This window comes from Hordeum vulgare, chromosome 2H, assembly GCF_904849725.1.
Source record: "Hordeum vulgare subsp. vulgare chromosome 2H, MorexV3_pseudomolecules_assembly, whole genome shotgun sequence".
NCBI lineage: Eukaryota > Viridiplantae > Streptophyta > Magnoliopsida > Poales > Poaceae > Hordeum > Hordeum vulgare.
Genome location: NC_058519.1, coordinates 120,596,100 through 120,668,188, shown reverse-complemented (window position 1 = coordinate 120,668,188; position 72,089 = coordinate 120,596,100).

Below are 72,089 nucleotides of genomic sequence, written 5' to 3'. Positions count from 1 at the left end.
GGGACCCCCTTGATAATTCATCTCAGATTAAAACTGGTCTGGCAAGGCCCAACTTTGGTACTACATTTGCCTAATAACCTAATAAAAATGCATAGGGACCCGCCGGCACCCGCGGAGTAATTAATTAACCCCCGGGTCAGTGCTCCGCATGAGTGTTGGTCCAACCTTTCAACCGCCGGTGGCTAGCAAGGGCAACTCTGTGTTTGGCGTACCGGAAGTTTGGACAATCCGTCGTGTCCTGAGAATGAGATACGCGGCTCCTATCGGGATCGTCGACACGTCGAGCGGCCTTGCTGTATTAGTTTTACCTTTGACGAATGTCTTGTGCATCGGGATTCCGGTGATGCTTTGGGTAATCTCAGAGTTGAGGTTTTCCACTAAGGAGTCCGACAAGATCGCGAGTTTCATGATCGAGGATTTCTATGCGGCTTGTGGTAATTTGTGATGGAATAATTGGAGCACCCCTCGAGGGTTAAATCTTTTGAAAATCCGTGCCCACGGTTATGTGGCAACGTGGGAACTTTGTTTACCATCCGGTTCTAGATAACCTAAAGTAAGCTAAATTAAAATATGCGAGCTGAGTGCGTAACCGTCACTGTCTCTTTCGTGAGTTCCTTCTCCGATCGAGGACACGGTGGGGTTATGACTGACGTAGGTAGGTGTTCAGGATCATTCATTTTGATCATCAGTAGTTTGCATCCGCTATGCGTAGATCAGCCCCCTCTTGATTCTTGTACTCGTAAGTTAGCCACCAAATAAATGCTTAGTCGCTTGCTATAGCCTCACCACTTAACCATACCTCACCCATTAAGCTTTGATAGTCTTGATACCTTTGGAAATGAGATTGCTGAGTCCCCTATGGCTCACAGATTACTACAACACTAGTTGCAGGTACAGGTAAAGGATATTAAGAAGTGAGCGTGATGATTGTTCATTTGGAGTTTATTCTTCTTCCTCTTCGTCGATCTAGGATGGGTTCCACGCTGGCAGCCTGGGATAGCCAGGATGAATGTCGTTCTTTTCTCGTTTGTTTTTTATTCGTACTCGCACCCCGCTCTTCTTTGTGATATTTATGTATTGTACTGATGTGCCTCTGATGTAGCTTGTGGCGAGTGTAAGGCAATTCCATATACTCTTCTATTCGGTACATGTACTTGTAACGATATCCATTCTTGCGAAACGACGAGATGCGCTTTTATCCCTGTCGAGGCCCTCGCGCCAAAATAAGGATAGGGTCGCATCTTGGGCTAGTCAACTAGAGGCTTACTAAGGACATAGTTTTGTCTATATATCCACACATGCATTTATGTTTTCATTCAATACAATTATATAATGGATAATAAATGATTATCTTGAAACATGAAATATAATAATAACTATTGTATCATTGGCTCTAGGGCATATTTCCAACAATCTCATACTTGCACTAGAGTCAATAATCTAGTCTCACATTGATATGCGATTTTCATTGGAATGAATCTAACACCCATACAGTTCTGGTGTTGATCATGCTTCGCTCGTGGAAGAGGTTTAGTCAGCGGATCTGCAATATTCAGATCTGTGTGCACTTTGCAAATATTTACGTCCTCTCCTTCGACATAGTCACGGATGAGGTTGAAGCGTCATTTGATGTGTCTGGTCTTCTTGTGAAACCTTCGTTCCTTTGCTAGAGCAATGGCACCAGTGTTGTCACAGAACAGGGTTATTGGACTTAGTGCGCTCGGCACAACTCCAAGATTTGTCATGAACTGCTTCATCCAGACACCCTCCTTAGCTGCCTCCGAGGCAGTCATCTACTCCGCTTCATATGTAGAATCTGCTACGACGCTCTGCTTGGAACTGCACCAGCTTACCGCACCCCCATTAAGAATAAATATGTATCCGGTTTGAGACTTAGAGTCATCCGGATCAGTGTCAAAGCTCGCATCGACGTAACCTTTTACGACGAGCTCTTCGTCACCTCCATAAACGAGAAACATTTCCTTAGTCCCTTTCAGGTACTTCAGAATATTCTTGACCGCCACCCAGTGTTCCACTCCTGGTTCACTTTGAAACCTGCCTGCCATACTTATGGCCAGGCTCACGTCTGGTCTTGTGCACAGCATTGCATACATGATATACCCTATGGCTGAAGCATAGGGGATGGTACTCATCTTTTCTCTATCTTCCGCAGTTACTGGACACTGAGTCCTACGCAACTTTATACCTTGTAAAAATGGCAAGAACCCGTTCTTGAACTGCTCCATTTTGAACTTTTTGAAAACTTTATCAAGGTATGTGCATTGTGAAAGTCCTATTAGGCACCTGGATCTATCCTTATAAATCTTAATGTCTAATATGTAAGCAGCTTCTCCTAGGTCTTTCATTGAAAAACATTTGTTCAAGTAATCCTTTACGCTCTCTAAAATCTCCACATTGTTTCTAGTAAGCAATATGTCATCCACATATAATATTAGAAACGCTACAGAGCTCCCACTCACCTTCTTATAAACACAAGATTCTCCAACAACTTGTATAAACCCAAATGCCTTGATCACCTCATCAAAGCGCTTATTCCAACTCCGAGATGCTTGCACCAGTCCATAAATGGACCGCTGGAGCTTGCATACTTTGTTAGCATTCTTTGGATCGACAAACCTTCGGGTTGCATCATATACAACTCTTCCTTAAGAAAACCATTAAGGAATGCTGTTTTGACATCCATCTGCCAGATTTCATAATCGAAAAATGCATCTATTGCTAACATTATTTGGACGGACTTAAGCATCGCTACGGGTGAGAATGTCTCATCGTAGTCAACTCCTTGAACTTTTGAAAAACCCTTTGCCACAAGTCGAGCTTTATAAACGGTCACATTACCGCCCGCGTCAGTCTTCTTCTTAAAGATCAATTCGTTCTGAATAGCCTTACGACCTTCAGGTAATACTTCCAAAGTCCACACTTTGTTTTCATACATAGATCCTATCTCGGACTTCATGGCCTCTAACCATTTGTTGGAATTCGGGCCCACCATTGCTTCTTCATAATTCACACGCTCATTGTTGTCTAACAACATGATAGATAAGACAAGATTCCCGTACCACTCAGGAGCAGTACGTGATCTTGTCGACCTGCGAGGTCCGATAGTAACTTGATCCGAAGCCTCATGATCATCATCATTAGCTACCTACTCAACTGGTGTTGCCTCGACAGAGATTTCTCTCTGCCCGGCGCCACCATCTAGAGGGAGCAGAGGTTCCACAACCTCATCAAGTTCTATATTCCTCCCACTCAGTTCTTTCGAGAGAAACTCCTTCTCAAGAAAAGCTCCGTTCTTAGCAACAAACACTTTGCCCTCGGATCTGAGATAGAAGGTGTACGCAACTGTCTCTTTTGGGTAACCTATGAAGACACACTTTTCTGCTTTGGGTTCCAGGTTTTCAGGTTGAAGCTTTTTGACATAACCATCGCATCCCCAAACTTTAAGAAATGACAACTTTCGCCTCTTGCCATGCCATAGCTCATATGGTATCGTCTCAACGGATTTTGATGGTGCCCTATTTAAAGTGAATGCAGTTGTCTCTAATGCATAACCCAAAACGATAATGGCAAATCCGCAAGAGACGTAATAGATCGTAGCATATCTAACAAAGTACGATTACGACGTTTGGACACACCATTACGCTGTGGTGTTCCAGGCGGTGTCAACTGTGCAACGATTCCACATTTTCTTAAGTGAGCACCAAACTCGAAACTCAGATATTCGCCCCCTCGATCAGATCATAGGAACTTGATCTTCTTGTTACGATGATTGTCAACTTCACTTTGAAATTGCTTGAACTTTTCAAACGTTTCAGGCTTGTGCTTCATCAAGTATATTTATACATACCTACTTAAATCATCAGTGAAGGTGAGAAAATAACAATATCCGCCGCGCGCCTCCACACTCATTGGATCACACACATCAGTATGTATGATCTCCAACAAGTCACTTGCACGCTCCATTGTTGTGGAGAACAGAGTCTAAGTCATCTTGCCCATGAGGCACGGTTCGCACGTGTCAAGTGATTCAAAATCAAGTGACTCCAAAAGCCCATCAGCATGGAGTTTCTTCACGTGCTTTACACCAATATGACCTAAGCGGCAGTGCCACAAAAAGGTGGCGCTATCATTGTTAACTCTACATCTTTTGGTCTCAATGTTATGTATATGTGTGTCATCACAATCAAGATTCAATATGAACAAACCCCTCACATTGGGTGCATAACCATAAAAGATATTATTCATAAAAATAGAACAACCATTATTCTCTAACTTAAATGAGTAACCGTCTCGTAATAAACAAGATCCAGATATGATGTTCATGCTTAACGCAGGCACTAAATAACAATTATTTAAGGCCATAACTAATCGTGATGGTAACTGAAGTGAGACCGTGCCGATGGCGATTGCATCAACCTTGGAACCATTTCCCACGCGCATCGTCACTTCATCCTTCGCCAGCCTTCATTTATTTCATAGTTCCTGCTTCGAGTTGCAAATATGAGCAACAGAACCGGTATCCAATACCCGCACACTACTACGAGAGTTGGTTAGGTACACATCAATAACATGTATTTCACGTATACCTGGTTTGGCGTTGGCCGCCTTCTTATTAGCCAAATACTTGGGGCAGTTGCGCTTCTAGTGACCCATCTCTTGCAATAATAGCACTCAGTTTCCGGCTTAGGTCCAGCCTTGGGTTTCTTCGTCGGAGTAGCAATAGCTTTGCCGCTCTTCTTGGAGTTACGTACCCTTCTTGCCTTTGCCGCTTTTCTTGAAACCAGTGGTCTTATTCACCAACAACACTTGATGTTCTTTCCGGAGTTCTGACTCTACGACTTTCAGCATCGCGAATAACTCGCCGGGTGACTTATTCATCCCTTGCATGTTATATTTCAACACAAAGCTCTTGTAGCTAGGCGACAGTTATTGAAGAATTCTGTCAGTGATAGCCTCTTGCGGGAGTTCAATCCCCAGCTCAGCTGGACGGTTTGAGTACCCAGACATTTTGATCACATGTTCACTGACACACGAATTCTCCTCCATTTTGCAAGCATAGAATTTATCGGAGCTCTCATACCTATCGATCCGGGCATTCTTATGAAAGATAAACTTCAACTCCTGGAACATCTCATATGCTCAATGACATTCAAAGCGTCGTTGAAGTCCCGGTTCTAAGCCATACAAGACTGCACATTGAACTATTGAGTAGTCCTCATTACGTGCTTGCCAAGCGTATCAAAACATCTTGATCAGACATAGCGGGTGGTTCATCTCCTTGCGCTGCATCAAGGAGATAATTATTTTTCCCAGCTTGTAGGATGAGCTTTAGATTACGAGCCCAGTATACAAAGTTGCTACCATCATCTTTCATCTTAGCTTTCTCTAGGAACGTATTGCAATTCAGGGTTGCTACTGCGTGAGCCATTGATCTACAACATAAAATATTGCAAAGTGGACTTAGACTATGTTCAAGATAATTAGAGTTTAGCTAATCAAATTACTAATAAACTCCCACTCAAATAGATATCCCTCTAGATACCTGAGTGAGGCATGATCCAAATTCACTAACTCAAGTCCGATCATCATGTGAGTTGAGTGTAGTTTCAGTGGTAAACATCTCTATGCTAATCATATCAATTATACGATTCATGCTCGACCTTTCGGTATCTTGTGTTCCGAGGCCATGTCTGCACATGCTAGGCTCGTCAAGTTTAACCCGACTGTTCCGCGTGTGCAACTGTTTTGCACCCGTTGTATGTGAACGTTGAGTCTATCACACCCGATCATCACGTGGTGTCTCAAAACGACAAACTGTCGCAACGGTGCATAGTCGGGGAGAACATAATTTCATATTCAAATTTAGTGAGGGGACGCCTTATAATGCTCCCGTCGTTCTAAGCAAGATAAGGTGCATAAAAGGATTACCATCGCATGCAATTCATAAGTGACATGATATGGCCATGATCTTGTGCTTCTTGATCTCCATCACCAAAGCACCGACATGATCTTCATCGTCACCGGCGCCACACCAGGATCTCCATCATCGTGCCGCCATCGAGGTTGTCGTGCTATTTATGCTATTGCTACTAAAGCTACAACCTAGCAATATAGTAAACACATCTGCAAACACAAACGTTAGTTTAAAGACAACCCTATGGCTCCTGTCGGTTGCCGTAGCATCGACGTGCAAGTCGATATTTAACTATTACAACATGATCATCTCATACATCCAATATATTGTTGGAAATATGCCCTATAGGCAATGATAAATAGTTATTATTATATTTCCTGTTTAAAGATAATCGTTTATTATCCATGCTATAATTGTATTGAATGATAACATAGATACATGTGTGGATACATCGACAAAACAATGTCCCTAGCAAGCCTCTAGTTGGCTAGCCAGTTGATCAATGACAGTCAAGGTTTTCTCACTATATGCAAGTGTTGTCACTTGATAACTCGATCACATCATTAGGAGAATCATGTGATGGACTAGACCCAAACTATGAACATAGCATATCGATCGTGTCGTTTTATTGCTATTGTTTTCTGCATGTCAAGTATTTGTTCCTATGACCATGAGATCATCTAACTCACTGGCACCGGAGGAATACCTTGTGTGCATCAAACGTCGCAACGTAACTGGGTGACTATAAAGGTGATGTACAAGTATCTCCGAAGGTGTCCGTTGAGTTAGTATGGATGAAGACTGGGATTTGTCACTCCGTGTGACAGAGAGGTATCTCGGGGCCCACTCGGTAATATAACGTCACACACAAGCCTTGTAAGCAATGTGACTAAGTGTAAGTCACGGGATCTTGTATTACGGAACGAGCAAAGAGACTTGTCGTAACGAGATTGAAATAGGTATGCGGATACTGACGATCGAATATCGGGCAAGTAACATACCGAAGGACAAAGGGAATGACATACGGGATTATATGAATCCTTGACACTCAGGTTCAACCGGTAAGATCTTCAGAGAATATGTAGGATCCAATATGGGCATCCAGGTCCCGATATTGTATATTGACCGAGGAGTGCCTCCGGTCATGTCTACATAGTTCTCGAACCCACATGGTCTGCACACTTAAGCTTCGATGATGTTTTAGTATAGTCGAGTTATATATGTGGTTACCGAATGTTGTTTGGAGTCCCGGATGAGATCACAAACGTCACGAGGGTTTCTGGAATGTTCCGGAAACGAAGATTGTTATATAGGATGGTTTCATTTTGTCACCGGAAAGTTTCGGGCAATTCCGAAAGTGTACCGGGAGTGACGAATGGGTTCCGGGTGTTCACCGGGAGGGGGCCACCCACCTGGGAGTGAGCCCAAGGCCCTAGGGTGGCGCACCAAGTCCCTAGTGGGCTGGTGGAGTCAGCCCAAGAGGGATATGGGGCCACATATGAAAATACGAAAGGAAAAAGAAAAATAAAAGGAAAGAAGGAGGTGGGAAGGAAGAGGAGGACTCCTCCTTCCCAAACCGAATTGGAGGAGGAGTCCTTCTCCTCCTGGTGGCCGGCGCACCTTGAGGCCTTGTGCCTCAAGGCTAGCCCCTCCCCCTTCCTCCTATATATAATAGTGGTTTAGGGCTTTTTGAGACACAACTTTGACATGCGCAACTCTAGCCTATTCCACATAGTTTTACCTCTAGATCGGATTTCTGCGGAGCTCGGGCGGAGCCCTGCAGGAGGAGATCATCACCACCACCCGAGCGTCGTCACGCTGCCGGAGAACTCATCTACTTCTCCATCTTGCTTGCTGGATCAGGAAGGCCAAGATCATCGTCGAGCTGTACGTGTGCTGAACGCGGAGGTGCTGTCCGTTCGGTGCTAGATCAGAACGGATCGTGGGACGGATCGCGGGACAGTTTGTTTGACGGTTAGAGGGACGTGAAGACGTTCCACTACATCAAACTCGTTTCTTAACGCTTCCCGCTGTGCGATCTACGAGGGTATGTAGATCTAATCTCCATTCGTAGATGGACATCACCTTGATAGGTCTTCGTGTGCATAGGAAAATTTATGTTTCCCATGCAACGTTCCCCAACATATATCACATCATGTCTTTGTCCATATCACATCACATGCATACCCTGCAAAAACAAGTTAGACGTCCTCTAATTTGTTGTTGCGTGTTTTACGTGGCTGCTGTGGGTATCTAGTATGACCGCATCTTACTTACGCAAAACCACAACGGAGATGTGCAAATTGCTATTTAACCTCTCTCCAAGGACCGCCTCAGTCAAATCCAATTCAACTATAGTTGAAGAAAGAGGCACCCGCGAGTCATCTTTATGCAACAAGTTGCATGTTAGTCGATGAAACCGGTCTGTCGTAAGCGTACGAGTAATGTTGGTCCGGGCCGCTTCAATCTAACAATACCGCCGAATCGAGAAAATACTAAGGAGGGAAGCAAATCGAACATCAACGCCCACAAAAACTTTTGTGTTCTATTCGAGCTTACATCTACGCATGAACCTAGCTCTGATACCACTGTTGGGGAACGTTGCATGGGAAACAAAAAATTTCCTACGCACATGAAGACCTATCATGGTGATGTTCATCTACGAGAGGGAGATTGGATCCACATACCCTTGTAGATCGCTAAGCGGGAAGCATTTAAGAAATGCGATTGATGTAGTGGAACAGCTTCGTGATTCAAATCACCGTCGTCCCACGATCCGTTCTGATCTAGCGCCGAACGGACGGCACCTCCGCGTTCAGCACACGTACAACTCGATGACGATCTCCTCCTTCTTGATCCAGCAAGATAGATGGGAAAGTAGATGAGTTCTCCGGCAACGTAACGGCGCGCCGGTGATGGTGATGATCTATTCCTGCAGGGTTCTGCCCGAGCTCCGCGAAAACCGGTCTAGACGAAGAACTACGAAGTAGAGGTTTAGGGTTGCACGTGGCAAAGTTGTGTCTCAAAAAGCCCTAAACCTCAAGTATATAGAGGAGCCAAGGGATGAGGCTTGCCCTAGGGCCGTCGGCCGAAGGGAGGAGGGATCCTCCTCCAAGTCGGTTTGGAGGGAGGAGTCCCTTCCTTCCTTCCCACCTCCTCTTTTTTTCCCTTTTTTTTCTTTCTCCTTGATTTTTGTTCTTGGCCGAAATAGCCCACTTAGGCTGGCCTCACCAGCCCACTAAGGGCTGGTGCGCCACCCTTGGCTATTAGGATCACTCCCGGGTGGATGGGCCCCTACCGGTAAAAACCCGGAACCCATTCGTCACTCCCGGTACACTGTCGGTAATGCCCGAAATCTTTCCGGAGGCCAAATGAATACTATACATCAATCTTTGTTTCCAGACCATTTCGGAAACCCTCGTGACGTCCGTGATCTCATCCGAGACTCTGAACAACCTTTGGTCACCAACACCTATAACTTAACTATACCAAAACATCACCGAACCTTAAGTGTGCAGACCCTACGGGTTTGAGAACTATGCAGACATGACCTGAGACACTCCTCGGTCAATATCCAACAGCGGGACCTGGATGTCCATATTGGATCCTACATATTTTACGAAGGTCTTATCAGTTGAACCTCTCTGCCAAGGATTCATATAATCACGTATACCATTCACGTTGTCCTTCGGTATGTTACTTGCCCGAGATTTGATCGTCGGTATCCCTATACCTATTTCAATATCGTTACCGGAAGTCTCTTTACTCGTTCCGTAATACAAGATCCCGTGACTAACACTTTAATCACATTGCTTGCAAGGCTTATATGTGATGTTGTATTACCGAGTGGGCCCCGAGATACCTCTCCGTCACACGGAGTGACAAATCCTAGTCTTGATCCATGCTAACTCAACAGACACCTTTGGAGATACCTGTAGAGCACCTTTATAGTCACCGAGTAATGTTGCGACGTTTGATACACACAAGTTATTCCTCCGATGTCAGTGAGTTACATGACCTCATGGTCATAGGAATGAATACTTGACACGCAGAAAACAATAGCAACAAAATGACATGATCACATGCTACGTTTATAGTTTGGGTCTTGTCCATCACATCATTCTCCCAATGATGTGATCCAGTCATCAAGTGAAAACACTTGCATATGGTCAGAAAACCTTAACCATCCTTGATCAACTGGCTAGTCAACTAGAGGCTTACTAAGGACATAGTTTTGTCTATATATCCACACATGCACTTATGTTTTCATTCAATACAATTATAGCATGGACAATAAACGATTATCTTGAAACAGGAAATATAATAATTACTATTTTATCATTGCCTCTAGGGAATATTTCCAACAAATGCTACCTAAGTGCACGCACTAGTCCTAAAGAAAGCTTTGAGTATCCAAGCGCCCCTAGTTATCATGGGTTGCCAAAGAATGCCACAAGGGTAAGAAATGAGGAAGATTCTTTTGAAGAGGAGTCTAACTTCAATCCATACGAAATCACTAGAAAGAGGAATGTTGAGAAGTAAGCCCGACCTCACAAAGAGAGAGTGATTTCCAGGAAAGTGTGAGAGTCCACTACTGCAACCAGAGGTCTCTCTCTCTCACTCTTGAGAACCCAGTCAACTCTACACAAGTTCCAACAAAGGCTATGCCCAAGAAGTCAGGCCAGAATAGCGCAAGGAAGAGAACTATTCATGTGGTTGGTTGATATATATCCAACGTATCTATAATTTTTTATTGTTCCATGCAATTATATTATCAATCCTGGATACTTTATATGCATTTATATGTTGTTTTATATCATTTTTAGAACTAACCAATTAAACGAGGTCAGGTAGTCTCAGACTAAGGGGTTCTCGGGCCGTTGACCTATTTCCATGGGCCAGACTCATGGGTGGCCATATGATTATCATTGGAGCCCAGATTACGAGACGACACTGTATCCAGAAAGACTCTTCTGAAGACTTGGTGTACGCTCCAAGTCAAGATGATAACATCGACATGTTTACTCCTTGGTGTAACCGACATTGTGTAACCCTAGTACCCCTAGTATTTATATCATTACTCCTAGGGTTTTAGACCACAACATATGATCTCGAGGTAGATCAACTCTGTATTCCACACTCCATCATCAATATAAACAAGAAGATGACGTAGGACTTTACCTCCATCAAGAGGGCCCGAACCAGGGTAAACATTATCTCCCTTGTCTCATGTTACCTATCGATCCAAGATCCACAGTTTGGGACCCCCTACCCAATATTTGTGGGTTTTGACACCGACATTGGTGCTTTCATTGAGAGTTCCAATGTAGGATCGGCAGAAGGATCGATGGCTTGCCTGGTCACCAAAAATGACATCAGCACCGGTAATATCTTCGTCCTCGGCCAGCTCTCCGCGTTCGGCAACGTTGTTTTGCATGTCGAGGCAGCTCGTCACTTCGGCCAGATTGACGGGTTCTCCCTACGTCATGGAATCAAGTTCGACGACCTAGTTTACATCGCCGATGCCCAAGGTGATCTGGTCCTTGCTAGGTTCTTGACTTCGTTCGATGAGCCCGGCGACCCCAAAGCCTTGATTTCGGGTTTCCTCCCCGACTTCGTGTCCATAGCGGGGCCCACTTCGGATCCCAGCCTCAAGCACGGATCTGACCATGGTGTTTGGGGATGAGGGGTTAACCTGTCAAAGCATGCGCCGGGTGCTCATGCATTGGAGATAAACTCCGCCAAAGCCCTGAAGATTAGTCCAACCGATCCCTCGCTATCAGAGGAGACATTGGCCCGGATCCGAACTATGAAAATTTCAGATGACCCAGCCTCGACCTACGTTCAGTTTGGCTTCGAGCCCGGTGACAGGTTATTTTATTTTCCACCCACCACTCACTTGATAGCCACTATCGAAGATTTAACCAATATGCTGGACCTCTCCTTGGATGAGGTCGAAGATACAAATATGGACGTTGACACACCTGCTCCTCCCACAACTGGACAATGAACGGCCACCTCCACCTACAATGTGTAAATAGTCGACCCTCTGACGCCCCGGTACTTAAGCTACAGTAATCACCCGCTAATGGTGCTAGGTCATCAAGTTTAACTAAACTAGATTGTCACTTAATAAAATCAAAGCCAATTTCAAATTTAAAATAGAGTCAGATACTGTTGTTAGTATTTTAAGTATTCCCGAAGCAATTATAAAAAAATCAGAAACTTCATTGGAATCCCAAATTTGACCTAGCAAATATTCTATTGGTCAAGTAGCAAATAACTTGATGATTTCAATTTCTAAAAATATTTAAACCTTACAAAATACTCTGAAACTTTTTGTGCAACCTAATATTACCACATATCATTTATGTTTGAAATTTCATAATAAACAAAACTCTTTTACTAGCAAATTAGTATACAACACAATAGCTAAGTAAGCTACACAAAATTATAAAGGAGAAAACTCTCACTTTGCACTTATGGCCAAGTGCTACAGTGCAATTAGTCCACCAACTTTGGCCTTTCTTCTACCTCCTCTTACAGTGTGAGGCACGGGAGGCATGTCCTGCATCTAAACGCCATGGGCGTGGCTGGACACGTGCCGGGCATCCCCCGCCCCCCTAGATTATAAAACGGACCACCGCGACCCTCGAAACCCTAATCCCCTTGCCCTCACTTTCTGACTCGCTCTCCTTCTTGTTCCCGAGCTAGCAGGCGCACTGCTGTCACCGCGCCTCGTCGATCCCGTGGCCTTCGACAGCCCGTCGTTGCACCACCACGTCCAGGAGGCATGTCGTCTCCTCCTTCGTCATCTCGACCACCGAATCGGCGACGAGAGACCGCCTCGATGATGCCCGCAACGACTACCTCCCCCACGGCCATCACCACTGCCTCGCCATCGTGCCTCTGCTCCGACGCGTCCCCGGCCTCCTCAACCTCGCCAACAAGCTCCGCCATGAGCCCTTCATCCATCCCCCTCTCCCCCGTCTGTTTCCCTCGTACTAGGCCGCCGGACCGCCACACCCGAGCTCCCGGCGAGCTTGCGGTCGCCGCGCCCCTAGCCGTATCTGCGTGCGCCCCACTATTCCGTGCTGCTCCCCCGAGCCGTTCGCGTGCGCGACCGCTGCCCTGCGCGGAGCTGCCGCTCCTGTCGTTGCTCTACTGCTGTTGCGCCGCTGCATCTCCTATTACTGCTGCGCTGTAACTTTGCTGCCCCGCCGGGCCGGTGTCTTCCCCCCGGCGCACTGCCGTGCCTGCTTCCGGCCATCGCCGCGACCGCCGCAGCTCCCCACCAGGACCCTGGCCAGGCCCTGGCCCGCGCGTGGCCTCGCCTCCCCCACTCGCCGGCTGCTGCTGCTGGCCATGGCCGAGCGGCCAACCGCGTGTGTGTGGATGCGTTCTGTGTGTGTGGCTATAGTCACTACCACACGGGTCGGTGTAGCTTAATTAGGGGCTAATCCCCTTTAGGACTACCCCTTGTTAACATTTTAACCTAACTAACCCTGTTAGTTGTTAGGTCTATGATAGTGGGGCCCCAACATTAATTTAGATTATGTTGAATAGTCTATTAAACACATGTAACTATGACAACTAGGACCCACTAACCCCATTGACCAGTCAACTTGACTGCGTTGACTTGGACCCTAGCCCCACATGTCATTGACTATGGCTAGCTCTCGCTGTGTGATAAAATTATTTAGTACTTTATTTTCAAATTAATAGTAATTACAGGAAATTCAGAAAATCATTTTAATTTTTGGAAAATCATATAAATTAATCCGTAATCTGGATGAAAATAATTTATATATGAAAGTTGCTTAGAAAAATCCAGCAAATTCGAATACGTTGTCCGTTCGTGTGTCATGCGTCCCTAGCATAGCGAACATGGAGCTTTTCCATTGTTTTCACATGTCCGGTAGTAGCCACATACGCGGGAAATATCATCAGATATTTTCCCGATCCGTCTTTGACGAATAATATTGTGTTATCTCATACCTAGCGCTGCATATAACCATGTCATGCTTTGTGATGCATTTGATTGCTCTATTATTTATTGTGCTTCCCCTACGTTACTTCCTTTCCGGTAGACCCGAGACCGATGATCATCCGTTGATCGACTACTTCCCGGTCGATGATCCGTTTTTATCTGCAGAGCAACAAGGCAAGCAAACGCCCTTGATCATTCCTATATCGCCTATTCTTTCTCCCTCATGCTTGCATTAGATTTTGCCACTGTTGTAGATAGCTCCTATTCTGATGCATAGCCTGTTTTGATGAACTGCTACTTTACTATAACACACTTTAAACTGTTTAGTATAGGTGGAGCAATGATCCCCTTTGACCCCCTTAGTCCAGTTGCCCATGCTTTTTCATCAAGTCTCGATCATCTGATCGACGAGCCGATACCCGTCACATCACTCACACCCCTTAGTTGTATGACGCTGCAAAGATACTATCAAGTACCGAGGATGACACCTCGTTACATACTCCGATGTTAGCGTTGTAGTGTAGTTGACCGACGATTGTTCGATAGGGTGATTCCTCCTTCACCACCTCCGATAACGCTATGTCGTACAACCCATCAAGCGTGGTCCATCGAGGGTGATTCCTCCCTAGCCACCTTAATGATTACATCGTTTGTAATCCATAGAGGGGATACCTCGGATCCCTCTGATGTTACAGCCGCACAGTTACTTGACCTTGGCATTGGTAAAATGATGAGGTGTGTTGCGGGTGGATTCCCACATAAATGTGATAGGGCGTGGCTGGGGATTCTGGTCCTTGCCACACATCGTCGAGATTAATTACAATGTTAATGGATTTGGGTATTTGATGTGAGTTGGTCGGGAAACCTTTTCGCACTAACTTTCACGTGGGAGAAGTTATGGGTAATCAACATCGTGGCATCAGCCGAAGCTTTCACACGTCAGCAATGGAGCGGTGGGCACCCGAGTGCCCCGGAGCGCAAAGGGTGATGGCTCCATGAGCCCTGCGCGCTTAGGATTTAGACCTACGGGCTGGCCTCTGTGTGGAGCTTAGGTAGGGTGCGACGTGTTGATATTCCGAGGCCTGACATGTCCGAGGAAAATGTGTCCGACCAAAGTTTATCAAGCGTGTTGGGTACTGTGGTGCACCCCTGCAGGGATGAAAATTAACTATTCGGATAGCCGTGTCCACGGTTACACGACGATTTGGAGTTGTGCCTCGATATTATACAACTTCAACTGTTACTTAACTGGAATGTTTGCTCCGAGATTGCTTTCTTGCAGGGAGTCGAGGAAGAATCTCTGGGAGTCACCTTAATTAATATTGCGGGAACAATATGATTATCTAATTGTGTTACTTGCTCTAGTCTTGTCTATTGCTGTAAGACGCTGAAGATGCTTGTCTTCGACACGACTAGTCCCCTCTCTCTATTCTCGCATTGCTGCACTCAGTCCACATATGACCCCTTTCCTTTGATAATGATGCATTCTTAGTATAGTTCTGATGTCAGTCTTGCGAGTACTTTGGATGAGTACTCACCGTTGCTTTGCTCCCCCTTTCCACTTGATGCGATTGCTGCGACCAGATGATGGAGCCCAGGAGTTGGCGTATCCTGCCGATGACATCTGCTACCCCATTGGTGCCTACTACTTCATGGAGTCCACTAACGACCAGGAGTAGTTTAGGAGGTTCCCACGCAGGAGGCCTCGCCTCATTCAATCGATGTATCTTTTGTGCTAGCCTTCTCTAAGGCATTCCCATGTTTTATGTTTGTACTAAGATATTTGTGCTTCCGCTGACTCGTGTGTTTTCTCGAGCTTATGTATTCGAGCCCTCGAGGCCCCTGGATTGTAATATGAAGCTTGCATGTTTTTATTTGTGTCTAGAGGTGTATTGTGATATCTTACCCTGTGTCCTTTTACTTGGTCGTACGTATTTACGTGTATGACTAGCGTACGATCAAATCGAGGGCATCACAAGATGGTATCAGAGCCGACTGCCTGTAGGTATCCCCTTTCCAACTCCTTGGTCGAAGTTGAGTCTAGTAATTGAATTATTTTTACTAACATTGTTGGGTGGCTTACGTGCCCACATCTCAATCGGGTGGTACTAGGATATTTTGCTCCTCTTCTATACTCTGGGTTCTAATCACTCTTATCTTTCGGGTTAAAGAGTTTACTATCTCTAACTCTAGGTTCTCGAAAATACTTCCTCCCGGAGAGCCCCGCATTCCAGACGATGGCTTGATTCGTCAGAAGACTCCGATGTTCTCTCAAGAACTTGTGCTCGTCGCTTTTGCGACTCCCTTTCTCCCTCAACCCTATGGATGACTACATACAAATGTCGTTCATATTTTCTGTCCAGTTGCTCTTGTTATACAAGGCACAACAAATTATCTTACCGAAGATTTGCTTGTCCTCAGTTGTCATGGGTTTCACAATTCCCTCGAATTACTATTTGATCTTCCGAAATCCTGAGTAGCCTATTGTTCATGACCTTTTTCACCTTCTTGCATTATGATTAAATCCATATCTCTAGCAACATTCATTAAAATCCTTTGTGATTTTGCCTTGATCTTATTGATTCAACCTTTGTGTGAATGCACACAATCATTAGTTGATCCTCATAAATTATGTGTCTCTACCCAGATATTTGTGCTTCCCCTGACTCGTGTGTTTTCTCGAGCTTCTGTATTCGAGCCCTCGAGGCCCCTGTCTTGTAATATGAAGCTTGTATGTTTTTATTTGTGTCTAGAGTTCTGTTGTGATATCTTCCTGTGAGTCCTTGAACTTGGTCGTACACATTTGCGTGTATTATTAGCGTACAATCAAATCGAGGGCGTCACAAGTTGGCAACATATGGAACCACGATTGCAAAGTTAAAACACTTATCTTCTTTTATCTCATAGGCAGGCAAGTTAAAGCACTTATCTTCTTCAGATTAGTACATCGGTCCAAGATTTAATATTGATCTACCTTCGAGTATTATCCCTGGTATCTTGAAAATATCACGGAGCTCTATAACTTCTTATGAGCTCCTCATCAACTATGATATTTCGTTGATTCCACTTTCCTCGTGATTTGAGTTGTTGGACACTCAAGTACATCGATAACTAAATCGAGTACACATTGTGATTCAAAAACTCTTAGTAATATTCTTTGCTTATGAGTTTGTACTTGATCATGTCCTTCCAAGCTGTTAGGCTACATCATCATCGTCATGCTGGAGCTTGACCATGCTATCTTTGTCCTTCATCCCTGGAACACATTTCCAACTGTGCGTTAAGCTTACATCAAAATTTGAACATTATGTTGGTTGTCATGAAAGATAATTTCGATTCTGAGCTAGCAATCTCATCTGCATTTCCGACAACATTCGCCTTACCATTCCTTTGCTTGATGTCGTCGTTGATCAATTACATCTTCTGTCACCTCTGGACACATGTGTCGTGATCACCATTAACATTTTGAGCTCTTCCACACTATCAATCGAATTCACGATGAGGAATACCATCCCTACCCCTCGATGATTTGTGTTATCATTGACAAACCTTATTGACTTCCCTCCAACACAAACTTGGTCGTGTTTTGTGTTTTACCTTGAGTTCCTTGCTATCCAGCTTATGTCATGTTCTACCTTGGAGTATTACCGTCTTTTATGTCAAGACTGCTGTGAGAATTGTTGCACCTCTTAAGAGTTCTTGATATAGTGATACCTGTCGCCATCACCATTCATTTCTTGGTCCCCGTTTTGTTTGTAACCAGAATACCGACAAGTGAACTGTATTGTGTGATCCCAATACTTCTAGAAATGCTATTGCTTTCAAGTTAATGACTGATAGTTTCATTCTTGGTGTGTTGGTTGTTGACTCACCATTCCAGCATTGGTCGTGCTACTCATTCTGTATTTTTGAGTGCATCCTTCGACCATTGTTAATTGTTTTTGTTCCCTCGAGCATACGTCATTATATCACTTGAGTTGACAAATGCTCTATCCTTGATTTTCTAATTTTGGAAATTCATCCCTATTTAAAGCTTAAGGGATTGTTGCTCAGCCCGTCGGCTACACCCTAAAATTCTCCATGGTTCATGATGACGCTTTTTGAAGGCATTGTCCTTGTGCCTAGCTCATGAAGAATATGTTTATAGAAGAAGTGTTTGCCCCAAGGTTCACGTCATTCTTGCTGCCGTGCATATGTGAAAGTTTTGTTTCGCTTCCTCTGGGATCATTCGAAATCATTCACACATGTGCGAGGTGTTATATGTTTTGAAGATATGCTATATTCACTTTGTATAATTTTCCTAGCACCCCAAGCCACTGACTGATTTAATAAAGGGTAAGAAGTTCCTCCATAAGAGCTAATCCAGGCTTACACAAGGACCTTGATTTCCTCGATGATGGTTCCCAAATCAGAACTCGGTTGCATTTAATTGAAAGAATCCCGTGTGGGCACGAATGTCTTGACATTGTGTTCATGTGTCTTACAATCCAATTCATGATTCAAGACTTGCTTCCGTAGTTCATATCTCGAGAATCTTGCATCCTCATCTCTTCAATTTTGGTTGCCCCCTTTTCTTCTCAGGCCTCCCTAGTTCGAGGTATCCTGACACCAATCAGATCTTAATCTTGGGCACATATGTTGGTTGGAACAATTTCCAATAATTATAACTTTGGTCTTTATGTAACCCGGTACGGTGATGTCTTGTCTAGCACACCTGGCCGGGAGACCTATTGTTATAGTATCTTGTCCACCAAGATTCGCCATTCTTCCATGAGGAAATCGTATGACTAATTTTATAAGTTGTACCTGATGGATCCTTTGTGTACCCAAAGTCCGAGCTTTATATGATGACCGCGTCGATGTTACCTTGGAGCATGGATGTGGTACTTCAAATTTCAACAGGAACATTGGAAGCGTCATGTTAAAATGTTCTTGATCAATTACCCAAACAGTGTTCTATGGGTAAACATCATGATTCTCCTTGCCCTTTTACCTAAATGATTATCTACTTGCTATCCTTTCAAGGACACCATGCTCTGTATGCCTTGGGAAAGGTATACTCTAATACTTGTGTGTGAACACATTTTCCTTTCCGAGTGGTGTTGGGGAACATAGCATGGGAAACAAAAAATTTCCAACGCGCACGAAGACCTATCATGGTGATGTCCATCTACGAGAGGGGATTTCAAATCTACGTACCCTTGTAGATCGCACAGCAGAAGCGTTAGTGAACGCGGTTGATTTAGTGGAACGTCCTCACGTCCTTCGATCCGCCCGCGAACCGTCCCATGAACCGTCCCGCGATCCGTCCCACGATCCGCTCCGATCTAGTGCCGAACGGACGGCACCTCCGCGTTCAGCACACGTACAGCTCGACGATGATCTCGGCCTTCTTGATCCAGCAAGAGAGACGGAGAGGTAGATGAGTTCTCCGACAGCGTGATGGCGCTCCGGAGGTTGGTGGTGATCTAATCTCAACAGGGCTCCGCGCGAGCTCCGCAGAAACGCGATCTAGAGGTAAAACCCTGGAGGTATGTTGTCGGGCTGCCGTGGCAAAAGTTGTCCCAAATCAGCCCTAATAGCTCCATATATATAAGAGGAGGGGAGGGGAGGCTTGCCTTGAGGCTCAAGGAGCCCCAAGGGCTGCGCCACCAAGGGAGGAGGTGTCCTCCTCCAATCCTAGTCCAACTAGGATTGGAAGGTGGAGTCCTTCTCTCCTTTCCCACCTCTTTTTTTTCTTTTCTCTTAGATTTTCTATCTATGGCGCATAGGGCCTTCTTGGGCTGTCCCACCAGCCCACCAAGGGCTGGGGCGCCACCCCCAAGGCCTATGGGCTTCCCCGGGGTGGGCTGCCCCCCCCCCCCCGGTGAACACCCGGAACCCATTCGTCATTCCCGGTACATTCTCGGTAACTCCGGAAACCTTCCGGTAATCAAATGAGGTCATCCTATATATCAATCTTCGTTTCCGGACCATTCCGGAAACCCTCGTGACGTCCGTGATCTCATCCGGGACTCCGAACAACATTCGGTAACCAACCATATAACTGAAATATGCATAAAACAACGTCGAACCTTAAGTGTGCAGACCCTGCGGGTTCGAGAACTATGTAGACATGACCCGAGTGACTCCTTGGTCAATATCCAATAGAGGGACCTGGATGCCCATATTGGATCCTACATATTCTACGAAGATCTTACCATTTGAACCTCAGTGCCAAGGATTCATATAATCCCGTATGTCATTCCCTTTGTCCTTCGGTATGTTACTTGCCCGAGATTCGATCGTCAGTATCCGCATACCTATTTCAATCTCGTTTACCAGCAAGTCTCTTTACTCGTTCTGTAATACAAGATCCCGCAACTTACACTAAGTCACATTGCTGGCAAGGCTTGTGTGTGATGTTGTATTACCGAGTGGGCCCCGAGATACCTCTCCGTCACACGGAGTGACAAATCCCAGTCTCGATCCATACTAACTGAACGAACACCTTCAGAGATTCCTGTAGAGCATCTTTATAGTCACCCAGTTACGTTGCGACGTTTGATAAACAGAAAGCATTCCTCCGGTGTCAGTGAGTTATTTGCTCTCATGGTCATAGGAACAAATATTTGACACGCAGAAAACAGTAGCAACAAAATGACATGATCAACATGCTACGTCTATTAGTTTGGGTCTAGTCCATCACATGATTCTCCTAATGATGTGATCCCGTTATCAAGTGACAACACTTGCCTATGGTCAGGAAACCTTGACCATCTTTGATCAACGAGCTAGTCAACTAGAGGCTTACTAGGGACAGTGTTTTGTCTATGTATCCACACATGCACTGTGTTTCCAATCAATACAATTCTAGCATGGATAATAAACGATTATCATGAACAAAGAAATATAATAATAACTAATTTATTATGGCCTCTAGGGCATATTTCCAACAGTCTCCCACTTGCACTAGAGTCGATAAGCTAGTTCACATCACCATGTGATTCCAATGAATCCAACACCCATATAGTTATGGGGTCTGATCACGTCTTGCTCGTGAGAGAGGTTTTAGTCAACGGTTCTGAAACTTTCAGATCCGTGTGTTCTTTACAAATCTTTATGTCATCTTATAGATGCTGCTACTATGTGCTATTCGGAAATACTCCAAATATCTACTCTACTATATGAATCCGTTTCACTACTCATAGTTATTCGGATTAGTGTCAAAGCTTGCATCGACATAACCCTTTACGACAAGCTCTTTAACCACCTCCATAATCGAGAAAAATTCCTTAGTCCATCAGTTACTAAGGATAAATTTTGACCGCTGCTAGTGATTCAATCATGGATCACTCTCTGTACCTCTCAACAGACTTTGAGTCAAGGCACACATCAGGTGCGGTACCCAGCATGGCATACTTCAGATTCTACGGCCAAGGCATAGAAGACGACCTTCGTCTATTCTCTTTATTCTGCCGGGGTCGGGTTTTGAGTCTTACTCAAATTCACACCTCACAACGCAACCAAGAACTCCTTCTTTGCTGATCTATTTTGAACTCCTTCAAAAACTTGTCAAGGCATGCATCTTGTTGAAACTTCTATTAAGCGCTTTCGATCTATCTCCGTAGATCTTTGATGCTCAATGTTCAAGTAGCGCAATCCAGGTATTCCTTTAAAAACTCCTTTCAAACAACCTTGTATGCTTTACAGAAATTCTACATTACTTCTGATCCACAATATGTCAACCACATATACTTATCAGAAATTCTATAGTGCTCCCACTCACTTCTTTGGAAATACAAGTTTCTCATAAACCTTGTACAAACCCAAAATCTTTGATCATCTCATCAAAGTGTATATTCCAACTCCGAGATGCTTGCACCAGTCCATTGAAGGATTGCTGGAGCTTGCATACTTGTTAGTATCTTTAGGATCGACAAAACCTTCTGGTTGTATCACATACAATGTTTGCTCAAGGAAACCGTCGAGGAAACAATGTTTTGACATCCTATGTGCAATATTTCAAAAATAATGCAACGACTACTAACATAATTCTAATAGACTTTTAGCATTGCTACGAGTGAGAAAGTCTCACCATAGTCAACTATTTGATCATGTCAGAAACATCTTTGCGACAAGTCGAGCTTTTCTTAATAGTGACTTATCACCATCGTCGTATGTCTTCCTTTTAAAGATCCATCTTTACTCAATAGTCCTACGACCATCAAGTAGTTCTTCCAAAGTCTACACTTTGTTTTCATACATGGATCCTCTCTCGGATTTCATGGCCTCCAGCCATTTGTTGGAATCCGGGCCCACCATTGCTTTCTCCATAACTCGTAGGTTCACTATTGCTCAACAACATGACCTCCAAGACAGGGTTACCATACCACTCTGCAGTAGTACGCGACCTTGTCAACCTATGATGCTTATAGTAACTTGATCCGATGCTCGATGATCACCATCATCAGCTTTCACTTCAATTGGTGTAGGCACCACAGGAACAACTTCCTGTGCCCTGCTACACACTGGTTGAAGTGATGGTTCAATAACCTCATCAAGTTCTACCACCCTCCCACTCAATTCTTTCGAGAGAAACCTTTCCTCGAGAAAGGATCCGTTTCTAGAAACAAACACTTTGCTTTCGGATCTGAGATAGGAGATGTACCCAACTGTTTTGGATATCCTATGAAGATGCATTTATCCGCTTTGGGTTCGAGCTTATCAGACTAAAACTTTTTCACATAAGTGTCGAAGCCCCAAACTTTCAAGAAACGAAAGTTTACATTTCTCTAAACCTCAGTCTATACTGTGTCATCTCAACGGAAATACGCGGTGCCCTATTTAAAGTGAATGCGGTTGTCTCTAATGCATAACCCATAAACGATAGTGGTAATTCGATAAGAGACATCATAACATGCACCATACCGAATAATGCGTGGCTATGATGTTCAGACACATCATCACACTATGATGTTCCACGTGGCATCAACTGCGAAACAATTTCCACATTGTCTTAACTGCGTACCAAGACTCGTAACTTAGATATTCATTTCTATGATCATATCATAGACAGTTTATCCTCTTGTTACGACGAACTTCACTCCGAAACAGAATTGAACTTTTCAATATTTCATACTTGTGATTCATTAAGTAAATACTCGTGTATCTACTTAAATCGTCATTGAAGTAAGAACATAATGATATCCACCGCGTGCCTCAGCACCCATTGGACTGCATACATCAAAATGTATCACTTCCAACAAGTTACTATCTTGTTTCATCTCAATGAAAACAAGGCCTTGCTCATGTGGTATGATTTGCATGTCACTAGTGATTCAAAATCAAGTGAGTATAAAGATCCATCAGCATGGAGCCTCTTCATGCAATTTATACCAACATGACTCAAGCGGCAGTGCCACAAGTAAGTGGTACTATCATCATTACCTCGTATCTTTTGGCACCAATATCATGAACATGTGTAACACTACGATCGAGATTCAATAAACCATTGAAGGTGATTATTCAAGCAAATAGAGTAACCATTATTCTCTTTAAATGAATAATCGTATTGCAATAAACACGATCCAATCATGTTCATGCTTAACGCAAGCACCAAATAACAATTATTTAGGTTTAACACCAATCCCTTGGAAACACTTCCAACACGTATCGTCACCTTGCCTTTAGCTAGTCTCCGTTGATGCCATAGCTTTCATTTCGTGTTACTAATCACTTAGCAACCGAACCGATATCCAATACCCTCGTGCTACTAGGAGTACTAGTAAAGACACATCAACATCATGTATATCAAATATACTTCTTTCGACTTTTGCCAGCCTTCTTATCTACCAAGTATCTAGAGTTGCTCCGCCTCAGTGACCGTTCCCCTCATAACAGAAGCACTTAGTCTCGGGCTTGGGTTTAATCTGGGGTCTCTTCATTAGTGCAGCAACTGCTTTGCCGTTTCACGAAGTATCCCTTCTAGCCCTTGCCTTTATTGAAACTTAGTGGTTTTACTAACCATCAACTATTGATGCTCCTTCTTGATTTCTACTTTCGCATTGTCAAACATCGCGAATCGCTCAAGGATCATTGTATCTATCCTTGATATGTTATAGTTCATCACGAAGCTCTCACAGCTTGGTGGCAGTGACTTTGGAGAACCATCACTATCGTATCTGGAAGATCAACTCCCACTTGATTCAAGCGATTGTCGTACTCAGATAATCTGAGCACACGCTCAATGATTGAGCTTTTCTCCTCTACTTCGTGGACAAAGAATCTTGTCGGAGGTCTCATACCTCTTAACAAGGGCACAAGCATGAAATCACAATTTCATCTCTTTAGAACATCTCTTGTGTTCCGTGACGTTTCAAAACGTCTTCGGCGCCTTGCTTCTAAGCCATTAAGTATTTTGTACTGAACTATCGTGTAGTCATCAGAAACATGTACGTCGGATGTTCACAACATCTACAGACGACGCTCGAGGTGCAGCACACCGAGTGGTGCATTAAGGACATAAGCCTTCTGCGCAGCAACGAGGACAATCCTCGGTTTTACAGACTCAGTCTGCAAAGTTTGCTACTATCAACTTTCAACTAAATTTTCTCTAGGAACATATAAAAAACAGTAGAGCTATAGCGCAAGCTACATCGTAATTCGCAAAGACCATTAGACTATGTTCATGACAATTAGTTCAATTAATCATATTACTTAAGAACTCCCACTCAAAAAGTACATCTCTCTAGTCATTTGAGTGGTACATGATCCAAATCCACTATCTCAAGTCCGATCATCACGTGAGTCGAGAATAGTTTCAGTGGTAAGCATCTCTATGCTAATCATATCAACTATACGATTCATGCTTGACCTTTCGGTCTCATGTGTTCCGAGGCCATGTCTGCACATGCTAGGCTCGTCAAGCATAACCCGAGTGTTCCGCGTGTGCAACTGTTTTGCACCCGTTGTATGTGAACGTTGAGTCTATCACACCCGATCATCACATGGTGTCTCGAAACGAAGAACTGTCGCAACGGTGCACAGTCGGGGAGAACTGTTAGAGCATAATATATCTCCATATGTGATTTTGGTAATTGATGACAATTCCTATGGACTAATGGTTGCCTTAAGTTATATTTATAGGATTTGTCCATAGGCACTTCTTGAAGTCCATATGTTGGGTTCAAGGAGTTTATATGTTGACCAAGATGTTATTCAAGCTATTGTCCAAAGAATGGTCATAGAAACACTAGGTTGATCAAGATCTCAGAGAAAGAGTAAATCAAGATGATCAACACACAAAGCGTATAAGATGTGCCGAGAGGGATCAAGTGATCTCATGGTACGGTAAGCATTGTCCATTACGTGTTTGTGTACTAACCCATGGTCTTTGTGAGACTCCTATGTGGGGGTTAGGTGTGTTTCCATTGGGCTTGCGTCAAAAGGAAGATCTCATACAACCCATGAAGGATGACGTCAAGTGGTGATCGTCATCAAGATTACGGTGTGCAAGTTCAAGTGGATCAGCACGAATATATCATTGAAACTATTGTCAATGATCATGTGTTGATAAGGACAATCTCATGTGCTAACAAGGACAAGATCAAGATAAGCATTCCTGAGCACTACATGCTTGATTCTTGTGGATGTTCACATGGTGGACAGGACAAGATCAAGATAAGCATTCTTGAGCACTACATGCTTGACTCTTGTGGATGTTCACATGGTGGACAAATGAAGATAAATACATAAGCTAGGCTTTCCACATTGTGTATGGGAAAGCTACTTGAAGACTTCATCATGTCCTGCTTTCAACTTGAGCCAAGAAGGAACAACAACATCAAGCTCAGGTGAAAGGGCTAACTCAAAGGTATCAGTTCCTTTGACGTTAGTGGTGCGGAGTGATGATCAGCGAATAAAAGTATACACTCAAGTATGGATCATCAGTACTCTTTTATGTCTTTTATGATTCTTGAGTCCTAGGAATCCCGCACTATTAAGAGGGGATCACAGGTTTTGCAATGAACTTGCTCAAACTACAACTTCACTTTCTGCTCAGACCACATCTCCACTGCTTTGCTGTTATCTGTGAACAGAACCAGTGCCTCGGACATCCGGCTTCCTCCGGACGTTCAAGGGCCGGACGACCGACTACCTCGGAAATCCGGCATCCTATACCAGAGAAATCAGAGCCATTTAACTCGGACTTCCGGCTACCTCCGGACGTCCGAGGCCCGGATGTCCGGCCAAGTCCCGGAAATCCGGAAGCCTGCACCAGTAGAAGTTGAGTTCTATATCTCGGAAATCCGGCTACCTCCGGACGTCCGAGGGCCGGACGTCCAGTCAAGCTCCGGAAATCCGGAGGTCAACACCAGTAGAATGTGTGCACTATATCTCGGAAATCCGGCTTCCTCCGGATGCCCGAGCACCGGATGTCCGACACCCATCGGAAATCCGGAAGCCACCACCAGTAGAACTTGTGCTGTATAACACGGACTTCCGGGCCACTCCAGACGTCCGTATACTGATGAATTCAAATATGTTTAGGCACACCTACAGGCCTCGAATGACCGACCCCTGCCGGACGTCTGGTCGCTGTTTAATTCAAAATAGTTTCAGTCGTGTCTACAGGCCCCGGACGACCGATCCCTGTCGGACGTCCGACCCCTCGCGGTCGCCCGGACTTCCGACAACCGTCGAACGTCCGGACCCTGTGTGACTTAAAGTGTCCCCAACGGCTCTTTTTCTCTCCACACTATAAATACCCCCCCTCCCACTTCGTGAGAGTGTTGCCCAACACAGCCTTATCCTCATAAGAACACACTTCCACCTCACACACATTAGCTCACTCCAAATCTTAGATCCCAAGAGCATTTGTGAGCCCCTTTGAGAGTTGTTCCAATCAAAAGATAGATCTTCTCCCTCTGCTTCTCTCAACCCAAGCTATTTGTGATTTGAGCAAGTTTTGAGCATTCCCCGTGATCTTATTACTCTTGGAGGTTGGAGACTCCTAGGCGGTAGGAGTTCTTCGGAGAGGAATCAATTCGTGTGATTTCCCCCGGAAAAGTTTGTGAGGGTTTGGAAGCCACCTCAAAGGCTTACCACTAGTGGTTGAGAAACACCTTCGTGGTGTTATCTCAAAGGGAGAATAGGGCGAGCCTTCGTGGCGTTGGTGTGCCTTCGTGGTAACATCCACCTCTCTAACGGTGACTAGCTTCGCTCCAAGGAAGTGAACATCGGGATACATCTTCGTCTCACTGACCTTGGTTATCCTTAACCCTAACTCCTTACTTGTGGTTTACTTGTGTTATTTGAGCATACATACATTGCATATTGCTTGTGCTCATTATATTGTGTTGGCTATTTCTTGTACAAGATTAATCATTCAAGCATACCCTCTATATCCACACGTACATACTTGCAACCCTTGATATATCGTGTGATATAGTGTGATCTAGTATCTTGTGTTATTTACCTACTTGTCGTGTGATATAGCTCAAGTAAGTTTGTGTAACTTACTTGTGCTTGTTAGTAACTGCATTGTGTTCATCTTGGTAGATCGTGTTGTTGATACACGTTGCAGTGCCTAGTGCATTTAGGATTTGTGCTTGACAAGTACCCTCTTAGTTTATTTCCGCATTAGGTTCAAGCCAAATCTGAAGAAGTTTTTAAATAGCCTATTCACCCCCCCTCTAGGCATCATCGAGGTCTTTTCAAGAACACAATTTCGTCTTGAAATTTTAGTGAGAGATCACCTCATAATGCTACCGTCGTTCTAAGCAAGATAAGGTGCATAAAGGATTAACATCACATGCAATTCATAAGTGACATGATATGGCCATCATAATGTGCTTCTTGATCTCCACCACCAAAGCACCGGCACGATCTTCTTGTCACTGGCGTCACACCATGATCTCCATCATCATGATCTCCATCGACGTGTCGCCATCGGGGTTGTCGTGCTACTCATGCTATTACTACTAAAGCTACGTCCTAGCAATATAGTAAACGCATCTGCAAGCACAAACGTTAGTTTAAAGACAACCCTATGGCTCCTCCCGGTTGCCGTACCATCGACGTGCAAGTCGATATTAACTATTACAACATGATCATCTCATACATCCAATATATCACATCACATCGTTGGCCATATCACATCACAAGCATACCCTGCAAAAACAAGTTAGACGTCCTCTAATTGTTGTTGCATGTTTTACGTGGTGACCATGGGTATCTGGTAGGATCGCATCTTACTTACGCAAACACCACAACGGAGATATATGAATTGCTATTTAACCTCATCCAAGGACCTCCTCGGTCAAATCCGATTCAACTAAAGTTGGATAAACCGACACTCGCCGGTCATCTTTGAGCAACGGAGTTACTCGTAGCGATGAAACCAGTCTCTCGTAAGCGTACGAGTAATGTCGGTCCGAACCGTTTTGATCCAACAATACCACGGAATCAAGAAAAGACTAAGGAGGGCAGCAAAACGCACATCACCGCCCACAAAAACTTTTGTGTTCTACTCGAGATTACATCTACGCATGAACCTAGCTCATGATGCCACTGTTGGGGAACGTAGCATGGGAAACAAAAAATTTCCTACGCGCACGAAGACCTATCATGGTGATGTCCATCTACGAGAGGGGATTTCCGATCTACGTACCCTTGTAGATCGCACAGTAGAAGCGTTAGTGAACGCGGTTGATGTAGTGGTACGTCCTCACGTCCCTCGATCCGCCCCGTGAACCGTCCCACGAACCGTCCCGCGATCCGTCCCACGATCCGCTCCGATCTAGTGCTGAACGGACGGCACCTCCGCGTTCAGCACACGTACAGCTCGACGATGATCTCGGCCTTCTTGATCCAGCAAGAGAGACGGAGAGGTAGATGAGTTCTCCGGCAGCGTGACGATGCTCCGGAGGTTGGTGGTGATCTAATCTCAGCAGGGCTCCGCCCGAGCTCCGCAGAAACGCGATCTAGAGGTAAAACCATGGAGGTATGTGGTCGGGCTGCCGTGGCAAAAGTTGTCTCAAATCAGCCCTAATAGCTCCATATATATAGGAGGAGGGGAGGGGAGGCTTGCCTTGAGGCTCAAGGAGCCCCAAGGGCTGCGCCACCAAGGGAGGAGGAGTCCTCCTCCAATCCTAGTCCAACTAGGATTGGAAGGTGGAGTCCTTCTCTCCTTTCCCACCTCTTTTTTTTCTTTTCTCTTTGATTATCTATCTATGGCGCATAGGGTCTTCTTGGGCTGTCCCACCAGCCCACCAAGGTCTAGTAAGCCACCCCCAAGGCCTATGGGCTTCCCCGGGGTGGGCTGCCCCCCCCGATGAACACCCGGAACCCATTCGTCACTCCCGGTACATTCCTGGTAACTCCGAAAACCTTCCCGTAATCAAATGAGGTCATCCTATATATCAATATTCGTTTCCGGACCATTCCGGAAACCCTCGTGACGTCCGTGATCTCATCTGGGACTCCGAACAACATTCGGTAACCAACCATATAACTCAAATATGCATAAAACAATGTCGAACCTTAAGTGTGCAGACCCTGCGGGTTCGAGAACTATGTAGACATGACCCGAGTGACTCCTTGGTCAATATCCAATAGCGGGACCTGGATGCCAATATTGGATCCTACATATTCTACGAAGATCTTATCGTTTGAACCTCAGTGCCAGGGATTCATATAATCCCGTATGTCATTCCTTTTGTCCTTCGGTATGTTACTTGCCCGAGATTCGATCGTCAGTATCCACATACCTATTTCAATCTCGTTTACCGACAAGTCTCTTTACTCGTTCCGTAATACAAGATCCCGCAACTTACACTAAGTCACATTGCTTGAAAGGCTTGTGTGTGATGTTGTATTACCGAGTGGGCCCCGAGATACCTCTCCGTCACACGGAGTGACAAATCCCAGTCTTGATCCATACTAACTCAACGAACACCTTCGGAGGTACCTGTAGAGCATCTTTATAGTCACCCAGTTACGTTGCGACGTTTGATACACACAAAGCATCCCTCCGGTGTAAGTGAGTTATATGCTCTCATGGTCATAGAAAACAGTAGCAACAAAATGACACGATCAACATGCTATGTCTATTAGTTTGGGTCTAGTCCATCGCATGATTCTCCTAATGATGTGATCCCGTTATCAAGTGACAACACTTGCCTATGGTCAGGAAACCTTGATCAACGAGCTACTCAACTAGAGGCTTACTAGGGACGGTGTTTTGTCTATGTATCCACACATGCACTGTGTTTCCAATCAATACAATTATAGCATGGATAATAAACGATTATCATGAACAAAGAAATATAATAATAACTAATTTATTATTGCCTCTAGGGCATATTTCCAACAAGTGGTGTGTTTTACATTACTTGTATTCTAATTTATCCGGGCAGTGGTAATTCCCTGCTTAGGTAAAAACCTCAGTGAACAACTGTGTTAGTAAGACCCTGTTACTATTGTGGATAACATTCCGGTAGCCGCCAGTGGACGGGAACTTTTCCTATTGGTCCGCCTAGTTTCAACGAGCAAGAAAATGGTTCTATTCGTCCCCCGCCCTTGGTACGGACGTGGTTGCCAACATAACTGACAGATTATCCTCTGACATGTCTTGCTACCAAGATCGTACAAGATGTTATCGCTCTGCATGCTCTTAACCCACTTGGTGGACCCATAACCCAAAGTTCCACAGGATCGAAACCTGACTCTCCTATACATGTTTGACTTCAAAGTATCCTTTACACTAGGCTTCGTATGAGATTCCCGAGCCATCATCCAATGGGACGATATATTCTTATATGAGATGCAATACTTATTTCGTTGTTCTCAAACCCATTTGAACTCTATTTAGGCATCAAACGATTGCCTATCCTTTTGAAACCGTGGTACCGTCGCATGGCACTCTCAATGAATTTTGTGAGTTACAACTTGAGGAATAATTCATGTCCTCTTCCCTGAGTTCATCGTCAGATGCCCAACTTTGTGTAGCTGTGTTCTTCCCAAGTTTACCCTGTTATCGCATTCGTACGATGGAGATCTCGAAGGAAGGATGACGAATTCGTCAAGATGACATGAGTCAGAGAATTGAAGACTTCAACGAAAAGGTTAAATTTCTTCGGGAAGGATAAACAAGACAAGATGACTCGTTAGAATTTAGTAACCAAATGTTTCCCCCTTACCCCTACCTCTTAATTCTTGGGATGATAATTTCTTTTAGTGTTGGAGAGTTGTGATGCCCCGGTACTTAAGCTACAACAATCACCCGCTAATGGTGCTAGGTCACCAAGTTTAATTAAACTAGATTGTCACTTAATAAAATCAAAGCCAATTTCAAATTTAAAAGAAGTCAGATAAATTATTTCTTCAAACAGTAAAACATAAATGTTGTAGTATTTTAAGTATCCCCAAGCAATTATAAAAATATCAGAAACTTCATTTGAATCCCAAATTCGACCTAGAAAATATTATATTGCTCAAGGAGCAAATAACTTGATCATTTCAATTTCTAAAAATATTTAAACCTTACAGAATACTCTAAAACTTTTTGTAAAACCTAATATTACCGCATAGCATTTATGTGTGAAATTTCATAATAAACAAAACTCTTTTACTAGGAAATTAGTATACAACACAATAGCTAAGTAAGGTACAGAAAATTATAAAGGAGAAAGCTCTCACTTTGCACTTATGGCCGAGTGCTAGAGTGCAATTGGCCCAGTCCACTTTGGCCTTTCTCCTACCTCCCGCTAAAGTGTGAGGCAAGGGAGGCATGTCATGCATCTGAATGCCATGGCCGTGGTTGGATGTGTGCCGGCCATCCCCTGGTCCCCCTAGAGTATAAAACGGACCTCCACGACCCCCAGAATCCTAATCCCATCGCCCTCGCTCTCTCACTCGCCCTCCTTCTTGTTCCTGAGCTAGCACGCGCACCGTTGTCACCGCGCCTTGTCGATCTCGTGGCCTCCGACAGCCCTTCGTCGCACCACCATGTCCAGAAGGCATGTCGTCTCCTCCTTCATCATCTGCACCACCGAATCGGCGAAGGAGAATGCCTCGACGATGCCCGCAACGACTACCTGCCCCATTGCCATGGCCACTGCCTCGCAGTCGTGCCTCTACTCCGACGCGTCCCTGGCCTCTTCAACCTTTCCAACAAGCTCCGCCGCGAGCCCCGCATCCATTCCCCCTCTCCCCCGTCTATTTCCCTCATACTAGGACGGCGCACCACCGCACTCGAGATCCCTGCGAGCTTGCGGTCACCACACCCCTAGCCATATCTGCGTGCGCCCCGCCATTGCGTGCTGCTCCCTCAAGCCGTTCGCGTGGGCGACCGCTGCCCTACGCTGAGCTGCCGCTCCTACCGCTGCTGTGGTGCTTTTCTACTTGTGTTGCACCGCTGCATCTGATGTTGCTGCTGCGCTGCAGCTGCGCGGCCACACCGAACCAGTGTCTGCCCCGCACGCGCACTGCTGCGCTCGCTTTCGGCCACCACCACGACCGCCCCCGCTACCCACCGGGCCCCTGACCAGGCCGCAGCCAGCGTGTGGCCACGGCTCCCCCACTTGTCGGTTGTTGCTCCTCGCCATGGCCGAGCGGCCAAGCGCGCGCGTGTGGATGCGTTATGTGTGTGTGGCTATAGTCATTACCACACGGATCGGCCTAGCTTAATTAGAGGTTAATCCCCTTTAGCACTACCCCTTGTTAACATTTTAACCTAACTAACCCTATTAGTTGTTAGGTCTATGATAGTGGGGCCCCAACATTAATTTAGACTATGTTGAATAGTCTATTAAACACATGTAACTATGGCAACTAGGACCCATTGACGAGTCAACTTGACTGGGTTAACTTTGACCCTAGCCCCACATGTCATTGACTGTGGCTGGCTCTGGTTGTGTGATAAAATTATTTAGTACTTTATTTTCAAAGTAATAGTAATTCCGGGAAATTCAGAAAATCAATTAAATTTTTGGAAATTCAGATAAATTTATATATGAAAGTTGTTGAGAAAAATCCAATGAATCGGAATACGTTTTGTGTTCGTCTCTCACGCTTCCCTAGCATAGCGAACATGGAACTTTTCCATCGTTTTCGCCTGTCCGGTAGTAGCCACACACCCGAGAAATATCGTCTGATATGTTCCCGATCCGTCTTTGACGAATAATACTGCGTTAGCGCATACCTAGTGCTGCATATAGCAATGTCATGCATTGTGATGCATTTGATTGCTCTGTTATTTATTGTGTTTCCCCTACACTACTTCCTTTACGGTAGACCCCAAGACCGATGATGATTCGGTGATCGACTACTTCCCGGTCGAGGATCCGTTTTTGTGTGCAGAGCAAAAAGGCAAGCAAACCCCATTGATCATTCATATATCGCCTATTCTTTGTCCCTCATGCTTGCATTAGATTTTGCTACTGTTGTAGATAGCTCCTATTTTTTATGCATAGCCTGTTTTTGATGAATTGCTACTTTACTCTACCGCACTTTAAACTATTTAGTATAGGTGGAGGAGTGATCTCCTTTGACCCCCTTTAGTCCAGTTGCCCCTGCTTTTTCATCAAGTCTCGAGCATGTGATCGGCGAGCCAAGACCCGTCACATCATTCACACCACCTTAGTTGAACGATGCTGCAGAGCTACTATCGAGTACCGAGGGTGACATCTCATTACGTACTCCGATGTTAGCGTTGTAGTTTAGTTGACCGGTGGTGGTTCTCGGAGGGTGATTCCTCCTTCAGCACCTTCGATAACGACTGTGTCGTACAACCCATCAAGCGTGCTCCATCGAGGGCAATTCCTCCCTGGCCACCTTGACGATTACATCATTCGGAATCCATTGAGAGTGATACCTCGGATCCCTCCCTCTGATGTTACAGATGCATAGTTACTTCACCTTGATACTGGGAAAATTATGAGGTGTGTTGCACGTGGATTCCCGCGTAAATGTGATGGGGCGTGTCTGGGCATTCTGGTCCTTGCCACACATCCTCGAGATTAATTAAAATGCTAATGGATTTGGGTATTTAATCTGAGTTGGTAGGGAGACCTTTTCGCACTAACCTTCATGTGGGAGAAGTTATGGGTAATCGGCGTCGTGATATCAGCCGAAGCTCTTCAGACGTCAGCAATGGCACCGCGCGCCCGAGTGGCATGGATAAGCATAATTTTTGTATAAGAGGTGCGAGGACTGACATCGGCCGCCCTCACATCATGCAGGATTTAGACCGGCGGGCTGGCCTCTGTGTTGAGCTTAGGTAGGGTGGTGACGTGTTGATGTTTCGAGGCCGGGCATGTCCCAGGAAAGTGTATCCAGCCAGAGTTTATCAGGAGTGTTGGGTACTGTGGTGCAGCCATGCCAGGATGAAAATTAACTATTCGAATATCCGTGTCCATGGTTATAGGACGATTAGGAGTTGTGCCCCGATCTTATACAAATTCAACTATTACTTAACTAGAATGTTTCCTCCGAGATTGCTTTCTCGCACGGAGTCGAGGAAGAAGCTCTCGGCGTGGCCTTTATTAATATTGCTGCAACAATATGACTATTTAATTGTGTTACTTGCTCTAGTCTTGTCTATTGCTACAAGACGCTGAAGATGCTAGTCTTCGATAGGACTAGTTCCCTCTCTCTATTCCCGCATTGGTGCAGTTAGTCCACATATAACCCCTTTCCTTTGATACTGATGCATATTTAGTATAGTTCTGATGTCAGTCTTGCGAGTACTTTGGATGACTACACACCGTTGCTTTGCTCCCCCTTTTCCACTTGATGCGATTGCTGCGACCGGATGATGGAGCCCAGGCGTTGGCGTATCTCGCCGATGATGTCTGCTACCCAGACGGTGCCTACTACTTCCTGGAGGCCACTGACGACCAGGAGTAGTTTCGGAGGTTCCCAGGCAGGAGGCCTCGCCTCGTTCGATCGATGTATCTTTTGTGCTAGCCTTCTCTAAGGCATCCCCTTGTTTTATGTTTGTACTCGGATATTTTTGCTTTCGCTGACTCGTGTGTTTTCTCGACATTCCGTATTCGAGCCCTCAAGGCCCATGGTTTGTAATATGAAGCTTGTATGTTTTTATTTGTGTCTAGAGTTGTGTTGTGATATCTTCCCCTGAGTCCTTGAACTTGGTCGTACGCATTTGCGTGTATGAATAGCGTATGATCAAATCGAGGGTGTGACAACACCCCTAAGGCCAATGGTGCTACACAGAAGACATATGAAGACACCCTCATAAAAATAGTGGTGATGAACCACCCAAGCATCGGTGTTAGCGCAAAAAGCCCAAGGCGCGCAAGGGCAAGGAAAGCAATACAAGCATCGAATAAAATGATACCCCGGACAACCCAGAAAACCCATTTGACCCAACTTGTAACATCCCATTTTTTTAAAGGAAACCTCAAGCCGGACCAATAGCAGATCAATCCCAGGATTTTTGCCCGTGCCCGAAATCGGAAACCAATCGACCGCTCGATCCCCTTGTGCCCCAAGGCTAGCCCCTCCCCTCCTCCTATATATATTGGTGGTTTTAGGGTTTTTGAGACACAACTTTGCCACGTGCAACTCAAACCTATACCACATAGTTTTACCTCTAGATCGGATTTCTGTGGAGCTCGGGTGGAGTCCTGCAGGAGTAGATCATCACCACCACCGGAGCGTCGTCATGCTGCTGGAGAACTCATCTACTTCTCCATCTCTCTTGCTGGATCAAGAAGGCCGAGATCGTCATCGAGTTGTACGTGTGTTGAACGGTGAGGTGTCCTCTGTTCGGCGCTAGATAGGAACGGATCGTGGGATGGTTCGTGAGACGACGGTGATTTGAATCACGAAGCTCTACCACTACAACCACCGCGTTTCTTAACGCTTCCAGCTTAGCGATCTACAAGGGTGCGTAGATCTAATCTCCTCTCGTAGATGGACATCACCATGATAGGTCTTTGTGTGCGTCGGATTTTTTTGTTTCCCATGCAACGTTCCCCAACAGTGGTATCAGAGCTAGGTTCATGCGTAGATATTATCTCGAGTAGAACACATAAGGTTTTGTGGACGTTGATGTTCGATTTGCTGCCCTCCTAAGTATTTTCTTGATTCGGCGGTATTGTTGGATTAAAGCAGCCCGTACCGACATTACTCATACGCTTACGAGAGACTGGTTTCATCGACTGACATGCAACTCGTTGCATAAAGATGACTGGCGGGTGTCGGTTTCTTCAACTTTAGTTGAATTGGTTTTGACCGAGGCGGTCCTTGGAGAGAGGTTAAATAGAAATTTGCACATCTCCGTTGTGGTTTTGCGTCAGTAAGATGCGATCATACTAGATAGCCATAGCAGCCACGTAAAACATGCAACAACAAATTAGAGGACGTCTAACTTGTTTTTGTAGGGTATGCTTATGATATGATATGGCCAATGACATGATCTGATATATTGGATGTATGAGATGATCATGTTGTAATAGTTAATATCGACTTGCACGTCGATGCTACGGCAGCCGGCAGGAGCCATAGGGTTGTCTTAAAACTAAAGTTTGTGTTTGCAGATGCGTTTACTATATTGCTAGGTCGTAGCTTTAGTAGTAATAGCATAGATAGCACGACAACTCTGATGGTGGCACGACGATGGAGATCATGGTGTGGCTCCGGTGACAAGTAGATCATGTCGGTGCTTAGGTGATGGAGATCAAGAAGCATAAGATGATGGCCATATCATGTCACTTATGAATTGCATGTGATGTTAATCCGTTTATGCACCTTATTTTGCTTAAAACAACGATATCATTATAAGGTGATCTCTCACTAAAATTTCAAGATGAATTTGTGTTATCCCCGACTATGCACTGTTGCGACAGTTCATCGTTTCGAGACACCACGTGATGATCGGGTGTGATAGACCCAACGTTCACATACAACGGGTAGAAAACAGTTGCCCACACGGAACACTCGGGTTAAACTTGACGAGCCTAGCATGTGCGGACATGGCCTCGGAACACATGAGACCGAAAGGTCGAGCATGAATACTATAGTTGATATGATTAGCATAGAGATGCTTACCACTGAAACTCTTCTCAACTCACGTGATGATCGGACTTGAGTTAGTGAATTTGGATCATGTACCACTCAAATGACTAGAGAGATGTACTTTTTGAGTGGGAGTTTATCAGTAATTTGATTAGTTAAACTCTAATTATCTTAAACATAGTCTAAGTCTACTTTGCAATATTTGTGTTGTTGATCAATGGCTCACACAGTAGCAACCCTGAATTTTAATACGTTCCTAGAGAAAGCTAAGTTGAAAGATGATGGAAGCAACTTTGTAGACTGGGCTCGTAATCTAAAGCTGCTCCTGCAAGCTGGGAAGAAGGATTATGTCCTTAATGCTGCGCTAGGAAATGAACCACCCGCTACGTCTAGCCAAGATGTTTTGAACGCCTGGTTAACACGTAAGGAGGACTAGTTAGCAGTTCAATGTGCAGTCTTGTATGGCTTAGAGCCGGGACTTCAACGTTGCTTTGAGCGTCATGGAGCATATGAGATGTTCTAGGAGTTGAAGTTTATCTTTCAGAAGAACGCCCGGATCGAGAGGTATGAGACCTCCGATAAGTTCTATGCTTGCAAAATGGAGGAGAATTCATCTGTTAGTGAACTTGTGCTCAAAATATCTGGGTACTCAAACCGTCTAGCTGAGCTGGGGATTGAACTCCCGCAAGAGGCTATCACTAACAGAATTATTCAATCACTGCCACCTAGCTATAAGAGCTTTGTGTTGAACTATAACATGCAAGGGATGAAAAAGTCACCCGGCGAGTTATTCGCGATGCTGAAAGTCGCAGAGTCAGAACTCTGGAAAGATCATCAAGTGTTGATGGTCAATAAGACCACTGGTTTCAAGAGAAGTGACAAAGGCAAGAAGGGTAACTCTGAGAAGAGCGGCAATCCTGTTGCCAATCCGACGAAGAAACCCAAGGCTGGACCTACGCCTGAAACTGAGTGTTATTATTGCAAGGGACTGGGTCACTGGAAGCGCAACTGCCCCAAGTATTTGGCTGATAAGAAGGAGGCCAAGGAAAAATCATGTATATTCGATATACATGTTATTGATGTGTACTTGACCAACTCTCGTAGTAGTGCTTGGGTATTCGATACCGGTTCTGTTGCTTACATTTGCAACTCGAAGCAGGAACTGTGGAATAAACGAAGGCTGACGAAGGATGAAATGACGATGCGCGTGGGAAATGGTTCCAAGGTTGATGCAATCGTCGTCGGCACAGTCTCACTTCAGTTACCATCAGGATTAGTTATGAACTTAAATAATTGTTATTTAGTGCCTGCGTTAAGCATGAACATTATATCTGGATCTTGTTTATTGCAATACGGTTACTCATTTAAGTCACGGAATAATGGTTGTTCTATTTCTATGAGTAATAACCTTTATGGTCATGCACCCAATGTGAGAGGATTGTTCATATTGAATCTTGATAGCGATGATACACATATACATAACATTGAGACCAAAAGATGTAGAGTTAACAATGATAGCACCATGTTTTTTTGGCACTACCGCTTAGGTCATATTGGTGTAAAGCGCATGAAGAAACTCCATTCTGATGGGCTTTTGGAGTCACTTGATTTTCAACCACTTGACACGTGCGAACCATGCCTCGTGGGCAAGATGACTAAGACTCCGTTCTCCGGAAAATGGAACATGCAAGTGACTTGTTGGAAATCATACATACCGATGTGTGCGGTCCGATGAGTGTGGAGGCGAGTGGCGGATATCGTTATTTTCTCACCTTCACTGAAAATTTGAGTAGGTATGGATATATCTACTTAATGAAACATAAGTCTGAAACGTTTGAGAAGTTCAAGCAATTTCAGAGTGAAGTTGAAAATCATCGTAACAAGAAGATCAAGTTCCAACGTTCTGATCCTGGGGGTGAGTATCTGAGTTTTGAGTTTGGTGCTCACTTAAGACAATGTGGAATTGTTTCACACTTGACACCTCCTGGAACACCACATCGTAATGGTGTGTCCGAACATCGTAATCGTACTTTGTTAGAAATGGTGTGATCTATGATGTCTCTTACCGATTTGTCGTTATCATTTTGGGGTTATGCATTGGAGATAGCGATATTCACTTTAAATAGGGCACCATCAAAATCCGTTGAGATGACACCATATGAGCTGTGGTATGGCAAAAGACCAAAATTGTTGTTTCTTTAAGTTTGGGGATGTGATGCTTATGTCAAAAAGCTTCAGCCTGAAAAGCTGGAACCCAAAGTGAAAAAGTGCTTCTTCATAGGTTACCCAAAGGAGACAGTTGGGTACACCTTCTATCTCAAATCCGAGGGCAAAGTGTTTGTTGCTAAGAACAGAGCTTTTCTTGAGAAGGAGTTTCTCTCGAAAGAATTGAGTGGGAGGAAGATAGAACTTGATGAGGTTGTCGAACCTCTAATCCCTCTAGATGGTGGTGCAGGTCAAGGGGAAACCCATGTCAAAGCGACGCCGGTTGAGGAGGAAGTTTTTGATGATGATCATGAAACTTCGGATCAAGTTCCTATCAGACCTCGCAGGTCGACAAGATCGTGTACTACTCCTGAGTGGTACGGTAATCCTATCTTATCAATCTTGTTGTTAGACAACAATGAACCTGCGAATTATGGAGAAGCAATGGTGGGCCTGGATTCCAACAAATGGATGGAGGCCATGAAGTCCGAGATAGGATCTATGTATGAAAACAAAGTGTGGAGTTTGGAAGTATTACGTGAAGGCCGCAAGGCTATTCAGAACAAATGGATCTTTAAGAAGAAGACGGACGCGGACGGTAATGTGACCGTTTATAAAGCTCGACTTGTGGCAAAGGGTTTTTCAAAAGTTCAAGGAGTTGACTACAATGAGACGTTCTCACCGATAGCGATGCTTAAGTCCGTTCGAATCATGTTAGCAATAGCTACATTTTTCGATTATGAAATCTGGCAGATGGATGTCAAAACGGCGTTCCTTAACGGTTTTCTTAAAGAAGAGTTGTATATGATGCAACCCGAAGGTTTTGTCGATCCAAAGAATGCTAAAAAAGTATGCAAGCTCCAGCGATCCATTTATGGACTGGTACAAGCATCTCGCAGTTGGAATAAGCGCTTTGATGAGGTGATCAAAGCATTTGGGTTTATACAAGTGGTTGGAGAATCTTGTATTTACAAGAAAGTGAGTGGGAGATCTGTGGCATTTCTAATATTATATGTGTATGACATATTGCTGATTGGAAACAATGTGGAGTTTTTGGACATCGTAAAGGATTACTTGAATAAAGGTTTCTCTATGAAGGACCTAGGAGAAGCTGCTTAAATTCTAGGCATTAAGATCTATAGGGATAGATCGAGACGCCTGATAGGACTTTCACAAAGCACATACCTTGATAAAGTTTTGAAGAAGTTCAAAATGGAACAGTCCAAGAAGGGGTTCTTGCCAGTGCTACAAGGTATAAAATTGAGTAAGACTTAGTGCCCAGCAACTGCGGAAGATAGAGAACAAATGAGTTCCGTCCCCTATGCTTCAGCCATAGGTTCTATCATGTATGCAATGTTGTGCACTAGACCGGATATCAGCTTGGCCATAAGTATGGCAGGCAGGTTTCAAAGTAATCCCGGAGTGGATCAGTGGACGACGGTCAAGAATATTCTGAAGTACCTGAAAAGGACTAAGGAAATGTTTCTCGTTTATGGAGGTGACGAAGAGCTCGTTGTAAAGGGTTACATCGACGCAAGCTTTGCACTGATCCGGATGACTCTAACTCTCAAACTGGATACATATTTATTCTTAATGGGCATGCAGTAAGCTGGTGCAGTTCCAAGCAAAGCGTCGTAGCAGATTCTACATGTGAAGCAGAGTACATGGCTGCCTCGGAGGCAGCTAAGGAGGGTGTGTGGATGAAGTAGTTCATGACGGATCTTGGAGTTGTGCCGAGCGCACTAAATCCAATAACTCTGTTTTGTGATAACACTGGTGCCATTGCTTTAGCAAAGGAACCAAGGTTTCACAAAAAGACCAGGCAGATCAAACGACGCTTCAACCTCATCCACGACTACGTCGAAGGAGAGGAGGTGAATATTTGCAAAGTGCACACGGATCTGAATGTAGCAGATCCGCTGACTAAACCTCTTCCATGGGCAAAACATGATCAACACCAGAACTGTATGGGTGTTAGATTTATTACAATGTAAATCACATGGCGATGTCAGGACTAGATTATTGACTCTAGTGCAAGTGGGAGACTCTAGGAAATATGCCCTAGAGGCAATGATAAAATAGTTATTATTATATTTCCTATTTCAAGATAATCGTTTATTATCCATGCTATAATTGTATTGAATGAAAACATATATACATGTGTGGATACATGTAACATCCCAAAATTATAAATTTTGGAATGTTAATATAATTATTAGATTGAGAGTTTGTTTGTTTGAGTGATTGAAACTTGAGTGGAATTTGAAGCTTTCTTAAAACTTTTGAATGAGAGGGAATAAAATGACTTTCCCATTTTCTTTTGAACTCAAATTCATCCATTTAAAATTAGTGAGAGAAGATAACATGACTTCTTCAACTATAAAGAATTTGAATGAATGTGGCATTTGATTTTTTTTCCTTTGGTTTTTGATTTGAATTTTAATTTTTGGCACAAGATTTCAACCACAATTTTTTTTCCTGACAATATACTTGCCAAGCAAGAAAGAGAGGAGGTAACATGACACCCCCCCCCCAAAAAAAAGAAAAGTCAGAAGAAAAATAGTGCCAAAAATTTAAAGACAAAATTTGGATTTTATTGAATTTAAAAAAAATATAAAGTTTTTATTTTGTGAAAAATAAAATGTTCATGTTGTACAAAATTTTATTCCGAAAATTTTGATATATAATATGCCTATATAAAATATTCTCTTAATTTCGTTTATATTTGTTTTCGCTGTTTATTTTGAAAAAATAAAAAAGACACTATTCACCAGGAAACACTGTTCATCCGAGCTTGCCTATGGGGTGGCCGAAGTTTACTTGGCCCATGGGCATTTGGTCCCTCCTTTTCTCCTCTTTACGTATATGTTTAGTCCCACATTGCCTAGCTATTGACCTTTAGACCTTCTTTCCACCTATAAATATTTCGGGTTAAATCAATCTTTTGGTTTGACTAGGTTTATTAAATAAAAATATTCTCTTCTCTTCGGCGGGATTTCTCGAAGTCGTCTCCTCATTGGAATTAATTCTTACTCTGCATTCTGAAGGTATTTCTCTTCGTATTTTTTTATACTCCCGTAGTTTATTATTTCTAGACTAGTATTCCTACACTAGTATACGGTAGAGTAATTAGATATATTAATTAGTCTTCGTATTTCCACATTAGTAGTAGAATTCTTTTAGACGTAGCACTTTTATTTCGTAAAACAGCTTGGCCCTGATTTTTCAAATAGCCATACTTTTTACTCGTTTATCCGAATTAGATGAAACCAATGCCTAGAGTTTCGTCTTGATCCCGCCTATCCGGTGAACCTATCATATCAACTTTTTGAAATTTTCAAATTTTGAAATTGTTCACAATGATATTCAAACTTCTTTTGATCATATATTTTTATCCCTAGCTCCGTTTTAGATGAATTCAATTGCGTCAGATTCGTATCAAAGTAATCTTTCCGTTTGTATCATTAGTTTTAACTTTTCAACTTATAATTTTTATAAAATCAGATTTATCTATTAGTGCCCAAAAGTGTTCACATCGTTCTAAGCCGATTCAATGTTATATTGAAGCATTTGTATCTTTTGATCCGCTAGTTCAAATCTAGTAATTCTTTTTTCTACATGCTCATATTGATCTCCTATATCCAGTAGCATCATTAGTTTCGACCTCTGAACCTTACAAATTTGAGCGATTCAAATTTGTATTCGAACATTCATTTGATCTTATCTTGCAAATCGTACCACCTTTTCAATTGATTCCTTTTACCCCTAAACACTCATGTCATATATTTTTGTACGTAACCATCGTACTTCAGTTCAACTTCTCTTGACCTTTTGAATGCAAATTTAATTCATACTTCAATTTGCTATAACTTGTGTTGTAGTGCTCCATTTCAAGAAATTCTTTTTACAAATAAATTCGTATGTCTTATACTATTTGTCAAATAACATTCATGTTGTTCTCCCAATATTTTTGATCATCTCCCATAGTGTATGCAAGTCGAGCCTATATAGCAATAGTTCATCGTCCATTACCTCTTTTGATCTCATTCATGCACCTTCACTTTACAACACACTTAGGACCTTTTTATTAAACCTTAGTACGTTGTTATTTTGCACTAAGACATGCTTTGTTCTTATGTTCTCTTGGTTCTTCCTTTTTGGCATGAATGTTTATTGAATGCTATTCATTTACGATAGATTGCTCGGAGTGTGGCGAGTAGAATTATCAGGATTTTGAGAGCGACTATCTTCATCAAGTAATACCAGGCAAGTCATTTGATCATGTATCACTTATGTTTTATTGCATCGTAGTTCTACCATCCTATGCCCAATTTGCATGCTGAGTAGGTACTTGGAAATTATGGTTACATATTGTAGTATCATGTGGTAGGCACCCATAAACCCCATTACTTGGCCCGGGACGACAAATTTCATATTGCTATGCTTGAGTAGACGGGATTCTGGTTGAGAGTTTATCACGAGTGATGCGAGAATAATTTAATAACCAAGACCGGTTAAGTGAAGACTTTTCAAGACCTCATGATGCAATGCAACTCTGGGTGAAGGACGGTTGATCGGCTCCCTGGAGAAACCAGTGGATGACCCGGGATGCTGGAGACGGCCATGACATCTTGCGGAAAGCTTCACCCAGGCTCAAAGAGACGTACGGATATTTTCAAGACCCAAGGATTACCTGCACAACCACAAGTCATTATGGGCTCTGGCTTGGTTGGACAACGCGGCGACTCTGGACAGGCGGTGCTAGCAGATGTAGAAGAACGGTAGGAATGGATGGGCACCGACAGGGATTCAGAGGGACCCGTTGAAAGACCATGTTTTGATCATCCGGTCTTCAAACACCCTGAAGTGCGAGGACATACTCGGAGGCGATCAAATCTTGTGGGGAACGTGTGCACAACTCTGCAGAGTACTCAAACCTAATCGATTTGCCGTGTCCACGGTCATGGACAACTTGAGCCAAAGGAACTGAAGTTATCTGAAATTCTCAACACAAATAATAATATTGATGTGGGTATTATTGACAACATGGGTACGAGAATTGGTTGGTGGAACCATCTCGTTAACAACCAACAATGTATTAACATTTTGCTTTTAGCCCTCTCTTGTGGTAGGAGAAAACATTGCTTTTCGCTAAAAACTTACAACCCCACCTGCCATATATGCATATAGTATAGATGACATTTTACCCCCTCTCATATGTGACTTGCCGGCATATTCAATATGCTGACCTACACGGCTACAACGTCTTATGTTGCAGATATTTCCTCGACGAGTAAGAGTACGACTCAGGGTTACGGTCCGCACTCAACTTGCCGTTGGTGTTTATTGGGACTCCACTCCCTTGACTGCTTCCGCTGAGATTTTAAGGTATATATCAGTTTTACGCTATTTACATGTGATTGCACTTTGATATATACATTGATGTACTGTGTGTGCCAGCATACTGATCCAGGGATGGCACAGAAACACAGAGGCTTGACTCCTTTTGAGTCGGGTCGCTACAATACATAGACAAAACAATGTCCCTAGCAAGCCTCTAGTTGGCTAGCCAGTTGATCAATGATAGTCAAGGTTTTCTGACTATATGCAAGTGTTGTCACTTGATAACTGGATCACATCATTAGGAGAATCATGTGATGGACTAGACCCAAATTATGAACGTAGCATGGGATCGTGTCATTTTGTTGCTATTGTTTTCTACGTGTCAAGTATTTATTCCTATGACCATGAGATCATATAACTCACTGGCACCGGAGGAATACCTTGTGTGTATCAAACATCGCCACGTAACTGGGTGACTATAAAGGTGCTCTACAGGTATCTCCGAAGGTGTCCGTTGAGTTAGTATGGATCAAGACTGGGATTTGTCACTCCATGTGACGGAGAGGTATCTCGGGGCCCACTCGGTAATACAACATCACACACACGCCTTGGAAGCAATGTGACTAACTGTAAGTCACATGATCTTGTATTACGGAACGAGTAAAGAGACTTGCGAGTAACGAGATTGAAATAGGTATGCAGATACCGATCATCGAATCTTAGGCTAGTAACATACCGAAGGACAAAGGGAATGACATACGGGATTATATGAATCCTTGACACTGAGGTTCAACCGATAAGATCTTCGGAGAATATGTAGGATCCAATATGGGCATCCAGGTCCCGCTATTGGATATTTACCGAGGAGTGTCTCGGGTCATGTCTACATAGTTCTCGAACCTGCAGGGTCTGCACACTTAAGGTTCGATGACGTTTTAGTATAGTTGAGTTATATGTGTGGTTACCGAATGTTGTTCGGAGTCCCGGATGAGATCACGGACATCACGAGGGTTTACGGAATGGTCCGGAAACGAAGATTGATATATAGGATGGTTTCATTTGGTCACCGGAAAGTTTCGGGCATTTCCGGCAGTGTACCGGGAGTGACGAATGGGTTCCAGGTGTTCACCAGGAGGGGCCCACCCACCTAGGAGTGAGCCCAGTAACCCCAGGATGGCGCACCAGCCCTTAGTGGGCTGGTGAAGTCAGTCCAAGAGGGCTATGGCGCCACAAGTGAAAAAACCAAAGGAAAGAAGAAGAAAAAGGAAAGAGGGAGGTGGGAAGGAAGAGGAGGACTCCTCCTTCCCTAAACCGAATTGGAGAAGGAGTCCTCCTCTACCTTTGGCCGGTGCACCCTTGGGGCCCTTGTGCCCCAAGGCTAGCCCCTCCCATCCTCGTATATATATTGGTGGTTTTAGGGTTTTTGAGACACAACTTTGCCACGTGCAACTCAAACCTATACCACATAGTTTTACCTCTAGATTGGATTTCTGCGGAGCTCGGGCGGAGCCTTGCAGGAGTAGATCATCACCACCACCGGAGCACCGTCACACTACCGGAGACCTCATTTACTTCTCCGTCTCTCTTGCTGGATCAAGAAGGCGGAGATCGTCATCAAGCTGTGCGTGTGCTGAACGCGGAGGTGTCGTCCGTTCGGCGCTAGATCGTAACGGGTCGTGGGATGACGGTGATTTGAATCATGAAGTTGTACCACTACATCAACCGTGTTCCTTAACGCTTCCCGCTTAGCGATCTACAAGGGTACGTAGATCTAATCTCCTCTTGTTGATGGACATCACCATGATAGGTCTTCGTGTGCGTAGGAAATTTCTTGTTTCCCATGCAACGTTCCCCAACAGATTTCCTATTTGAAAATACTTGCAATAAACTATTTTGTAAGTTTTTCTTCTTTGTTAAATTTAGTTTAGATTAGTATTGAAGTTGAAATTGTTTTTTATTTAATTCAAGTTAACCTTGTTTAGTTCATAAGAAGAGTTTAACAAAAGCTTTTCAATTAGTTCCTTTTTGGTAATAAGGTTTTATGAAAAATACTTTTTATTATCTTAGTTGTTTTATATTTTTGTTTTCTGTTATTTTACTATCTTAGTTATTCCTTGTTGTTAAGTTTAATTAGGACAAAAACTATTTTGTGTTGTCGTAGTAGAAGACTCCATAGTTTTCTTTGAAGTTTCTTTTGGATTCTTATTTGATCTTTCTTATTGATTTTATTGCATCTATTTTTAATTGTTTTTTGTTATGTTGGTTGTTAGGATGATTGCTAGTATGATTGCTTATGTCAATACTATGTTTGATTACATAGATTTGATCGGAGAGTGACGAATAGTTCTATCAAGTTATTTTGTATGAGCGATATTTATCTTCATCAACCTCGCCAGGCAAGTTCACATTGATCATATTTTTACCTATGCTTTTATTGCATTAGTTCAACCTTCCCCACCCATCGCATGAAAATTAGGTACTTGGAAATTTAGTTCTTGATATAGTATCATGTGGTAGGCACCCATCAACCCTTGTTACTTCGGCCCGGGACGTTGTTTTTATTTTTGCTATGCTTCTAGTAGACGGGGTTTGGTTGAGTGTTTATCATGAGTGTTGTGAGAACTTAATAACCAAGACCTAAAGAATTCAAGACTTTCAAGACCATATGATACAATATATCTCTGGGCGAAGGATGGTTTAGATGGGCACCCTCGAGAAGCCAGTGGATGACCCGGGATGCATGGAGAAGCGCCATGACATCTTGCGGAAAGCTTCACCCAGGCACGAAGAGATGGATGGATAATTCAAGACCCGAAGTCTTACCTGCATAGCCACAAGTCATTATGGGCTCTGGCTTGGTTGGACATCGTGGTGACTCTGGACGGGCTGTGCTATGAGATGTAGAAGAACGGTAGGATTGGATGGGCACCAACGGTGGCTCAGAGGAACCCTTTGGAAGACCATGTTTTGATCATCCGGTTCTCAAACACCCTGAAGTGCGAGGACTTCAATGGAGGCGATCAAATCTTGTGAGGAACGTGTGCAAAAACTTCATAGAGTACACAAACCTAATCGATTAGCCGTGTCCACAATCATGGACAACTTGAGCCAAAGGAACTGAAGCTATCAGGAATTCTCAACACCAATAACTTAATGATGTGGGTGTTATTGATAACTTGGGTATGAGAAATGGTTGGTGGAACCTTCTCATTAACAACCAACAATGTAGTAAAGTTTTCTTTTACCTGTCTGTTGTTGTAAGAAAAATTTGCTTTACGCAAAACTTATAGCCCCACATGTCATATATGCATATAGTATAGATGATATTTACACCCCTATCTTTTGTGACTTGCCAGCATATTCAATATGCTGACCTACATGGCTGCAACGTCTTATGTTGCAGATACTTTTTACGACGAGTAAGAGTATGATTCAGAGTTACGGTCTGTACTCAACCTACCGTTGGTGTTTATTGGGACTTCACTCCCATAGACTGTTTCTGCTAAGATTTTGAGGTATATATCAGTTTTACATTATTTACATGTGATTACACTTTGATATATACATTGATGTATTGTGTGTGCTAGCATACTGATCCAGGGATGGCACATAACACACAGAGGCTTGACTCGTTTTGAGTCGGGTCGCTACAGATATGGTATCAGAGCACATGTTGACTGTAGGACGTGAACCTATGAAATGGCTTAGAAATAGGAAGACCTTCATAGGAACAAATTTGGTTTTCACTACTCTCATACCTCTTAATTCCTTTACTAAACCCTCCTCATTTCAAAACTATAGATGGAGAACTACATTCTGAATGAAAGAAAGCACTATGAAGATGTTCTCGGAGGCCCGTTTCTTATGGAGCTGGTACAGATGATGAAGTTGTTGATACCTGAGATCAAGTTCACTAAGAGGAAGTCTGGATTTTGGGGTGTTAGAACTAATGTTTTTGGACGTAAAGAAGACCCCCAGACTGAAGACATCAACTATGGCACATTGACCCATGACTGTGATGTGGGCATGAACACTGCTGTCCATGATGCTATCGCACGTTTGAGCTATCGTCGTCGTGTTGAGTTAGGTACCCACTACTTTGGAAAGCTTGGATGGCAGAAGCCTGATGGAGCACACATCATCCTGACATACAAACAGAAGATGAAGTTTTCAGCTGTAGTGGTGTATAATCAAGAACTGGAACATTATATCAAAAACCGTCAAATGGACCTTCTCTCAGAATTACTTGAGAATGACGCACTCCATGAGAGTCACAAGACCGAAAAACTGAAGGTAGCCAATGTGAAGAAACACAATCCAGAGATTCAGAAGCTTCGCCAAGACTTGAAGAACAGCCACGCCATGGCACATGCTCATGATGTTGAAATCCAGAAGCTCAAGAACCAACTCCTAGAACTACAGGGACGACATCGGAAACTCCGCATTAACAGAGATAGTCTGGCAGAAGAACTTGGGAAGATCAAGCATGACCAGAAGAAGCCCATTGACGATGAAGACATGAGCTAGCTTAGTAGTAGCCCCGCCACGAGAGAAGTAAAGATAAATGTTATTGCGTATTGCGTGATCAACCATACCAACCTTATGTGGGTGGGTTGAACTTTATGAATGTGTGGACTTGATTTTTGATACTAATGTGTATTTGAGTTGTTTGTACTTTCCCTCTCTCTCTATCCATCTCATCACAAAAACCTTGGACCCAATATATGGTGTATGAAGCTAGACTAGTAATCTCCGGACCAATGACCTAGTTGGAGGCTGAAATATGGATTCAGAACATGGAGAACCACTTCGGGAGCAATTTGATTTCTAGGAAGTATGAGGATCCACACGCTCTTCGGTACTTTACCTAAATTGCTACTATCTGGTGGAAAATGCATCATGCCATACAAGGATTTAGTGGAGAAGAAACTTGGGACGAATTCAAGAAGACTCTGTTAAGATCCAGTCTCATTCAAAAGCACTATGATAACCTAATGAAAAGGCCTCGTGCATGCAAGATTTGTGGAGAAATAGGGTACACCCAGGAAGAACACACGGATGGATGCCCTCATTGTGAAGAAAATCACCCGGTTGAGGAGTGCCCAAGTAGTCAGGTGACTTGTTTCTTGTGTGAAGGAACCACCCACTACCCAGCTCAGTGTCACATTTACCCCAAGGTGCAACAAGTTGTCAAGCAGCAGAAAGAAGCAATGAAGGAAACCCTTAAGAAGAATATTCTAGAAGAATCTGTGATGAAGGAAAATATGGAAGACCCTGATGGACAAGGCCTAACCAGATTTTCTCTAATTCCTGCTACTCATGTGGAGTATAAGGACATTTTTCTCAGGATTGCATGAAGGAAAGCCAAGAGTGTCTAGGAGACTTCCCGACATAAAAAGTAGAGTTTGATCCACATGAAATAGAAGAACTGGCTAGAACAAAGAAGTCCAGAAAGAAGAGAAAGTACACCAGGAAGAGCCAAATCCCTACAGATAAGGACCTGAGTCATATCCCATGTTTTAAATGCAAGACCTTAGGTCACTATGCCAATATGTGCCCAGGAAGGAAGCAGGAAACCCAGGGAGCAAAAGCAAACACCAAGAAGCCTCGAGACTTGTCGGAAGTCATCTGTTTCCGTTGCAAGGAAACAAGACACTATGCTAGCAAATGTCCATAGGAGAAGAAAGATAAAATGGAGTAGTTAAGTTTTGATAATGGCAATATGTGTAACATGAAGCACTCTTGTTTTCATGAGATTATGGAGTTGAATTTTGTAATGGAAGTCTCAGAGATTGTAATAACTTCATGAATCAATGGAATTTATTGTGTCATGATTTCCTATGTTGAATTGTATGAGTTGTTTCTCTATGAACAAAGATCTGTGACCATTTTCGAGGCTATGAGAAAAATATGGTCTACACTGGAATGAGTATCTTTTATTTTAAGTGTGATAGTAATCGGTAAACCCACATGATCCAAGGAATAGGAATGTACCATGCATACCAAGGAGCCAAATCCACTGAATACAGGTGAAGGAAATGCTGGACCATATCAAACTATGTGGGAGACAACATTTGTAACAAAGTACTTATGAAGTTGGAATTTTAAGAATAGAATGAGGATGAAATGAAGGAATGATTATGAGGAACCAATACCTAAGGATAAGCAGACCAATGGAAAGGCAAATCAGTTCAAAGAGTAGAATATGTACCAAGGGTGCATCCCAAGATTTTCATGAAGGTTGCCCCAAGAGCATGAAGGAATAAGCTATGACGGGTCAGCAAACGTTTTCTTAGGAGCATACGAGAACCTTAGAGTGGTGAAGAATATGATAGATGTTTGGTTCAGCTTGCAAAACCGATGGATTTGTTTGAACTTCGTTCGTGTACAGAAGAAATTTTGCGATGCTTGTGAGCACGCCCTAGTGTTAGAATACGAGATTCACTAAACCTTATACAAGGTAATGATTTCAGTGTGACATGGCTTGGCCACCATGACGACTTACTCTTATCATTCTCTTGCTATTCGGAATGGTAAATTTGAGAGACTTACCCATAGTGAGAGACGACGTTCTTTGAAGCTTTTGTTTAAGCCTTAGAATTGTATGATGAAAGCCCCATGTACATGGCAACTGTTGTCATGCGTAGGAAATTTTACGATGAGGACGAATCCAAGACCCTTCTAACTATAGGATAACCAAAAATGGTAGACCACCATGAGAATCATCGATAGGCTATTTAGAATAGTCATGAGACTCGTCAGTTAAAAAGACCCAGTGATGGAAGAAGCTTATATCAATGGAAGAACACCGCATTCTTAGGGAAATGTTATGAATATAACATAGGAACATCACCAAAGGAGTTACTATGAAGAATGTGAGGTACTAGATGCCAAGACCCTAGGGGATTGTTAAAAATTTGAGGGACCGATAACTCTCATTTGAAGTGTGGTAGCACCCCACTTTGCAGGAGAATGGATTTGTTAGAAGACCCCCAAATCCTAACCTTTTCTTTCTAGCCTCTTCAAATCTTGAGGACGAGATTCATTTTAAGTGTGGTAGGTCCTAACATCCCAAATTTTGAAGTTATATTAAGTACTAGAATGATTGATTGTTTGAATGAATTTGAGTGAAATTTGAAACTTTTTGAAACTTTTGAATGAGAGGGAATAAAATGACTTTCCCTTTTGTTTTTGAATTCAATTTCATCCAATCCAAAACATTCAGAGAAGATGACATGACTTCTTGAAAATAAAGGACTTGAAAAGTGGAATTGAAAACTATTGAAATTTTTCTATTTCATGTACCCTATTTTAAAGTTTAAAAGAATTCAAATTCCCCTTGCCCAAATTCAAAAAAATGAGAGGAGGAACATGAACCTCCATGGAAGGGTATTTTTTTTGTGAATTTATTTGAGCCTTACCACCTAGGGGGTTATTTGAAAAATATTTGCAAAAAGAAAATAACCAATTTAGGGATTTTCCAAAAAACATTTTTTTGAAGTATTTATTTTGGCTGTGGAAAAATGTTCATCTTATTGTATTTATTTTTCTGATAATTTTGATATATAATACTCCTATATTTGGAGTTATATTTATTTTCCTTTATATGTTTTACTTTCCAGTTATAAATAAAAGGAAAATGTTTTTTAAGGAAACCTCGAGCCGGCCTAGTAGCAAATCAAGCCCAGGATTTTCGCCCGCGCCCGAAACCGGAAACCAATCGGCCGCCCGATCCCCTTGCCACTCTCTCTCTCTCTCTCTCCCGCTGACGTCCCTGGCCCACCGCCCGACTGCATCCACCCGCGTCATCTCCTTCCTTACCTCCCTCTCCTTCCTTCCTCGTCGGAGCCGATCGGGTCCGCGACGGATCTCGTGGTCCCCTGCCGTTTTGGAGATCCCGAGCCCACTATAAGAACCCCCACCTCGCCCGCACTCCGTTCCACCCCGAACCCCCTCCTCTCCACGCCTCCATGCCCCACCGCCGCCATTGCCGGAGCTCTGCCTCTACCCGAAGCTCCCTGAGCTCGAGCCGCTCGCCCCGACCTCCCCTCCCAAGGCCGGCGCCGCCAACCTTCGACGGAGGACCGCCGCCATCTCCTGGACTCCTCAGTCGCCGCTAACTTGCAAATTGATAGCATGAAATCAATTCTAGTTCTATAATAACTTGAAAATTGATTTCATTGCTAGTTTGATTTTCTATTTGAATATACTTTTAATAAATTGTTTTGTAAGTTTTACTTCTTTGTTAACTTTAGTTTAGATCAGAAACAATTTGTATTAAAGTTGAAATTGTTTTAGATTTAATTCAAGTTAACCTTGTTTAGTTCATAAGAAGAGTTTAACAAAAGCTTTTCAATTAGTTCCTTTTTGCTAATAAGGTTTTATGAAAAATACTTTTTGTTATCTTAGTTGGTTTATATTTTTGTTTTTTGTTATTTTACTATCTGAATGTTTTCCTTGCTGTTAAGTTTAATTAGGACAAAAAACTCCTGGTTGGGAGGAAAGTGCTTGCTTGCGTGGCATCTGGTTTGTATGCCCAAACAAGTTGGTGGTCTAGGGGTTAAAAACTTCCAAGCATAAGATTTTTGCCACATGTTAAAATTTGCATTCAAATTCCTCCACTCAAAACACTTGCATCCATGGCAGAACTAGATTCTTAACTACTCCCACTTCATATAGTCCTAGGATAAATGCCTCTTCCCTTGGCAAAGCTATTTCTAAACACCTTCATACACTTAGAGACACTACTAGAAAAAGGGCTATAGCTAATATGGACACTAATGGTGCACCACCATGTATGTGGTGCGCCACTGTTATATAGTAGTGGCGCACCAGATACATGTGCGCCATTATTGTCCATATTAGTAATGGCGCACCAGGTGTGCGGTGCGCCATTACTAGTTTTTGTCCTAGCCCCACACCCTTCCCAGACTTAGCAGTGGCGCACCGTGGGAAAGTGCATCATTACTAGTTTTAACTAGTAATGACGCATCACGCCCACGGTGCGCCACTACTAACAAAAAAAAATTCAATTTTTTTTCAAAACTAGTAATGGCGCATCACACACCAGGTGCGCCATTAGTAACCCTGGTTACCAATGGCGCATTCTTAGAAGGTGCGCCATTGGTAACCCTCCCCCTCACTATACGACCTCTTCCCTCCCATGTCTCCTCTCCCTTCGGCCGGCCCTAACCACCTCCCGTCGTCGCTCGGTCCTGCCCTACCGATTGACCGAGCGCCACCGCTAGGGTTCCTCCCCCGCCGCCGCCGCCGCTAGGGTTCCTCCCCCAACGCCCGGTCCTCGCCTTCTCCCTCCGACGAGCGAGGGCCTCCTCCTCCCTTCGACCCGCGCCGGCCACCAATGATGGGTGACGACAAGGCCGCCGCCTCCCCCTCCGCCTCCGCCGCGCTCTCTGCCTCCTCCGGCCGCGAGGTTCGCCCCTCTCGCCCCCTCCCTCCCTTCACGCCTCCTTCATTCACGAACATAAGAGAAGGTTATCACAGGTGGAAAAGCATATGGACATTGTTGAGTCGCAAGTCTGTTGTGCAGTAAATTAAGGTTTCGTTCTTCACGAGTGTTTTAATCAGAAAATACAGCTAGAACATGATGGGTTTCCCTGAATCAGATTGACTTGATTTCTGGTTGTTTAACACACGCATCATTAGTTTCAGTACTTGTTCCGTGTGAAGAAAACAAATGATTTGGTCAAACTGGCTGTTCAATCTGCTCGCTTTGGGATTAAATAATATAATTATTTAGATACAGAGGGAGTAGCACCGTTAGCTCAAGTTCACTACATTTGCTTATAATTGTACTTGCCGCTTATATTGAAAACAAAACAGTGCTAGAATCTGAGAGAACCCCTTTAAAAAAATGATGAAACAATCTCACAAGAAGCAGAAGAAGTACAAGGTTGCTCGGAATGAAAAGGGAAAGCAAAACAGAGGAACGGACTAAATTAAACATGACATGCATGCATATGTTATAGTACTTGTTGCAGGTTAGCATTAAAAAGGCTAAGATGAACCATTGCAAGACTACGCCAAAACTGAAAGTACGCAAAAAAAAAAGACTAGAGTAACAGTGTTGGTGGCAGATTTAGTCCTTTTTCTGGGAATAAAAGGAGTTGGTACGCAGAAAGTCGTGCAGGTTTAGAAGTTGACCAAGCATGAGTTGGTACGCAGAAAACCTGCTTTACAATTTTTCTTTATAATTTTGGAACCACGCTCCTTTAGTTTAGGTTGCAACTTATATATCTAGTAGAAGCAATTTTTCTATGCAAACATAAAAGAAAAGATGTCAATAAGAATCCATAGAAAATTATGTAGGTAAACATGTTACGGTTGTATAAAACGGATATGGGATCGATGTGAAATAAGCAAGGAATATAATGTTACCTGAATTCTCAATTAGACCATCATCAGTTATGTGGTGCGGGTCAGGTGCAGCTTCTTTAAATAAATATGGATGGTTGCAGCACGATCGCAGCTACACGTGCCTTTTGATACTTCATCCAATCCTTCATGATATGCAACAAATGCATAACCACTCTTATTTTTCGTAAGTAAAGGCTCTGAGGTTTGAATTAAACTTAAGAGATATGTAACACACTGATGATGAGCCTTTTGGAATTTGGTTGATGTCAATAATCTGTTCTACAACTGTAACTTGGAGGTCTGGTCCATTCTTTGCTGAAGATAATGCTTAATGATTTTGGACACCGAAGGTGAATAACTTTAGTTAGTGCAAGAAAGAAATAAGGTCTGCCTCCGTTTTGTTTTTTCTGGTTGATGTAGATAACTAAGTAGCTGTTGTTGTTAACTTGTGATGGTGTTGTTTAATCCTCACATTCCCCTCCTATGATATGATGTTTGCCAATTATTATCCGAACTAATTATTATCTGACAAAGATGAAAGTAGAATGCTGATGTTCTTTATTCTTGTTCATTCATGTTTTTCCTTTTTGATACTTCCCTTGCACCGAAAGAGTGATCTTCATGTTTGATAGCTTTGCTTGTTTTCCTGGAATGTTGATTCATTTCCATTCTGGCAAATTTCAGGCGTTCCATATGTCCACTTTTTAGTAAATGTCATGCCCAAATTTTCTCTGTTTTAGGAAATGTCGTCTGACGACGAATTCGTTATGTGCGAATACTACCAAGACAAGCGCGGCCTTTGCGACACGCCTTTCCTAGTTGATGATAGGCGCTTCAGCATCATGCTGGATGAGGACTTCGAAGTGGATACAGTAAGTCACAACAACAAGTCTTTTTTCGTAATTAAGCATGACTTCTTTTGCTTCAACTTATAGTTTTTATTTTTTACTATTCTACTAGCGTATCCCCTGCCATGCAAGACATTATGTGTTGGATAAGATTGGTTTTAGTACTGAAATAAATATGGAGGTAAAGGTAGTTCACTTGAGGACCGAGCATGGTTATACTTTTGCCGTAAAATTGTACAATGCAGACGCCTACTCCTTTTTTGAATGCAAAACTTGGGTAGGACTATGTAAGGCTTATGCATTTGAGCCTAATATGCTTATCACCTTTGATATTCGTCTGGAAGATGAAATTGAAGGTAACATCGACATCTGGGTCGATGTGCAGACGCCTCCAGTTCTACCATTATGTGAGTTTCTCAACCACATTTATTAAGTAATTTATATTGTTTATTCAAAAATAGTTGACAACTTATTTTCATTGACAGCTTATTTTCATTCTTCAAAAAATGTAAGGAAAATGGTAGACATAACCTATTACTACAATGATGAAGCAGAATTAACATGTAAGGAGAAACATCATCTTGTGTGATTTATCAATGATCTTGAGAATTACAATACCTATCAGCAAACTCTCCAACATTATGGTCAATATGTGCCACTAGTGCACGTGGTGAACTATGGTAACATGCATGGAGATTGTATGGTAAGATTTTCTACTATTACGACATCCTTGCATCTTTTGCATAAATTCTTGTAAAACTAAACTACATTGCTAGCTACAAAGCTAATACTATATTTTCAACAGAAAATCCCGGAAGATTGTGTGCCTCATCTGATGTTACCAAGAGGTCGCGTTGATGTTATGATGATACGACCAGCACGACCAGGTCAGCCTAGGTTTCTGATTTACTCCTGTCCATACCGGATTTGTAAAACTGATGAAGTCATGACAATCAAAGATTGGAAAAAATGTATGGTCTATCCTAGAGAGCTACTTGGAAGCAACATTGTGCGTAGGCCAAGAATTGGAGACAAGATGATCCCCATTCTCCATAAAGAAGAGTCAGGGCCTATCTTGTTTTATGATATTCTACCTAAGCAGAGGAGTAGGTCCTAGGTACAATGTGTTATTATATATGTGCTACAATGTGATGATGTGCTACAATGTGTTAATGTGATGATGTGCTACAATGTATTAAATAGTATTGGTGGTAATGACTATACTGATTATTAGCTATTTCCGAGATGATGTGATGATGTGCTACAATGTGTTAGAGTTGACGATGATGAGGAGGAGGAGTTGTGATTATGACTAGTGACCAACTTTTGTTATATGATGTCTCATTGACTATGATGATTACTTCTACATCACTATGTATCGCTATTTTCAAGATGATGTGATGATATTTTATGAAACTATTGTATAGAATATGTATCACTTACTTCTACATCACTTATGTTCTGTGTTGTAATGTATTTCATAACCTGTGCAAATATCAGAAAAGCAAAAAAAAAATCATAATATTCATAGTAGTGGCGCACCACATAAAAGTGCGCCATTAGTAACCCACAGTAGTGGCGCACTTCTCGGCCTAGTAATGACGCGCCAGATGGTGCGGTGGCGCACCAGGAGTGCGCCACTACTATTTATTAGTAGTGGCGTGATAATAGTGGCGCATCTATAGGACGTCATTAATAAGCAAAATAGGTGCGTCACTAATAGCCTTTTTTCTAGTAGTAAGAGATCTCTCAAGTGACTATAGGGATGATGCTTCTACTTTTTTATGGTTAGATCGTTCGGTTCTTCCTGAGCCACTTTGCATTACTTTCCCTGCTTTTTGAAACTATACAAAACCAAATACTTTTGTTGCAAACGTTGTGAAGGATGGAAACGTATTGTGCTTGCGTAGGGGGATAATATTAATTTCTTCCCAATGAACTTACTTCCTTGATATTACTGTTGTAAGTGTGAGCCTCTCTAAACTCCTCGACACTAGGTCTTTGGTCAATGGTTCTCATTTCTTCACCAAATGAGCATACAATGTGTTGGCCTCCCAATCGGTCGACCCAAACTAGCCTTCATCTCGGAGTCACGGGTCCCTAGTCGGGCCATGTATTTGGGTGGCTTTTCTACATGTATCACTCAGCACCCGTCCTTGACCAGTCGTCCTGGATTGCCATAACTGGTTTGGACTTTCATCCTCCTGCTTATCCTCTGGAAAATTTTGGATGCTTGTAACACCAAAACTTATAGGGATGTTGATTTACCGTCAAAGAATGTAATTAGGAGTATAACCTTGGAACTTATGTCACGACCACACTACCTTACACAAGCAAAACTAAGAGTACATGTCGGCTTGTGGCGTGACATTTTCTCCTCTCGCCTTGACTGATCATGTAAAATCAAAATTTGAAATATATTCACGGAGGGAGTCTTTCCCCGTGTCAATTTAAAAAAAAAATGTTTCCTTCAAAACCTATATATGAAGCAAAGTTTTTCCTAAATTTTTGAGCTTAGTTGGTCTATTTTGCAGCTAGACTTCATGCAGTCTTCTAATATTCTTTCTTGCTTAATTTCTGCTTCGAGTAAAGCTACGTTTGTTGTGTTATATCCGGTACAAACTGCAATATTTGCAACTTTGGTCCACCGAGCTACTGTCAGGAATGGCAGTACCCTTTTTGGGTATAAACAAATAGCAATAGTTATTTATCAAAGTATGAATACTTTGTTTGAACTGTAAGGGCAGATAAGAACAACAGTTGCTATTTGTACCCAAGATTTCTTTTCTCACTGCCTTTGGTACAAATAATTATAGATCAGTATCATTTCAGTTATATGGGCAGTAGCTAGATCCATATTGTGGGCCCTGCACCAAGAAGCTCCTTTGATTGTCTTTATGTGGTCTTACTTCTAATACTTGAACAAGACGTGGAATTTCCTATTCCAAGCTCGTTGCATGGAGCTCTGATTAATTGGTCATGGTAATGCTATTCAGCCGACGTTCGCTCAGAGGGGATGGCAAATTAAACAGTTTATGGCAACTTATATTATTGTGAGGATGGCCGCTTTAGTTTGCAAGTGCGACATATCCTCCTAAAAAACTGAACTAGGGCGAATTTTCCGTTTTATATTAACTAAACTTGCCATCCTCAACCAACATAAATTGCCATACAACTCGATCTCAATTGTCATGCCTCCTAGTGAACGTTCGCTGTTAAACCAGTCCATTGGTAATAAAAAGACGCACAGGGCTGTAGGACGGGTTTTTTTCCCAAGTCGAGTTAGAGGCACATGTGATCACGAGTTTTTCTCTCTCTTCTTCTCACCCTTTTTCCTTCTAATGGCTTGAAATTCATAACATCCTTTTCCAATTTGCAAATATTTTAAAATCATGCACATTTTTTAAAAATTAATAAAAAATAGTAAAATACATGGAAGTTTTTCATATTCATGAATATTTTTAAATTTGCGAACATATTTGAATTCACTTTTCGAAATTCATGAATATTTTAATAAAGTCATGATTAATTTGTATTTCTTGATCATTTTGAAGAATCCATAAACATTTTATGAATGGATGCATTTGTTAAAAATTGTGTCGAAGAACTGACCGACATTTTTTCCCGGGCCAGCAGTTGCTGGTTACAAGGAATGAGGTCCACGTGAAAAATAGATCGGAGCGAAGCAAGCGATGTTATTGAGCCAACCCACAACAGCCCACAACGCATAATAAAAATGAAGAGGCTCTATACTATGCTCTGTGTACGGAATAACGATGCCACATCCCCCGCACTAGAACAAATAGAAACGAAACTTACGAGCTATATACCGCCGAACCAAGACATATTATGTCTCGCCTACAAGGTGGCATCATTGGGCGGCCCAGTATTGTACCATTGTTTTGATTATTATTTTTTCAAAGTTTTACATTGGTTTCTATGGTATTTCTTTATCGTATTTCCTTTTTTGTTTTCTTTGATTTCTTTTGATTCTTGGTTTTCTACAGCTTTCACTTTGTTCCTTTGTTTAATTTTGTGTACTTCGACTTTCGCTTTTTATTTTTTTCAACACATGTCTAGCTTCATGACAACAATTTACATTTTTTTGTCTGTATCAAGAATACTTTGTATAGAAATTTAACATTTTTAAAACCACTGTTTATAAATTTTCAAATTTGATATGAATTCTCAATATTTTGCTGTATCATAACATTTATTTACACATTTCACATTTTTCTAAATACGTGATTAATATTTTTTAAATATATGATTTTTATGTCTACTTAATTCATACACATTTTACATAATTCATATGATATAATATAAATCTTTAACATTTTCAAAATACATTATGTAAGTATTTTAATATGCATTATGTAAGTATCATACACAAAAGTAACTTTTTTCCAGTACAGGATTTCATGTCTACCTTTTTCATACAAATCTCAAAATTTAAATTTAGTTAAATATACTATATTTTTAATATGTGCTTATATTTTTTCAAATAACTTTTTCAGGTTTGCTCGTGTATGTATTAAACATTTTTAAAGTATGTTTCCCGCAAAAAAATCATTTTTAAAGTATGTGTTGAATCACTTTTTTCAAATGCTACCAACTCTTTTTAAAAGTTGCACAAACCTTTTTTTTATACTGCAGAATCAATTTTTCAAAACTTAACTAATTGGTTATGGAATATATATTTTTTCTTGAAATATAAACAAAAGTATTAAAGGAAAAAGTATGGAGAAAAACGAAAGAGGAAAATGAAACAAAGTGGCGAAATGCACAAACTTGCTACTGGTCCGACCAATAGGGGAACTCCTTCAGCGACGCTGACTGCCATCTCGCCTTCAGAACTATGTTTATAAATTTGCCGGTGCATCTAGGTCACTTTTATTCACCGGTTTTCCTGGGAACCTTTACCAATGATTTGCACTGCCTTTTCTTTCCGGTCAGATTTCTTCTAATTTCCGACAGCATGTGTCATTGCCGGTTTTCTATTCGTTTTTTCTTTCCTTTCTCAATTTCAGTTCTAGTTTTTGTCTTTTGTCTTTATTTCATCCAGGAACTTTTCAAACATATATTTATTTTGCCAAATATCCATCATTTTTTAGAATACATGATTTTTTCTCGATTACCTGAACTCTTTCAAAATTTCGAGATTTTTTTCTTTCAAATTACAATATTTTCTTCAAATCTTCCTTTTAATTTATATTTTTTGTGAACTTTTTTCAAACTACGATCTTTTCCAAGTCCTGCTCCTTTTTCCATAATAGATGAAACTTTGTTTAAATCAAGTTTTTTTTTATCAAAATCCATGATATTTTTTTCAACATTCAAGAAGTTTATTCAAAATCGTGTTTTCTAAAAAGTTGTGAACTTTGTTTCAAATCCATGAACTTTCTAAATTGGCAAGATTTCCATTTTTTTTATTTGAGTTATTTTTGAAAAGTGAATGGTTGATCGTCAATTGTTCAACAATCGATTGGTCAACTGTTGACTGACGAACCAAACAGACCCTGGTGAAGCGACCACATCACAAGCGTGAATAGGCTGACCCAAGTCTACGAGCTACTAGGTGCCAAAACTCCTAGAAGGTGCCGATTAGGAGGTATCGAGCGAGACATAGTTCTACTACCGCGAGAAAATACTCGTCGCAACATAGTCATGAGCTTTTTTTTAGTTTGATTCGCCTGACCCATCACTGGATTTTGAATTTTTTTTGTTTATACTCAAGCGGGGCGCATGCTAGTATTTTTTTGGAGAACATTTTTATGTTTTATATTTTAAACATACAACTGAAGCACCTATGAAATGTTCCCAATCTTTTTTGTGGGGTTTGAAAACAACCCTTTCGGTTTGAATGTTCATGAACTATTAAAAAAGATATTTTATTACTTATTTTTAAATGTTTAAAAGTATTTATGATTTGGAAAATTGTGGTTTTTTACTTGACAGACTTATAAAAATAAGAAAAGAAATGCTCATGAAGTAAAGAAATGTCCATAAAATTTCAAGAATAGCCACAAGTGTAAGAATAGTTTACAAAGTAAAAAAATCAAAATTTTAAATAGGATCATGGGTTTTTTAATGTTCATTCCATTTTTAAAAACACAAAATTTTAAATGTTCATGAATTTCGAAAAATATACAAAAATACACAAAAAGGAAAAAATCGTTTAGTACAACAAAATGGAGGAGACAGAAGAGAAACTAAAAAGGGAGGAAAAGCAAAGGACAATAAGGAACAAAAAACACGGCGTAAATGAGTGGTTGCCATTCGTGGAAGGGGACATTTGTCTGTTCAGTTTACACATGCTAACCTTTTGTATCGAAGAATAAACATAACTAGTTACGCCGCGTCGACACAACCCAACTACCATTGCGTGTGTAGAGAGAGAATTTATTTGAATGTAACACACGGTGGGAGAAACTCCCATTAGCTTCTAAACTAAATTAAGGTGTGAAATATCATAAGGGTATTACATTGGCATCACATAATAGAGTATTGGCAGAAAGAAATATAGGTAACTAGAGATGGAGTTGGGAGAGGGCTAGTCTAAAGTTCCAAAGAAATGTTGGATGAAGGGGGTCAAGGAGGGCTTAGCCCTATGAGCAAGCAAACCAAAGTCTTGCTTAAACATCTCCAGCCATGAGTTGAAGGATGGCGGTATCCGGTGAAAGATTTTGCGATTACGCTCCTTCTAGATGCTGCAAGACAAGGTTGAGTCGATTATTTGTTCGCTCTACCTCTCTTTTCCGCAATGAATGAGGTTTGAGACAACTATTTGCATCACCAAAGAAGAGATGGCCAACAATCTCCTCCACACCGTCCCTACAAAGTATGTAGTTTACATCATCATCCAAATTAAAGTGTCTCCCACGGAGGATATTTTTTGTGCTAATTCTATCTGCCAAGAATAGCCAAGCAAACATTTTGAGAAGGGCTCGGCTGGTAAAATCCGGGGCCCTCTACCAAACTAAAAAATGAGGCCCTATCTTGTTATAAAAACAAAATTATAGAAATAAAAAATAATATTACATACGCTTGTAGTAGACATGATTGGTGACTCATCTAGATTCTTGAAGCACTGTATAAGAAAGAAACAAAACAAAATTGAAGGGATGTGCATCATTGATCTATTGAAGTGTTAAAAGAACTGTTAATTTCCTCATGATTATTCCAAGTCAAACTACTGTAGTGCCAATCATGTCAAGAAGAGACCCGAGGACCGATATCCGCCGAATTGTTGATGTCTATCAGCCGAGTTGCCGACGTCTATCAGCCGAGTTACCGACGTCTATCAACCGGCTTGCGTAGAGGGGGTCAACAACATACGACAGATTAGTAGTTTGGTGCTTGAGTCACGACGGTTCTCTCCTTGATAGCCTAATCGGTCATCTCTCAAGATTAATTATGTATGCCCTAGTACCCTATGATGGGAATATTTGAATTTTTTTGAAGTACCAACTTAAGATTAATCGACGGATTGGACGCGTGAGGAATCATGCATCGGCATACCTATCCTGAAGTATAGACTTAACAGCTGGCCTAGTACACACATCAACACATATCCTTGTTTTTGCCTCAGATTTTTTCCATGGTACACTTTAGCCTGGAAACATGATTATGTAACTAGAAGAGTGCATGCGAGCTCTGATCGGGCAAATGGGGTGATTGCAGCCGAGCGGGATGCGGCGCGGCCCAACGTCCACTAGGAAGAATCATGGATGCGATTGCAGCCCAGCGCCCATCGTGACCCAACATTCTGGCACTAATCGTATTCCCTTATAATTCCTAGCGTATGGTATATAGTCTTATATTAAAAAATCCGGGCCCTCAAAATTTATGAGCCCTATGTAGGCTGCACGTTGGACACAACTATGGGCCTGATACGTCTTCGTGGTATCTATAATTTTTAATTATCTCATGTCAATATTTTATAAATTTCATATACTTTTAGCAACATTTTGCATTATTTTTGGGACTAGTTTACTTACAAAGTGTCCAGTGCCAGTTCCAATTTTTTGTTTTTTTTGTTTCATAGATATTCCATATCAAATGAAGTTCAGACACGATAAAAGTTTATGAAGGATTTTTTAAAATATATGTGAATTTTGGAAGTCTGAATCAAATCAAGACAATCCCCGAGGGACCCACAATTCAACGAGGCGCGTCCCGGTGGGTGGGGGGGAGGGGCGCCGTGATTAGGCCTGGGCATTCAGTAGAAATCAAAATAAACAAAAGAAAATCAGACTACTGAATTTTTGGTTAACCGATAAGTTCGGTTCGTTTTTCATTTTCTACCGTAACTATGACTTGTGTTGGTCAGCAACGCTTCTCTTCATTTTATCATCGAGCGCTCTCTCCTCTTACACATGGCCAGTTGAGGTGGGACTAAACAAACCATCTACTGCACATAGAAGCACGTCCAAGTTTGGACTTTGCAATCACGTGGCCGGCCCATACCTATCACTCAATTTTGCTGCCTACCTTTTTTTCTTTTGTGGTCTAGCTACTTCCTAGCTAGTACACTACATAACGTGCCATTCCAATCAGGCATTGGGCCGTTCGTTTGCTCTATGGCCGGACACGCGCGTGGCTGCAAGCGTTGATTCGACGCGTCGCTAGTGACGACCGACGAGCGTGGAAACTGTACTACTCCACTACGTATTTCTTTCGGTTAGCAAGCCTAATACCGAACCGATAGATCTGAGTTCGGGTACTGAAACTAAAAAGCGATTTTAGTTGTATTTATAATAAAAACCGAAAATTCAATTTTTTTTTAGTTTCGGTATCGGTTCGGTGTTCGGTTCGTCGGTTTTATGCCCACCCGTAGTCATGATGGCTTGTGGCCAGCCCGTAAGTCGGTTGCGGCTCTCCTTCCGCCGCAAGAAAAGATATTTTAGTGATAAAAATTTTCTCAAAATTTTAGCCCGATCGAAGTTACGAATCTCTGTATATTTAAGAAATGATGAAAGGCCACAAAATAGAAGTGAAAACACAAGAGAAAGAGAGAGAGAGATATATCAAATCTAGGAGGGGCTGCTACCCTGTGGGAGACATGGCGGTCATGGACCAAAGGAAAAATCCTCCTCCCACCTAGGGAGCAGGCCAATGAAGAAGAAGAAGGAGGGGGGGGGGTCTCTCCCCCTCTCTGCCGATGGCACCGGAGCGCCGCCGGGGCAACCATCATGATAGCGATCTACACCAACAGCTTCACCGCCGTCACCACCGACTCTCTTCTCCTCTATGCAGCGGTGTAAAACCTCTCTTCCCAACTGTGATCTCTACTTAAACATGACGCTTAATGTTATATATTATTATCCAATGATGTGTGGCTATCCTATGATGTTTGAGTAGATCTCTTTTGTCTTACGGGTTAATTGTGGTATTATGTTATTGATATGAGTTGTCTGATGATATGGTGTTGTCCTAAGGTGCCTTCCGTGAGGCGCACAAGTGAAGGATTCACGCTGGAGGATTTTCAACATGTTCATAATTCGCTTATAGTGGGTGGCTAGAGTGACAGAAGCTTACACCCGAGTAAGGAGATTGTTTGCGTATGGGAGTAAAGAGGACTTGATGTTTAATGATATGGTTGGGTTTTACCTTAATGATCTTTAGTAGTTGCAGATGTTGGCTAGAGTTCCAATTGTAAGTGCATATGATCGAAGTATGAAAGGTGTGTTAGCGTATGCCTCTCCCTCATTGCATATGATAAGTATCTATCATGTTATATTCGATTGTCTATGGACAATCTTTCTCTTGCATTACACAAAAAATATTTCTAATAAACAACGAACTAAATTAATATTTATTAAAACAATACCTAACTTTTATTTCCACATTCTTTATTATCTTGCAAAACTATTTATTACACCTACTATGTACTTCTAGTTTATTTCCGGCAAAGTAGTTTCATACTTGTTCTAGTTAAGGTAAGAGTTAGCGTGTGTAGAGTTGTATTGGTGGTCGATAGAACTTGAGAGAATATTAATTCTATCTGTATCTACTTGTTGTGTTCGACATTCTTACTTATCCAAAAAGGCTACAAATGATCCCATACACTTGTGGGTTATCAAGACCTTTTTGTGGCGTAGTTGCCTTGGAGCAACAGCGTAGCGGTTGATATTCTCATGTGTGCTTGTTTGCTTTATCACTGAGTAATTTTTATTTTTTGTTCTAAGCTGTTTTCTTTCTTTAGCTATGGATACGGGACGCGAAACACCAAAAAAAATTAGTTATACTTGCTACTCATGGAGATGGGGAACCTCCTAAAACCCTCGATGTTGGTTACGTGGAAAACATTAAATACTACTTTGATAATCCTGAAAATTCCCCATTGAACTTGATAATGGGATACATGTTCGATCAATGTGAGTACTTTAAGGATTGTCACTTGACTCAAAAAGGGAAACACTTATGGTATCAAATGAAAAATATTGCGTTGATATGCTTGGAATTTATGCTTGAGATGTGATTATACTTGTTGCTCTAAGATGGAGACTTCACACCTTCCCTTTCAATGTGAATTTAATGATAATAAAACCTTTGCCTCTTATGCTAATGGTATATATGATTATTATGATGTTGAACAAATTGAAGACTTTGTTGCTTTTAAGGGTACTTGTAAAATTGCTTCGTTGATTGAAACGTATGATGCTATTCCTTACAAATCTATTTTTTTCCATACTTGAATATTGCTATGAGAAATATGAATACAATGCCTATATTAATGAATTTGTTGAAACAATGACTACTGCATTGGAAGATACTAATATTTTGCAAGAATCTATGGAAGAAGAAATTGTTGAATCTGTGAGCTCATTAGATGAAAAAGATGAGGAGGAGAGCAAAGTACAAAAGGAGGAAGAGCGAATTAGCTACCCATGCCCACCTTCTAATGAGAGTAACTCTTCAAATCATACATTATTTGATTTCCCTTCTTACATACCGAAGGATGAATGCTATGATAATTGCTATGATTTCTTGGATTCGTTTTGAATATCCCTTTTTGATGAATTTGATTCTTTCTATGCTTGTGGACATGATGACAGTATGACTTATGCTTATGAAGGTGAACTTTCTATAGTTCCTATTTTAAGCATGAAATTGTTGCTATTTACCCACACATGATAGTCCTATTATCTTTTTGAATTCTCACAACTACACCATATGAGAGAAGTTTGCACTTATTAAGGATTATATTCATGGGTTGTATTTTACCACTACACATAATGATTTTGATGGATATAATATGCATGTGCTTGCTCCTCCTACTTGCAATTATTATGAGAGGAACCAAATCTTCACCTCTCCATGTTTCCAATACGATAAAATTGCAAGAAACTACGTATGCTATGTATTGGCCTTTACTTTGTGTGAATGAATTATTCTTTTATGTTGCCAATGCATATATATATCACCGTGTGCTCACTACTTAATTACAAATTATTGTTAATCAAAACTGACTTTGATATACCTTGGGATCCGGGTGGATCAATTACTTGAGCACTATATGCCTATCTTAATGGCTTTAAAGAAAGTGTTGCCAGGGAGACAACCTGGAATTTTTAGAGAGTCATTTATTTCTGTTGTGTGCTTTTAAAATAATTAAAAACAAAAAATAAAGCGGGGAACTTAAAATATTTTTTTTAATGAAAAGTGAAAGTGAGAAAGATGAGCACCGTTGAAGTGGGGGCTAGCCTTGACCTTTGTTCATGCCAATGGAAACTCTGTGAATCTTGATTACAACAAATTTTCAACAAAAATAGTTATAACCTTGTATAAATCCATTGTATTATAAAAATAATGTGCGAGGATTTGCCTTTAGGATGTTTAAATTGCTTGTTTGATATGTGTTGTGTAAAAACAGAAACTTTGGCTGTAGTGTTTGATTTTTGATATTTTACTGGAACTTCAAAAGCTTTTGGAATTATTACACATTACTATTATATAATTTATTTACCACTTCCTAAATTTTCAGAATTCTCTAAGTTACATAAGGATACATTTCATCTACATCTTTATAGTCTGTCCTCTTTTTCACAGATTGTTGTTATAGTTGTTTTGCATGCTTATGTTTGAATTCTTGTTGAGCCCCATTGGGTTGGGAGCCATAGAATTGTGATTGCGTACATTGGGTAATGTTAGATTATAATTATGTGATAATGTTATGGCAGGACATGATGAGATTTGATGATTATGTACTAACATTTCTATAAAAGTTTTGTTAAGTTTTGTATTGATGAAGTGTTCGAAGATCGAGGAGGTATTGATATGAGAAGAATAAGGAGATGAAAGAGCTCAATATTGGGGATGACCAAGGAACCCCAAGTAGTTATTCAAGGAGACTCAAGTGTCTAAGCTTAGGGATGCCCCGGAAGGCATCCCATCCCATCTTTCAAATGTCTTGATTTTTGTTTGTTCATATGATATGCGTAAATTATTGGAGCGTCGTGTGCCTTTTGTTTTCTTGTTAGAAATGCGCCATGCTGGTATGGGAAAGTCCATCGTTCATTTATAGAATGCTCTTTGCACTTCACCCATATCTTTTGAGTATCGCTTTATGGAATGCTTCATGTGCTCCACTTATATCATTTAAAATTGGATGCGTGTTTCTCTGCATATAGAAAATCATTATTTGTAGAATGCTCTTTTGCTTGACTTATATTTATGATAGCATGGTCTTTTTTAGAAATAATTAAGCTCTAATGCTTCACTTATAACTATATAGAGAGTCAACAGGAATTGGTCATCCACATGGTTAGTCATAAAATCCTACCTAAAACTTGTTGATCACTGAATATGATATGTTTGATTCCCTGCAATAGTTTTGCGTCATTAAGATAGTAATATGTGGGTGCGCTAGTTGATGATTGTGGATTAGTAAGAATATTGATGTTAAGGTCTGTGATTCCCGAAGCATGCACGTATAGTCTCTAGTTATGCGATGAAGATTGGAGCATAATTTATCCTTGATTAAAATACTTTGTGCTATTATAATCGGGGGGCGTGATGGTTAACTCCTAACAACCTTCTACCTAGGAGCATGTGAGTAGTACTTTGATTCCAGAGAGATAATAAAACCTTGCAATAAGTATGTGAGTTCTTTATGACTAATGTGAATCCATGGATATACGTACTCTCACCTCCACATATTTGCTAGCCTCTTCGGTATCGTGCATTGCCCATTTTCACCTCGAGGATTAGTGCAAATTTCGCTGGTGTATCCAAACCCCGTGACATAATACGCTCTCTTGCACATATGCATCATTATATCTTCCTCAAAATAGCCACCATACCTACCTATCATGGCATTTCCATAGCCATTCCGAGATATATTGCCATGCAACTTCCATCGTCACTTCATATTACTTGTACTTCCATTGTCATATTGCTTTGCTTGATCGTAAGATAGCTAGAATAATATTTACATGGCTTGTCCATTTTGTGATATATTTTGCTATGCTAGATCATTACACATCCTGGTAAACTACGAAAGGCATTCATATAGAGTCATATCATCCTAGCAGTTTTTCATACCGAGTTGTAAGTAAATAAAAGTGTATTTATCATCATTATTAGAGAATTCTCCCAGTGAGGAAAGGATGATGGAGACTATGATTCCCCCACAAGTCGGGTTGAGACTCCAGACGAAAAATGAAAAATAGGGGAGGCCAAACGAGCCCACCATATTTTTTTAAATGGGGAGGCAAAAAAAGAGAGAAGGGACTTTGCTACTATCCTTTACCACACTTGTGCCTCAAAATGGCACCATGTTCTTCATATAGAGAGTCTCTTTTTTTGTCATTTACATATGCTAGTGGGATTTTTTCATTGCAGAACTTAGCTTGTATATTCCGATGACGGGCTTCCTCAAATGACCAAGGTCTTCATGAGCAAGCAAGTTGTTCACACCCACTTAGCTTCTGTCGAGCTTTCATACACTTATAGCTCGAGTGCATATATTGCATGGCAATCCCTACTCCTCACATTGATATCTATTGTTGAGCATCTCCATAGCCCGTTGATATGTCGAGTTGATGTGAGACTTTATTCTCCATTTTTACCCCTTTGAAACCTACCGCCATATTCTATTCCACCTTTATGCTATATCCATGGTTCACGCTCGTGTATTGCGTAGGTAATAAAAAGCCGAAGCTCGTTAAGAATTATGCTCCAATTGCTCATTATCTATACTTTATGCTAGGAAGACCAAGCATGACAAGCTATATGATTTTGTAGGGACAACGTTCTTCAAGCATTGTCATTTTGAAAGGATATGACTGTTTGCTAGTAAACCTGAGTATGGATGTCTTTTTGTCAAATAATGGACTATTGCCTTGAATCACTTGTATCTTAATATTCATGTCATGATTAGACATTTGTTCAAGATTATGATAGGTCGCATTCCACATCAAAAATTATCTTTTTATCATTTACCTACTCAAGGACGAGCACGAATTAAGCTTGGAGATACCGATACGTCTCCTTCGTATCTATAATTTTCTATTGTCTCATGCCAATATTCTACAAATTTCATATACTTTGGAAACACTTTATATTATTTTTGGGACTAACTTACTTACCTAGTGCCTAGTCGAGTTCCTGCTTTTTGTGTTTTTTTGTTTCACAGAAATTACATATCAAATGAAGTCCAAATGAGATAAAAATATACGGAGATTTTTTCTGGAATATATGTGAATTTTGGGAGTCACAATCAACGCAAGACGATGCCCGAGGGCTCCACAAGCCAACAGGGCAATGCCTGGGAGTGCTCCTTGATGGCTTGTTGCTAGCCCTTAAGTCGATTGAGGCTCTCCTTCCGCCGCAACAAAGATATTTTTGCGATAAAAATTCCCTCAAAATTTCAGCCTAATTGGAGTTACGGATCTCCGGATATTTAAGAAACTATGAAGGGCCAAAAAACTGAAGCCAAAACAGGAGAGAAACACAGAGAGAGAGAGATCCAATCTCGGAGGGGCTGCTGCCCTCTGGGAGCCATGGTGGCCATGGACCACGCGATAAACCATGCTTCCATGTAGTTAGTATCCAAGGAAGAAGAAGGAGGAGGGGGGGGGGGTCTCTCCCCGCTCCCCAGGTGGCGCTGGAGCGCCACCGGGGCAACCATCGTGATGGTGATCTACACCAACAATTTGGCCGCCGTCACCACCAAATATCTTCCCCTTTATGCATCAGTGTAAAAACTCCCTTCCACGCTGTAATCTCTACTTAAACATGGTGCTTAATGCTATATATTATTATCCAATGATGTGTGCCTATCCTATGATATTTGAGTAGATCTCTTTTGTTCTACGGGTTAATTGTGGTATTATGTTATTGATATGAGTTGTATGATGATATCGTGTTGTCCTAAGGTGCCTTCCATGAGGTGCACACATGAAGGATTCACACTCGAGGGTTTGCAATATGTTCATAATTTACTTATAGTGGGTGGCTAGAGTTACACAAGCTTACACCCGAGTAAGGGGATTGTTTGCATATGGGAGTAAAGATGACTTGATGTTTAATGCTATGGTTGGGTTTTACCTTAATGATCTTTAGTAGTTGCGGATGCGTGCTAGAGTTCCAATCATAAGGTTCATATGATCCAAGTACGGAAAGTGTGTTAGCGTATGCCTCTCCCTCATTGCATATGATAAGTATCTATCATGTTATATTCAATTTCCTATGGAAAATCTTTCACTTGCATTACACAAAAATGATTTCTACTAAACAAGTAACTAAATTAATATTTACTAAAATAGTACCTAACTTTTATTTCCATGTTATTTATTATCATGTAAAACTATCTATTACACCTACTAAGTACTTCTAGTATCTTTCCCGCAAAGTAGTTTCATACTTGTTCCAGTTATAGGAAGTGTTAGCGTGCATAGAGTTGTATGGGTGGGCGATAGAACTTGAGAGAATACTAATTCTACCTTTAGCCACTCTTTGGGTTCGACACTCTTTCGTATCGAAAAAGGCTACAAGCAACCCCCTACAATTGTGGGTTATCAGGGCCTTGTCCTTTATTTTTGGAGCGCTAGATCCAAGCAAAGGCTTCATCCCTTGTCACATGTTTGGAATAAAACTCATAAAACCTAACAGAAGTGTATTTCGTTCCCTAGACACTTGTCCACATTTATGCGGTTTTTGCGATTGGTTGTGTCGTTGATGATGTCATCATATGAAAGTCGTGAAGCTTACTTGGATGGTGGTAGGTGAAATTCATCCTACAGAGACGTCATACGAGCATGCTTGAGATAGAGGCGTCCTCATTTTGCACATAAGAGTAAGCACGGGGATGTGATTCCATCAAGATTTGAATTTGACACATGTCTTTCCAGAACAATAT